Source organism: Eleutherodactylus coqui, chromosome 2, assembly GCF_035609145.1.
Source record: "Eleutherodactylus coqui strain aEleCoq1 chromosome 2, aEleCoq1.hap1, whole genome shotgun sequence".
Taxonomy (NCBI): domain Eukaryota; kingdom Metazoa; phylum Chordata; class Amphibia; order Anura; family Eleutherodactylidae; genus Eleutherodactylus; species Eleutherodactylus coqui.
In genome coordinates this window covers 126119151-126191239 of record NC_089838.1, presented here as the reverse complement: position 1 = coordinate 126191239, position 72089 = coordinate 126119151, and positions in this window count along the sequence as shown.

Below are 72089 nucleotides of genomic sequence, written 5' to 3'. Positions count from 1 at the left end.
CTTCCTCTCCAGAAAGACATCAAGTCCCCTTTTAAACTCCTCTATGGATTTTGCCATCACCACCTCCTCCGGCAGAGAGTTCCACAATCTAACTGCTCTTACAGTAAAGAACCCCTTTCTTTGTTGGTGATGAAACCTGCTTTCCTCTAAACGTAACGGATGCCCTCTTGTTACCGTCGTAGTCCTGGGTGTAAATAGATCATGGGAGAGATCCTTGTATTGTCCCCTCATGTATTTATACATAGTTATTTGATTATTCCATGTATTAATTTGGTTGCTCTTCTTTGAACGCCCTCCAGTACTGTAACATCTTTCCTGAGCACCGGTGACCAGAACCGTGCGCAGTATTCCATGTGGGGCCTGACTAGTGCCTTATATAATGGAAGGATAATGTTCTCGTCCTTCGCCCCTATACCTCTTTTAATACACCCCAAGACTTTATTTGCCTTTGCAGCAGCTGACTGGCATTGATTACTCCAGTTTAGTCTACTATCCACTAGTACCCCGAGGTCCTTTTCCATGTCACTTTTCCCTAGCGGTACCCCATTAAGTGAATATTGGTGACATCCGTTTTTGCTGCCCATGTGTATAATCTTACATTTATCAATATTGAACTTCATTTGCCATTTTTCTGCCCAAGCCCCCAGCTTATCTAGGTCCGTTTGTAGCCTTACATTGTCCTCCGTTGCATTAATTATATTGTATAATTTTGTGTCATCTGCAAATATTGAAATTTTGCTGTGCAGCCCCTCTATCAGGTCGTTGATAAATATATTGAACAGAATGGGGCCTAATACTGAACCCTGTGGCACCCCACTAGTGACTGTGGTCCAATCAGAGTATAAACCATTTATTACCACCCTCTGCTTTCTGTCATTGAGCCAATTTTTTACCCAATTACACACGTTTTCACCCAATCCGAGCTGCCTCATTTTGTATATTAGCCTATTATGTGGCACGGTGTCAAAGGCTTTAGAGAAGTCCAGATATACAAGATCAGTAGATTCTCCCAGGTCCAGCCTAGAGCTTACTTTGTCGTAGAAACTGATCAGATATGTCTGACATGAGCGTCCCTTCATGAATCCATGCTGGTGAGGAGTTATTCCCTTGTTCTCCTTGAGGTACTCATCGATGGCGTCTCTCAGAATCCCCAGGAAAAGTTTTCTCGTTATTGAAGTGAGACTTACTGGCCTGTAGTTACCAGGCTCACTTTTGCTCCCATTTTTGTAAATTGGAACCACATTGGCAATGCACCAATCCAATGGCACAACATCGGTCTTGATAGTGTCTAGAAATATTAGATATAGCGGCCTAGCTATCTCGTCACTTAGTTCCCTTAGTATCCTAGGGTGTATTCCATCTGGGCCTGGTGATTTATTAATTTTAGTCTTTTTTAACCTGTTCCGCACTTCCTCTTGTGTTAGGTATGACATATTTTGTGAGGGGTTCCTTTTATTCCCCTGCATCTCGTGTGGCATTTCCTTTTCATTTGTAAATACACTTGAAAGAAACTGTTTAATAGATTTGCCTTCCCTCCATCATCTTGAATGATTTCTCCTGCATTATTTGTTAAAGGGCCAGTGCTCTCCCTGCAAATCTTTTTGCTGTTAATATAGTTGAAAAAAAATTTCGGGTTGTTTTTGCTCTCTTTGGCGATCAGTCTTTCTGCCTCCTCCTTGGCAATTTTGATCCTATCTTTGCATATTTTGTTTTTTTTCCCTGTACGATTTTAGCGCTTCTTCACTGTCTTCTTGCTTCAGTAGTTTGAACGCTTTCTTTTCATCATTTATTGCCTCTCTTACCGTCTTGTCAAGCCACATTGGTTTCCTTTTAGTTGAAATTCTTTTATTTTTAAAGGGAATGAACTGCTCACATGAGGTGATTAGGATCCTTTTAAACTTTTCCCATTTGTCCTCTGTACTGTTATTTTGAGGATGTTGTCCCATTTAATGTTACCGATAGTAGTTCTAAGCTGATCAAATTTTGCTTTACTAAAGTTTAGTTTTTTTGTCGCTCCCTGATAAGGCTGCCTAGTGAATGACAGCTGGAAGTTGATTGTATTGTGGTCACTGTTCCCCAAATTCCCCAAGTTAAATTATGATATGTCACGAGAAAAAAAACAGTATAATATAATTATTTGGATATGCAAAACCTTGTTGGAGTTATATTGTGTTAAAGTGACACAGGCCAGATTTCTAAAATTGGTCATTCAGGCATAAAGAGACTTGGTCTTGAGGGGATTAAACACAGAGGGAATGGTTGTTACCACTATACACTTATTTAAGTTGATCATAGTTTGGTACACTTATTTAAATTCGAAATATTGACCTGAAATGTTCAAATGTACAGATGAAAATGGTTAGATTCATATATGAGATCAAGTACTACTTATTGTACCCTATAACAATATGAGGCCTTAGTCAGACGGGCGTCTTTTTTTTTGCGCGATTTGCGCATGCGCATGCGTCCAGCGATTTTTTAAAACCATTGCTTTGCAATGGTATCGGACACATGAGTGCTTTTTATGTGCTCGTCCGATAAATTATAGAACAGGAATTGCAGATCGCACCTATCTGTGATCTGCGATTCCTGTTCTCTTCTCTATATGCGCTCAATGGGGCCGGCGGCAGCAGCGCCGACCTCATTGAGAACATGTAGAAGACAAATCATTCTTCTCTGCCACAGCTGTAACAGCTGTGGCAGAGAAGAACGATGTTTGCCCATTGAATTCAATGGAGCCGGCAATACAGCCGGCTCCATTGAAAGCAATGGGCTGACGGCGAGCGCAGGATGAATTGTCGGGAAGGGCTTAAATATATAAGCCCTTCCCTGCAATTCATCCAGAAATGTGTAAAAATAAAAAAATGTATACTCACTAGAGATGAGCGAACGTACTCGTCCGAGCTTGATACTCGTTTGAGTATTAGCGTGTTCGAGATGCTCGTTACTCGTAACGAGTACCACGCGATGTTCGGGTTACTTTCACTTTCATCTCTGAGACGTTAGCGCGCTTTTCTGGCCAATTGAAAGACAGGGAAGGCATTACAACTTCCCCCTGCGACGTTCAAGCCCTATACCACCCCCCTGCAGTGAGTGGCTGGCGAGATCAGGTGTCACCCGAGTATAAAAATCGGCCCCTCCCGCGGCTCGCCACAGATGCGTTCTGACATAGAGGAGGGAAAGTGGTATCTTGGTGGAGCTGCTATAGGGAGAGTGTTAGGAGTATTTTAGGCTTCAAGAACCCCAACGGTCCTTCTTAGGGCCACATCTAACGGTGTGCAGTACTGTGGAGGCTGCTTTTTGCAGTGTTGCACTTTTTTTTTTTTTGGTATATCGGCCGTGCAGAGCATTGCGCCCTGCAGTAATACTCCAGGGCCAGAAGCGTTTAGGCAGGGACAGAAGACATATTGATTGAATATAGGCAGTGGGCCTTTGCAAATAAATTTGGGGAAAAAAATCTATTTGGGCTGCCTGTGACTGTCCTCAGTGTTCTGGGTCTGTGCTGGGTGTAGTAGTTCTCCAAATTCATACGCAGCCAGCTAAGTGTTACAGCAGGCTTGCGCAAAATTATTTCCTGGCTCTGTCTGGGCTGTGAAATCACCGCTGTATTGCAGTTCACAATGCAACACTCTGCAGTTCTTTGACATACTCCAGGGCCAGAAGCGCTTAGGCAGGGACAGAAGACATATTGATTGAATATAGGCAGTGGGCCTTTGCAAAAAAATTTGGGGAAGAAAATCTATTTGGGCTGCCTGTCACTGTCCTCAGTGTTCTGGGTCTGTGCTGGGTGTAGTAGTTCTCCAAATTCATACGCAGCCAGCTAAGTGTTACAGCAGGCTTGCGCAAAATTATTTCCTGGCGTTCCGTAAGTGAAGTCAGCCTCCAACCACAGGCCAATAAGCCGCACATTTAATTACAGCGTTCTGTTTCTGCATTACTGGTAATACAGCATGCTGAGGGGTTGGGGTAGGCCTAGAGGACGTGGACGCAGCCGAGGACGCGGAGGCCCAAGTCAGGGTGTGGGCACAGGCCGAGCTCCTGATCCAGGTGTATCGCAGCCGACTGCTGCGGGATTAGGAGAGAGGCACGTTTCTGGCGTCCCCACATTCATCTCACAATTAATGGGTCCACGCGGTAGACCTTTATTAGAAAATGAGCAGTGTGAGCAGGTCCTGTCGTGGATGGCAGAAAGTGCTTCCAGCAATCTATCGTCCACCCACAGTTCTGCGCCGTCCACTGCTGCAACTCAGAATCCTCTGGCTGCTGCTCCTCCTTCCTCCCAGCCTCCTCACTCCATTACAATGAGACATTCTGAGGAGCGGGCAGACTCCCAGGAACTGTTCTCGGGCCCCTGCTCAGATTGGGCAGCAGTGGTTCCTCTCCCACCAGAGGAGTTTATCGTGACTGATGCCCAACCATTGGAAAGTTCCCGGGGTCCGGGGGATGAGGCTGGGGACTTCCGGCAACTGTCTCAAGACCTTTTAGTGGGTGAGGAGGACGATGACGTTGAGACACAGTTGTCTATCAGTGAGGTAGTAGTAAGGGCAGTAAGTCCGAGGGAGGAGCGCACAGAGGATTCGGAGGAAGAGCAGCAAGACAATGAGGTGACTGACCCCGCCTGGTTTGCTACGCCTACTGAGGACAGGTCTTCAGAGGGGGAGGCAAGGGCAGCAGCAGGGCAGCTTGCAAGAGGCAGTGCGGTGTCCAGGGGTAGAGGCAGGACCAGACCGAATAATCCACCAACTGTTTCCCAAAGCGCCCCCTCGCGCCATGCCACCCTGCAGAGGCCGAGGTGCTCAAAGGTCTGGCAGTTTTTCACTGAGAGTGCAGACGACCAACGAACAGTGGTGTGCAACCTTTGTCGCGCCAAGATCAGCCGGGGAGCCACCACCACCAGCCTCACCACCACCAGCATGCGCAGACATATGATGGCCAAGCACCCCACAAGGTGGGAGAAAGGCCGTTCACCGCCTCCGGTTTGCACCGCTGCCTCTCCCCCTGTGCCCCAACCTGCCACTGAGATCCAACCCCGCTCTGAGGACACAGGCACTACCGTCTCCTGGCCTGCACCCACACCCTCACCTCCGCTGTCCTCGGCCCCATCCAGCAATGTCTGTCAATGCACCGTCCAGCCGTCGCTAGCGCAAGTGTTTGAGCGCAAGCGCAAGTACGCCGCCACGCACCCGCACGCTCAAGCGTTAAACGTGCACATAGCCAAATTTATCAGCCTGGAGATGCTGCCGTATAGGGTTGTGGAAACAGAGTCCCTCAAAAGTATGATGGCGGCGGCGGCCCCGCGCTACTCAGTTCCCAGTCGCCACTACTTTTCCCGATGTGCCGTCCCAGCCCTGCACGACCACGTCTCCCGCAACATTGTACGTGCCCTAACCAACGCGGTTACTGCCAAGGTCCACTTAACAACGGACACGTGGACAAGCACAGGCGGGCAGGGCCACTATATCTCCCTGACGGCACATTGGGTGAATTTAGTGTAGGCTGGGACCGAGTCAGAGCCTGGGACCACTCACGTCCTACCCACCCCCAGAATTGCGGGCCCCAGCTCGGTGCTGGTATCTGCAGCGGTGTATGCTTCCTCCACTAAAGCACCCTCCTCCTCCTCCTCCAACGCAACCTCTGTCTCGCAATCAAGATGTGTCAGCAGCAGCAGCAGCACGTCGCCAGCAGTCGGTGTCGCGCGGCGTGGCAGCACAGCGGTGGGCAAGCGTCAGCAGGCCGTGCTGAAACTACTCAACTTAGGAGATAAGAGGCCCACGGCCCACGAACTGCTGCAGGGTCTGACAGAGCAGACCGACCGCTGGCTTGCGCCGCTGAGCCTCCAACCGGGCATGGTCGTGTGTGACAACGGCCGTAACCTGGTGGCGGCTCTGCAGCTCGGCAGCCTCACGCACGTGCCATGCCTGGCCCACGTCTTTAATTTGGTGGTTCAGCGCTTTCTGAAAAGCTACCCACGCTTGTCAGACCTGCTCGGAAAGGTGCGCCGGCTCTGCGCACATTTCCGCAAGTCCCACACATAGTATGCAAGGCCGAATGAAGACAATGTCCATCTAGTCCAGCCTGTCTATCCTACTGTGTTGATCCAGAGGTGCCACCCTGCGCACCCTGCAACATCGGTTTAATCTGCCAGTGCACCGACTGCTGTGTGACGTGCCCACACGGTGGAACTCTACGCTCCACATGTTGGCCAGGCTCTATGAGCAGCGTAGAGCTATAGTGGAATACCAACTCCAACATGGGTGGCGCAGTGGGAGTCAGCCTCCTCAATTCTTTTCAGAAGAGTGGGCCTGGTTGGCAGACATCTGCCAGGTCCTTGGAAAGTTTGAGGAGTCTACCCAGGTGGTGAGCGGCGATTCTGCAATCATTAGCGTCAGCATTCCTCTGCTATGCCTCTTGAGAAGTTCCCTACAAAGCATAAAGGCAGACGCTTTGCGCTCGGAAACAGAGCCGGGGGAAGACAGTATGTCGCTGGATAGTCAGAGCACCCTCCTGTCTATATCTCAGAGCGGTGAGGAGGAGGAGGAAGATGAGGAGGAGGGGGAAGAGACAGCTTGGCCCACTGCTGAGGGTACCCATGCTGCTTTCCTGTCATCCTTTCAGCGTGTATGGCCTGAGGAGGAGGAGGAGGAGGAGGAGGATCCTGAAAGTGATCTTCCTAGTGAGGACAGCCATGTGTTGCGTACAGGTACCCTGGCACACATGGCTGACTTCATGTTAGGATGCCTTTCTCGTGACCCTCGCGTTACACGCATTCTGGCCACTACGGATTACTGGGTGTACACACTGCTTGACCCACGGTATAAGGAGAACCTTTCCACTCTCATACCCGAAGAGGAAAAGGGTTCGAGAGTGATGCTATACCACAGGACCCTGGCGAACAAACTGATGGTAAAATTCCCATCCGACAGCGCTAGTGGCCGAAGGCGTAGTTCCAAGGGCCAGGTACCAGGGGAGGCGCGGAGATCAGGCAGCATGTACAGCACAGGCAGGGGAACACTCTCTAAGGCCCTTGACAGCTTTATGGCTCCCCAGCAAGACTGTGTCACCGCTCCCCAGTCAAGGCTGAGTCGGCGGGAGCACTGTAAAAGGATGGTGAGGGAGTACGTAGCCGATCGCACGACCGTCCTCCGTGACGCCTCTGCCCCCTACTACTACTGGGTGTCGAAGCTGGACACATGGCCTGAACTCGTATGCCCTGGAGGTGCTTGCTTGTCCTGCGGCTAGTGTCTTGTCAGAGAGGGTGTTTAGTGCGGCTGGGGGAATCATCACAGATAAGCGTACCCGCCTGTCAACCGACAGTGCCGACAGGCTTACACTCATCAAGATGAACAAAGCCTGGATTTCCCCAGACTTCTCTTCTCCACCAGCGGACAGCAGCGATACCTAAGCAATACGTAGGCTGCACCCGCGGATGGAAGCATCGTTCTCTATCCCCATCAAAAACGGGGACCTTTTTGCTTCATCAATCTGTGTATAATATTCCTCCTTCTCCTCCTGCTCCTCCTCCTGAAACCTCACATAATCACGCCGAACGGGCAATTTTTCTTAGGCCCACAAGGCTCAGTCATATAATTTTTGTAAACAATTTTTATACGTTTCAATGCTCATTAAAGCGTTGAAACTTTCACCTCAACCAATTTTTATTTTAACTGGGCTGCCTCCAGGCCTAGTTACCAATTAAGCCACATTAACCAAAGCGATTAATTTTTCTCAGGTACATTAGTACTGTTGGTGCACCAATTTTTGGGGGCCCTCGCCTACAGTGTAATCAAATTAATTTTTAGCCCACCTGCATTACAGCTGACGTTACATCAGCTGTGTTGGGCACTGCAATGGGATATATTTATGTACCACCGGTGGGTTCCAGGGAGCCACCCATGCTGTGGGTCCACAGGGAGTTGTAACTGCATGTGTCCACTTCTAAAGAACCCCAGTCTGACTGGGGCATGCAGTGTGGGACGAAGCCCACCTGCATTAAACATGACATTACCTCAGCTGTGATGGGCAATGCAATGGGATGTATTTATGTATGGGTGAGTGACTGCTGCCTCTCATCTGATTTGTCCCGCTGAGCCAATCAGAGGCAGCAGTCACACACCCATTCATAAATTCATGAATGGGTGTGTGAGTGAAATCTGCCTCTGATTGGTCAGGCTGTGACCAATTAGAGGCAGCTCATTCAGCAGGTGGGGATTTTAAATCCCCGGCTGCTGAATACTACTCACAGCTGTTCAGAGCAGTTCAGGAGGACTGACGCTGGCCGCGCTGAACTCCGTCTGCCGGGACCAGGTGAGTATATATATATATATTTTTTTTACACATTTCTGGATGAATTGCAGGGAAGGGCTTATATATTTAACCCCTTCCCGACAATTCATCCCGCGATCGCCTGCAGCCCATTGCTTTTAATGGAGCCGGCTGTATTGCCGGCTCCATTGAATTCAGTGGGCTAACATCGTTCTGCCGGGACAAGGTGAGTATATATATATATTTTTTTTTTACACATTTCTGAATAAATTGCAGGGAAGGACTTATATATTTAAGCCCTTCCCGACAATTCATCCCACGTTCGCCGGCAGGCCATTGCTTTCAATGGAGCCGGCTGTATTGCCGGCTCCATTGAATTCAATGGTCAGTGCTCGTTTAATCGAGACGAGTACCGCGTGGTGCTCGTCTCGAGTAACGAGCATCTCGAGCACCCTAATATGCTCGCTCATCTCTAGTCTCTGAGGGTCGTGAATGACTAAAAAGCTAACAACAACAACAGTGGTATTTTGTTTTACTTCCACTCGAACACAAAACTATATGATATCCTTCAGCTGCTGAAGAACCTATTTTTTAAAAGGCAGTAAGAACTACTTACTGGTCATTCTGCGGTTGGCGCAGTAGTAATAGTATAAAGATATCATTTATGGGAACGTTGATGGAAACTGTCCATTAATGTGTATTGCAATAAGCTTCTTGTTGCACAAACTTTTTCTTCTTCTTACTGTTTCTGTTATTATTAATGTTCTAGAAGTTTCAAAAAATAATTCTCAGTTCAACAATAAAAAGAAACTCACAATCCTATAAACAAGAATGAAATCATGAATATTTATTGGAATCCAATGTGATCGGTGTTCAGGTCCATCAGTAATTCTCTTGAATGCTATTGTTAACGTGACAAATGGAAAGAGGGGTCTCAACCGGCAATCTCTTGCCATTAAAATCACAGCGAAGTTATCTCTTTTGCTTATAAAGAATAAGAGCTCCCTGTTAATTATAGACATGAGTGAATATAAGTAACCTTATTATATTAATACATTTCACTTTCACATTTACTTGTTAACTATCTATTAAGGTTTTCATTTACAGGAAATATTCCCACAGTTTTATATTAGATGAATCCATTTTGCTTTTATTCCCCTCAGTTAATTTCATCTTTGATCATTGGTCTGAAATCAGCAATTTTTAAAAATTTCAGTCCAGTGAAAGCTGCCTGTAAAATATTAATGTTATTAACATCTCCATCATGTTTCCCTGCTTACTAGAGCATCAACAATCACATACCATTAGCTGTTTGACTATACTCCTCATTCCATTTAATTTCTCCCATAACATATATCTGAAACATCATTCGAGCGACTTAATACTTTTAAGCATTTTAGAAAGATTTATTATATAATGTCATGTATCTCCGCTAGCTGTGTTCTAGTAAAGTCATTATTTTTTTCCCTTTTCATAACAAATTGCTAATGCACATATAAAAATAAGTTTAAAACCGAATGAAATCAATACATTTGCCATATACTAAAAGCAATTTACAAGTCTAGTCATGCAGTTAATATGCAGGCCTATGCCGAGGGTCAGAGAAGCATGAGCTCACCGTGCTGCGCCCCAAGTATATGTTTAGGGCCGGCTGGCCACTGCTCCTAAAACTTTGGCCACTGGTTGAATGTACAAGACACACACACTCACAGGACCTGTTCTAGCACAGCAGAAGCTCACTCCTCTCCTGGCTTCCTAACTCAGAATACAATGGGTATTGGACCTGGGAAGAAGAACGAGCTTATGCTTTATCATAGGAAAGACCAGAGCTGTGGCGCTGGATATGCGGAAACCTGGGAGAAATGATTATAGGGTCATTTATAACAGAAATAATCATACCCACAGACTCCCACTCCCCATAGGTACAATAACATACACAGGCTTGCCTTTCCCTGTAGGTTCAATTACATCTTCAGGCATCCCATCTCACCCAGGTACAATCACACTACTCTGGAGGTTCCCTTCCCTCTTGTTCACTGGAGCATCAGGTGCCCAGAATCATCAGATAGAGGCAGCAGGTGCATCTGGGGTGGGGAAATAAGTGTGGCTACTAGTGAATTTTTCCTGTATGGTACTCTGATGGAGCAACATTGCAGCAGGGCTGATCGCAAGTGACGATAGGATTGAAAAATTCTGGCACCATCTGCAAATTCTTGATGGCATTGATAACCATTTTGGAGCCCTGAATTTACTGCCATTATATTACTTTATTACCTTATTTACTTACTGTACTTTTTATTTCACTTCTCTATCCTTTACCAAGAACTTATTTATTTCCATTATTGCTGTAATTCCCTATACCTACTTATTGGTCTTTAATTAGGAACCATTTCTGCGTATACTTTTTATATTTTGCACATTGAATGTTGACAGCCTGAGCACTTATTCAGACAACCGTATATTGGCCGAGTATTCACGCCGGCCGATATACGGCGTCCCTCTCTGCAGGAGGAGGAAGAGCCAGGAGCTGTTCACTGACCTCCCGCCCCCTCTCTGCCTCCTCTCCACCTCCTCTCCACCCCTCGGCACTATTTGCAATGGGAGGAGGCTGGATGGGGGGCGGAGCTAAGTCTCAGAACTTAGCCCCAGCCCTGTCCTGCCTTCTCTCATTGCAAATAATGCAGAGGGGCAGAGAGGAGGTGGAGAGGAGGCAGAGAGGGGGTGGGAGCTCAGTGAACAGCTCCTGGCTTTTCCAGCCTCCACCCCCTGCAGAGAGGGACGCTGTATATCGGCCGGCGTGAATACCCGGCCGATATACGGTCGTCTGAATAAGCCCTGCTAGTGTGCTATAACTGAGAACATTTACCAATTACTACTTAGTTTTGTATGGACTGTAGTTAGTTGCTGTACTTAATGATTTTTCGACATATGTCTGTCTTATATGAATTGTCAGCTTGTTGTCACCTTTAGCTCCAAAAAACTATAAAAAAATAAATAGCAAAAGACAGGAAACAAACATTTTACATTCTCCATTGGATTTGTGTTTATTATTGATGTTATTCCACTAACAATACTGCTCCAGTTTGAGTATGTTTTAATTTACAAAGAAATATTGAAATATTGACAGAACAAATACATCAGTGTGCAATTAACACAGAAATGATAAACATGGCACGTTAATTAAAATCAATGCAGCTTGCTTGGTAATAACATCAGCTGTCAATGATTCTGATGGAATTTTGTTTTAGTAGACTATCTACTATTCAAGCTGCAATAACAAACAAATAAAAATTAAATAAAAAGATTTTACTATGCTTTGAAATTGTTTTTTGGGAATTTTTACCCATATCAACAAGATAACTTCTTGAAGTTACTGCAAATTAGATGAAAGTACTGATATGCTCTGAATAACTGACAGGAAGGGTTTATCAGTTCATGCTGCTTGTGCCAATTTCTCACCCTTCCATCAGCATGGTGCAACAGAAATCTGGATTCATCTGATCAGACAATGTGTTTCCACTGCTTAGGCATTGAATTTTTGCTCTTTGGCCCACTGGAAACTTATCTTTCTGGTTCTCTGTAGATACATTGAATGGCTACATTGATGGAGATATCTGCATTTTCATGTTTGGAACTTCCCCATATGGAAATTAAGCAAAGACCCTTAAGTGCAGAATAAAACAAGGGAGAAATCTGTCTTTGGATCAGATTCTGTGTGAATCCACATAAGAATGTGAAAATTAAACAATCTGACTGACTTAAAAAAAGGTGGTCAAGTCAATAGCTGTGAATGTTTTCATCTAATTTGCAGAAGCTGCAGGAAGCTATCCTGTCCTCCTTGGAAAAATTCCTACATTAATTTGAAGGAATGCTGCCATCCAATAGATGGCGCTGCAGAGGTATTGTTTCATGTTCTTTATTTGCAGGTCTGAAGGAAAGACCTTCTAGCACCAATGTAGAGATCATAAAACTGTCACATTCCTTGCAAGTCCACTGATTAAGTATTTACTAGAGATGAGCGAGCGTACTCGTCCGAGCTTGATACTCGTTCGAGTATTAGGGTGTTCGAGATGCTCGTTACTCGAGACGAGCACCACGCGATGTTCGAGTTACTTTCACTTTCATCTCTGAGAAATTTGCGCGCTTTTCTGGCCAATAGAAAGACATGGAAGGCATTAAAACTTCCTCCTGTGATGTTCCAGCCCTATACCACCCCCCTGCAGTGAGTGGCTGGGGAGATCAGGTGACACCCAAGTATTAAATCTGCCCCGCCCGCGGCTCCCCACAGATGCATTCTGACAGAGATCAGGGAAAGTGCTGCTGATGCTGCTGCTGCTCTAGGGAGAATGTTAGGAGTTATATTAGGCTTCAAGAACCCCAACGGTCCTTCTTAGGGCCACATCTGACCGTGTGCAGTACTGTTGAGGCTGCTGTGAGCAGTGTTGCACATTTTTTTCTTTTTTGTATATCGGGCGTGCAGAGCATTGCGTCCGCAGTCTGCAGTCATTGTACAGAGTATAGGGCCAGTACTGGTGAGGCAGGGACAGTGGTACAGGGAAAGAGATATACAGGCTATATAGGCAGTGGGCTTTTTCAAAAAAATTGGGGAAAAATACTGTATTTGTGCTGCCTGTGACCGTCTTCAGTGTACTGCGTGTCTGCTGGGGGTAGTAGTCCTAATTAATACGCAGCTAAGCGTTACAGCAGGCTTGCGCAAAATTGTTTCCTGGCTCTGCTGTCTCCGTTACATCACCGCCGTCATCCCGCCAGAGGGAAACAGTATACATAATATACGCTGCCTACAGTATCTGTCTGCTGTATCAGCTCAGCATTTAAAAGAATTGAAGCAAAATACTTAAGGCCTACTAGTGGCCTTTGGCCACTTGACTGCTTCTGCGCTGTGAATTCCACTAGCTGAGTCATACGCACCTGCGTCACAGTGCAGGCGTGCGCAAAATTGTTTCCTGGCTCTGCTGTCTCCGTTACATCACCGCCGTCATCCCGCCAGAGGGAAACAGTATACATAATATACGCTGCCTATAGTATCTGTCTGCTGTATCAGCTCAGCATTTAAAAAAATTGAAGCAAAATACTTAAGGCCTACTAGTGGCCTTTGGCCACTTGACTGCTTCTGCGCTGTGAATTCCACTAGCTCAGTCATACGCACCTACGTCTCAGTGCAGGCGTGCGCAAAATTGTTTCCTGGCTCTGCTGTGCATTCCGTAAGTGAAGTCAGCCTCCAACCACAGGCCAATAAGCGGCACATTTAATTACAGCGTTCTGTTTCTGCTCTACTCGTAATACACCATGCTGAGGGGTAGGGTTAGGCCTAGAGGACGTGGACGCGGGCGAGGACGCGGAGGCCCAAGTCAGGGTGTGGGCACAGGCCAAGCTCCTGATCCAGGTGTATCGCAGCCGACTGCTGCGGGATGAGGAGAGAGGCAAATTTCAGGGGTACCCAGATTCATCTCACAATTAATGGGTCCACGCGGTAGACCTTTATTAGAAAATGAGCAGTGTGAGCAGGTCCTGTCGTGGATGGCAGAAAGTGCATCCAGCAATCTATCGAGCACACAGACTTCTACGCCGTCCACTGCTGCAACTCTGAATCCTCTGGCTGCTGCTCCGCCTTCCTCCCAGCCTCGTCACTCCATTACAATGACACATTCTGAGGAGCAGGCAGACTCCCAGGAACTGTTCTCGGGCCCCTGCCCAGAATGGGCAGCAATGGTTCCTCTCCCACCGGAGGAGTTTGTCGTGACCGATGCCCAACCTTTGGAAAGTTCCCGGGGTCCGGGGGATGAGGCTGGGGACTTCCGGCAACTGTTTCAAGAGCTTTCAGTGGGTGAGGAGGACGAAGACGATGAGACACAGTTGTCTATCAGTGAGGTAGTAGTAAGGGCAGTAAGTCCAAGGGAGGAGCGCACAGAGGATTCGGAGATAGAGCAGCAGGACGATGAGGGGACTGACCCCACCTGGTTTGCTAAGCCTACTGAGGACAGGTCTTCAGAGGGGGAGGCAAGTGCAGCAGCAGGGCAGGTTGGAAGAGGCCAGGGGTAGAGGCAGGGCCAGACCGAATAATCCACCAATTGTTTCCCAAAGCGCCCCCTTGCGCCATGCCACCCTGTAGAGGCCGAGGTGCTCAAAGGTCTGGCAGTTTTTCACTGAGAGTGCAGACGACTGACGAACTGTGGTGTGCAAGGTTTGTCGCGCCAAAATCAGCTGTGGAGCCACCACCACCAGCATGCGCAGACCACCTGCATTTAATCGGACGTTACCTAGGCTGTGATGGGCACTGCAATGGGATATATTTATGTACCGCCGGTGGCTTCCTGGGACCCACCCATGCTGTCAGTCCACACGGAGTTGTAACTCCATGTGTCCACTTCTAAAGAACCCCAGTGTGACTGGGGCATGCAGTGTGGGCCGAAGCCCACCTGCATTAAACCTGACGTTACCTCAGCTGTGGGTGCACACGGAATTCCCATTGCGGAGTTGTACCTGCCTGTGACTATTTATAAAAAACCCCGGTCTGACTGGGGCATGCAGACACCTTGACAGAATGAATAGTATGTGGCACATGGGTTCCCCATTGCTATGCCCACGTGTGCAGCTCCTGATGGAGGTGGCACAGCATTGGATTTCTCATTGCTTCTGTACAGCATTGTGGGCTATCGCCCCGCCCCTCTTAAAGAGGGTCGCTGCCTGACCGTGCCAACGCTCTGCAGTGTGTGCCTCCGGTTCCTCCTCATGGCAGACGCACTTATAAATAGACATGAGGGTGGTGTGGCTATGAGGCCAGCGTGTGGCATGAGTGCAGCTGAAGGCTGCGCAGGGACACTTTGGTGTGCGCTGTGGACACTGGGTCGTGTGGGGGGTTGGGCAGCATGTTACCCAGGAGAAGTGGCAGCGGAGTGTCATGCAGGCAGTGATTGTGCTTTGTTGGAGGTAGTGTGGTGCTTAGCTAAGGTATGCCTTGCTAATGAGGGTTTTTCAGAAGTAAAATTGTTGGGAGGGGGGGCACTCTTGCCGCTATTGTGGCTTAATAGTGGGACCTGGGAACTTGAGATGCAGCCCAACATGTAGCCCCTTGCCTGCTCTATCCGTTTCTGTGTCGTTCCCATCACTTTCTTGAATTTCCCAGATTTTTACAAATGAAAACCTTAGCGAGCATCGGCGATATACAAAAATGCTCGGGTCGCCCATTGACTTCAATGCGGTTCGTTACTCGAAACGAACCCTCGAGCATCTCGAAATGTTCGTCTCAAGTAACGAGCACCCCGAGCATTTTGGTGCTCTCTCATCTCTAGTATTTACCTCTCCGCTCATCTTGTCTGGTACAAATTAGTCTCTGATTTCTGTGCCTTTTCATGGATGTACATTTGTATTTATGTATGCCCCATCTAAATCAGTTTCATTATGCCTGAGGAAGGATCCTGAGAAGATCCAAAAGCTTACAATAAGATAATGTATTTTTGTTAGCCATTAACCCCTTAAGTGGCACGCCCAGAAAATCTCTGGGGCTTGCTGCACTGACCATGCAGTTAAACCCCGGAAGATTTCCGTAAACAGCTCTAGTTCTGATGTGCTGGCCAGGGCACACATTATAGAATTTATACTAATTAGGTCATAATATATATATATATATATATATATATATATATATATATATATATATATATTAATAAACACAATGGACAATACAATTAAAAAAATAATTTAATCTTGAGTTAAAAATGGCCTAGTCACGAAAGCCTAAAACACAGTATAAAGGGATTAAAACTTTCCTGGCATTTGTCATATTAGAGACAAGAAAGTTTTTTGCATTGTCTGTATAGGTACGGTAGTACAGTTGAATGTTTGTGCTTTTTGGTAGTGGCGATGAATCTAGCCTTTCAAAATTATATGCAAAACAGTCTACTACATATAAGCAAAAAACATAATAATGTCTTTTGCAGTGATAAGATGCCTAGGGATGCCACCCTGAAATCTGGTTATATGTTCACAACTCTTTTTACTTTCTTGACATTTTGTATTAGCATCACATGATTCCTCTTTCCATTCTGCTTTCTCCTATTATAAAATGTTCTAGAACATGCAATGAGTGCTCTCTGCATGCTACAGCCCCTAATCAAATCATTACAGATAATGTGATGCTATATCTTCATTTATCAACTCTCTAAGGGATCGTTCACACGAGCGCTGTGGGCGCGCAGTGTAGTCGCGCACAGAAAGCGCTTCTATAGGAATCAGTGGTTTCCTATAAAAGCGTTCACATGAAAGAATGTTAGACGCGCTAAATTCACGCACCTAATAAAGATAGGACATGCGACTGCAAGGTCACATCTTTAGCGGCACCACAAAATACAGTGAAACTGTGAAAAAGTGTCCACAAAGTAGAAAAAAGGAGACATGCATGAGCATGCTTACAGAACAATCTGTGCTTAATTTTCAGGAAGTCTGATAAGCATTTAATAGTCAGAAATATATCAAAAGGCTGTTACAGTCTTTAGGAGGTGATGAACTATGTTGCTTTTTTCAGAGACCAGAGGCAAGGGAGATACATTCAGAGCCTTATTTGTGTGTATGGTGTAGTGTTGCTTTCATTAACAACCCACCCTCTGCTAATTCTGTCCCAGTCGATGCAGCAAAGCTGACAAGTGAGAAACAGAAAATGTTATTATTTACATGGATAGTCACCCAAACAGTAAACACTACCAAGAAAATTTAAATGGAATAGTAAGATAACAACAACTTGACCTGTTGAGTTCACATTGTTACTATAGTTACTGTTGTTGAGAACTATTTGAAATCAGATCTTAGTACATATTTTATCAGAAAAAAATTGCAATGGATATAATAAAGCTAAATGTTTATACTGTACATTACGCAGTACCTTTAAACTACTTTTTTCAGAGTATAATTCAACTAATCTTGTCCATCTTTTCATCCGAGAAAATGTCTACATTTTAATCACATGTAGAAATCATGTGCATTTTACAATTAAATTGCTTAAATAACATTAAACAGCTACACTTCACATTTCTACAAGTCCAATCACTTGAACTCCCTCTGAGTGTTTTTCAGTATGAAAACTCACCAATCATTAAAAATTCATATTCACAGCTTTTAGAACTGTATTCTGATGTGTAATTTTCCATGTTCTATACTTAGATGCTATTGATTTACAGTTTTTACAAAATGTTAAATTGCTAACGAGCACTCACATTTAATAGTAATTCATGTGGTGCTGTATGATGTTCACTAGGTTTGCTGCAGGCATTTCTATTTTACATTTTCATCCCTAAAATAGCTTTTTAGAGCCAAGCTAGAAAGCAACAAAGTATTGACCCCCTTCTCAAATTTGTTTTTTCATATTTGCCTGAACTGTTTCCCATCTATAAACCCTTCCCTCCCCACTATGTACATTTACATCATGAACGGAGGGGCTTGATGTGAAATATCAAAAATTTATGACATAGCAATAGTACAGATTTAGGAGCTGAGCCCATGCTATTAACAGCAAGAATCAGCTGGAATATACAGCTGCTAATCTTCTGCAATGGCCAGGGTTGAAGCTATGTCAGATACCGTTCGTTTAACCCCTTAGATGCTGTGGTCATTAGTGACTGTGGCCCCTAAGGGGTTGACAGAAAGAGGGGACTCTGTGTTCTTCATTGCCCTCCCCTAAAACCAACATGTTTCCTTTTTTACAAGGGGTAATAGGAGAAAAAGTTTCATGAGATGATGCCTTGAAGTATGCAAAAACCTGAGATATCCAAAGTCCCTAATAAAGGAAACCAACAAACGATCAAGGAAGATCTAGATGATTCAGTTATGAAAAGTGTGAGCAAAGACTAAACCAATGGCAGAAATTACATACTTTGAGAAGGGGACCTTGTGTACATACCTCTCAAGCATGCCATGCAAAATATTCTTTATCACAAAACTGTAAATGAAATTGAGGCAGTGATTCCAAAGAGTAAACATACAAGCTAGGGAAAATCAAAGTCAGGAACAGATTTGGTCAAAATTCTAAGGTCAAAAATCAAGAGTACATTAAATTGCTATCCTACTGGTGCCAAAAAAAAAACAAAAAACGTATTAAGACATTACTAAAACCAGATTAGCAATTTAGCAAGCATATGAGCATAAAGCACAACATGGCAGCCAGGTCTATTTTTTTAATTAGCAGGAGATGTAGTAGAAGTATAAGAGATAGACTGCAATAAAATTCATTAGGGCAACAGTATATTATTTCAGCTTCATAGAAAAAAAATTCTATAAATAAAGCGATTCCAATTTCATTTTTTTATATTAAATTAGAATAACCTTTTACAGTTTCTTATTCCAATAATTTTTATTGAGAGAAAAAAGGGATTGACAGAATATGCACTACATACAACTGGAGTAACTTTCGCCTTATTTCTGCTTCTCTCCCTCCTTTTTTTTTTAACAGTTCAACATACAAAAAGAGGGTGGGAGAATGGATGGGTAGTGGAGTGGGGCATGGAAAGGGGGGATTAAACATAATTAAGAAGTTCCACTTTTCCCGACAGTTTATAGTTTTGAAATCTCATCTTTGCTTGAATTTTTCTAGGATTGATGCATTTTCTTTTATTTGTTGCAGCTTTTGAATGGTAGGCTGGTCGTCTCTCATCAAAGATTGATGGTAATTCATCCAAGGCTGGCACATTGCTGTAAATGCTGGAACTGAGTTATTTCTTAGTGCAAATAACTTCTCATAGGAACAATGGTCCAAAATCATATTAATTATTGACTGTAAGTATTGAGAATCTTTGCATTTCAACTTTCTTGCAATGGAAAGCTTCACCGAAAGGAGAATATGTGTCACTAGCTACCTTGACCCTAGTGGTATATTCTCTATGTCCATCAAAAGGATAGCTATATTTGGGTTGGGTTTTATATCTATTTTTGTAATCTTTCTATAAAATGGAACACTGAGTTCCACAAAATCTGTAGACATTCGCAGCTTCAAAACACATGTAGGAGCGTACTTCTCTGCACACAGGCTCTCCAGCACCTGCTGGCAGTACCCGTGAATAAGGTAGCCAACCTATCTGGGGGGTAATACCATCTTGTGATTACCTTATAATGGACTTCAAGTAAACTAGCACAAAGTGTAGATCTATTGGCCCACTTAAACACACTGAACCACTGTGTGTAAGTGTAGGAATGATTTAAAGGGGTTGTCCCGCGAAAGCAAGTGGGGTTAAGCACTTCTGTATGGCCATATTAATGCACTTTGTAATATACATCGTGCATTAAATATTGGCCATACAGAAGTTATACACTTACCCCCTCTGGTGTTGGCGTCCCCGTCTCCATGGCGCCGACCGAAGCCTTCTTCTGCCTGGATTAGACGCGCTTGCGCAGTCTGCCCTCTTCTGTCTCGCTCCGGCGCACTCGCACCGCACGAGTCTTCTGCGGTCTTCTTCCAAACCCCCACCTACAGCCCCTCCGTGAATAATTCAAACACCTCAATGGGATATTTTTTTCCTGGGTTGCTGCATGCTGGAGGCTTGGATCAGCCTTCTCTATGCATCCACAGAAGCCTCTAGGATCAGGCATCTTGAGGGGAGAGAGGAGAGATTGGCCACCACCGCTGTCAGTAGGATCCTCTATCTATCATGTTTTTCTCTATTGAGGGCCAACTAATACCCTACATCGGAAAGCACCAAAACCTCAGGTATTTAATCAGATTTGCCAGATGGTATGCTGTGATGTTTGGAACTCCCAATCCTCCTCTCTCCTTCGGGGAATATAGTATTGAGGCCACCACTCTTGGTCTTTTGTTGTTCCATATAAAGGATATCATTTGTTTTTGTAATGCTTGCAGGTTTCAAGCTGCATGTGGGATCGTAAGAGGGCGTAGGGTGTAGAGGATTTTTGGCAGGATCATCATTTTATAGAGAACTATTCTCCCCAACCATGAGGGCTCGGTTAAGGTGAAGATATCTAGTTCTCTCTAGATATCTTTGTGTAGCAAAAATAGGTTAACTTCTGACTCTTCTCCCGGTAGAAGCAGTTTAATGGCTAATAGAGATGAGCGAGCACCAAAATGCTCGAGTGCTCGTTACTCGAGTCGAACTTCCCGCAATGCTCGAGGGTTCCTTTCGAGTAACGAACCCCATTAAAGTCAATGGGCGACTCGAGCATTTTTGTATATCGCCGATGCTCGCTAAGGTTTTCATTTGTGAAAATCTGGGAAATTCACGAAAGTGATGGGAACGACACAGAAACGGATAGGGCAGGCGAGGGGCTACATGTTGGGCTGCATCTCAAGTTCCCAGGTCCCACTATTAAGCCACAATAGCGGCAAGAGTGGGCCCCCCCCCCCCCCCCCCCGCACTGTCAGCATAAAGATCGTTCTCCTCTGCCACAGCTGTAACAGCTGTGGCAGAGAACAACGATGTTAGCCCATTGAATTCAATGGAGCCGGCAATACAGCCGGCTCCATTGAAAGCAATGGGCTGCCAGCGTGCGCGGGATGAATTTTCGGGAAGGGCTTAAAAATATAAGCCCTTACCTGAAAATCATCCTAAAATGTGTAAAAATAAAAAAAAATGTATAATCACCTTTCCGCTGAAGCCAGAGTTCAGCCGCGTCTGGCCGGCAGTTCTCCTGAACTGCTCTCTGTAGTATTCAGCAGCCGGGGATTTAAAATCCCCGCCTGCTGAATGAGCTGCCTCTGATTGGTCACAGCCTCACCAATCAGAGGCAGCTCTCACTCACACCCATTCATGAATTCAAGCATCTCCTTTGGGTTTTTCCTTTTGTTCAAAATTCTGTCAGTTGGGAATCAAACAGCTGGTAATCTTCATTTGAGAACCCATCTGGCCCCAGGGCTTTATCTTTTTTGCCATTTTTAATAATTTTTGAAATTTCTTGGTTCATTATGGGAAGGTTTAGGAATTCTAGTTGTTCCTGTTTGAGGGAGGGTAGGTGGACTGAAGATAAAAATGAATCTATTTGTTTGTCTGTAGGAAGGGGGGTGGAAATATCATCCTGGGTGGGATCAATAAAGAAAGGGATTTTGGCCTTCACTCTTTTTTGCTTAACTTTATTTGCCATCAGTTTACTAAACTTGTTATTGGTCACATAGTACTTTGTTTTCATAGATTTTAGTTGTCTATAGTGGTCGGCTAGAAGGATTTCTCTTTATTTCTATTTTTCATTAGTTCTGTGTGTAGAGACTCAGATGGATCTGTCTGACGCTTCTGCCCTGTCTCTTTTATTCTTGACATGATAGCTTCTAAGGCTTTATTTTTTTATTTTCGATAAATAGAACGGATCATGGTGCCTCTCACTACCGACTTGTGGGCATTCCATAACATGAATGGGCAAATTTCTGGGGAGTCATTGTGGAAAAAGTATTCTTGTAAAGAGTCCTGAATTTTCTTTTGGTAATATGGGAGTTTCATCAAGAATGTGTTGTTATGCCAGATTTTTGTAGAGAAGGGTTGTGCGCTGCCAGGGTTATTGAGATAGGTGCATGGTATGACCAGGAGGCAGTCCCTATGGTTGCCCTCTGTGTCCTTGGCAGCAAGAAAAAATCCACTAGAGACATGTCTATTCTTGAAAAAGTCTTTTGATTTGCTGAATAAAAGGCCAATTCCTTGGAGACAGCGTTTAACGTCCTGTATGTGTCGTAGAGTTCCTCCTTTAGCATCCATGGGACTAGTGTCGGTTTTGTTAGGCGACGAAGACTGTTGGTATCCTTGTCGCTATCCAAGATCATGTTAAAATCTCCACATATCATTAGGTTACCCTTTTGTAGCTTCCTTATTTTTCTCATTCCCTTTAGAAACTGGATTTGTGCTTTGTTTGCGGCGTAAATGTTTACAATCATTAAGAGGAGACCATTGATCTTACATACTAAAATAATATATCTTTTCCCCTCATCCACTATGGACTCTAGCAGTTAGAAGTCAATTGTGTTTTTTATAGCTTTTATCTTGGATGCGTTGGCCATGACTATTTTAGGGAATCCTGGATGGGAAATTTTTGGGCAAGCATTCTTTGCATAGTGCGTCTCCTGCACACATAGTACACTTGCCTTCTGTAGCTGGGCTCCTTTCCAAAGAGATGTTCTTTTGTAGGGCGAATTTAAGTCTTTTGCGTTAATTGATGTGATTGATGTCTTCTGCAGCTGAGAGTCTCCCTTCTCTGCTGCCTCCGACACCTCCTCTGTCAGTTGATTTGCTGCCTGCTGTTCTTTCTCTCCCCCCTCCTCACCTGGGGGAAACAACTCTTAGACGTCTGGGACCGGGTCTCTCAGATTTCCTTTTTGTCATTGCTGCTGCAGGTGAGTCAGCTGTTGTGCCGCTTCCTGGCTTTTAACTGCTGGTAGTTGCTTTTAGAGGTCTATTGCGAGTGGATCTCCGTTACATGCGGCCACTCCTGCTGGTGTCCAGGCCACGCCACCAATAACTTTATGCAGTTTGTATACAGTCTCTAATAGTTTTATTTCTTTGGCTACTGAGTACATTTTCTAAATTTATTTTCCCATATATCCGAAACAAGCACTTTCAAGAATCCTTATGATCCTTAATAACAGCCCTATTAATTACTGTAATAATGTTAGCAACCAAAATAGTTTTTCACTTATATGGACTAGAGCAACAGTGAACGTAAACATGATTCACAACCATATATAAAACATGTTTAGATATAATTTTTGGAATCAGAAAGTGATGCATTAGAAATGACAATATAGAAGCATAAATCTAGATTAAACATCTGTAAATGTTAATGTTTTTCATGAGTAGTGATGAGCGAACTTTTGAAAAGTTTGGTTCAGTCTAACTATACTCGCCTACACCGCTCCTTCTGCTCCTAGCCTCTGCAGTCTGCACCAGTGGTCCCAAGCCTGTTTCTGGGTAGACCAATCATGTGACAAACACATGTGATTGTTATGGAGTATCCTCAGGATAGGTCATCAATAAAAACAAATCCAAGAAAGACCCTTTAAGGTAAAGGGCCCTAAAGAGGAGCACAGAGCCTGAAGTCCTACAGATTGTTAGATTACTTCTGTTTATAATGGAGCAGATGTAGCAAAGTTCAAATGGTCTCTAATAACTTTCTGTAGCAAGTTATCTGAAGCCATTAAAAACCTTTTTCTATCTTATCTTATCCTAAACACAACAAAAGCCTTTGCAAAGTAATAGAGAATAAAGACAACCCGTGGCACAGAAAGTTATTATAATACATAAAAAATTATATCAAACGTTGCTGCATCTTTAGCGGGCCCAATTATGGAATTCCCTAATATAATTTTTAAAGTGACTCACAAACAGAAAGTTGGATTGTGACTCATTATCTTAATTATCACATTAATTTCTTTTAATTAAGCAAAGACTTTGTAATTGGCAATAAATGTGCCTTAAGGTTTGCCTAAGTCATTATGAATCCTTTCCCAGCTCGTCAATGTGAAAATGAATCTACATATATACCACACAATTTGTGTAACACCTTTAAAAAATAATGAAAAATATAATACAGCGGAAAACCTTACTGTAATCACGAACAGCAGATATCTAAACTGGAAATGTAATTTCTATCACACTAACACAATAAATAGAAGTTACTGTACGCTTGCTCTTGTTATCTGAATCTGGCTGTAATTGGAATCCAGGTGTTTGACTACAGATCAAAGGAAAACAGCCATAATTTTTCAGTTTGATATTCTTTTTGCTATTCAAATTCAAGTATCACAGTCTCAGCTTGAACTGGCTAGTATGCGGAAAATAGGATAAATAAAGTAGTATGTGAGGTTCCTACAATGATTGGTACAGAATTGAAAGAACAGTTCAGTTTGAACCATGCACATTACTAATTAAATTGAAAAGTCTCTGTACTGTAAAATAATTATACTAATAGTTTATTCAGTTAAACGCCATAAATGTGAGCATGTTGTTCAATTATCCAGAACATTAATAACTGCTATAGTGGCTCACAGGTTGCTACTGTTGCCTTGCAGCACAAGTTAATATGTTAGCATTTTTGTGGATTTTGTATGTACCATTAGGTTTTGTGAAGATTTCCTCTCACAATCCTAAAGCACACCGCTCTCCCCCGCCACACCCTGACCTCCGCCGGCCCCTAAATCTTTTGGCACGAGCGGGTATCGCTTTTTTTGAGTAACTGCCTACTAGGGCGAAAAGATTCGGGGGGCCCCGGGGGTGAGCGGGGTGTTGCGGTAGGGAGTGGGGGGGAGAGAGAGGGCTCCCCCTGTTCCCCCCTGCTACCACCCACTCTACCCCGCCACCCCCCTCGGTCCCCCGAATCTTTTCGCCCGAGTAGGCAGTTACTCGAAAAAAGCGATGCTTGATCAAGTAATTGTCCCAAACGAGCACGTTCGCTTATCTCTACTTGTCATCCTACGATATGGCCCTATCATAAATATGTGGATGTCTAAGATAGCCCTTATATTTTCCCTTTCCTCAACGTCACCATAAACACAAAAGTATAAACTGCTGATCAGCCTTCTCCCACCTCCTGAAAATCAGCAATGTCACAGTAAACCTTGTGGCCAATGGTGGACTATAATGGGGGCATTAGGGATGACTGTTCTAGGGGGCCCACCACCGTCAAAACAGCCCCTATTAATAATCTACCCCTAGTGAAAGTATGGTGATATAAAAACAAAAAAACAGCTCTACTCACCTGCGTCGCTTCTTCCGCTCCCAACCTCTGCAGTCTGAACCAGTGGTCCCCAACAAGCTTCTAGGTAGACTGATCATGTGACAAACAAATGTGATTGCTATGTCCAGTGCCCAGCTTTACCAACTCTGAAGCCGGGGACTGACATGGCATTCACATTACCGGGATATCAGCTCCACCAGAGGCATGGTCTGCAGAGACTAGGAGCAGATGAGTATAGCTGTTTTTTTTTTATTTTAGTGCCTACAATGGGCATTACTGCTAAACAGGATCATCAGGGATAATGGGGCATTATTACTAAACAGAGCATTATTACTGAATGGGGCCACGAGGGGCAATGCGGCATTATTACTAAGTGGGGGCCATGAGGTGCATTATTACTAAACAGGGCCATTAGAGACATTATCACTTAATGAAGCCAATGAGGGGCATTATCATAAAGTGGGGCCATGAGGTGCATAACTACTTACTGAAGATAATGAGGGGCAATGTTATTGTGTAAGAAGAATAAAGAAAGCTGTAGGGTTTACAAGGAGCACAAAAAGGTGGATACTATAACTGTGTGAGGCACCATCATTGGCATTATTACTACCTGTGGCACTATGGATAGAGAGATTTTGCAGAAGTTTGAAAAATAAAGCCAGGTGTCTTGGAAATTGAGCAGTCAAAGATGACTGTATCAAATTCTGCAGAGAGATGTTGCAGCCAGGAGAAATTGTCATTGCGGGTTGGGCTGGTTGGAGAAAAATAAAGAAAGTGAATGATTTCAATCAGAGGGGACGTTACTTGTGATCACTAGATATAACAGTACCATTATTGCTTACATTGTATACAGAATGTCTGCATAGAGCTAGTATCTACTACTATATGGTAACTGTATAGGGGGTAATATTGATTCTTACATTGTGTTTTTTCAGATCAGATTTTGACGTGGATGCTCAGCAGATTTCACACCTTCAATTGAAAAGGAGAAGTCTGATGAAAATTTGCATCAAATGATATGGATTTCGATGCAGATTTTTCTGATGTGAAAAATCTGGAGCAACAGCTCATTTTGACACAGATATGTAGCAGACTGTGGATCTGCATCAAAATCTGCTACAGGGTGGGAAAATATTGAATTGTGTGTTTGGGGACCAATTCTGCAAATAGCTCAGGGACACTGGCGTACGGTGAGGGGAAGCAGGGGTCGCAACGGCGACCCGGCCCATGAGCTGAGGGGGCTCAGGGGACCGGCACTATCGGCCGCATGATGGCTGAGAGGGGAGGAGGGAGAGGAGAGAGATGGGAGGCAGCGCTGCAGGTTGGCAAGAGCAGAGGAGAGGGCTGTTACAAGTGGAGTCGGCAGCCAATTACAGGCTGCAGACTCCCATGGCGCGGCCCTCCCACTGATAGGCTGCAGCTGTGAATGGTCACAGCTGCAGTCTATCAGTCTCTGCCGACCAGGGATTACCAGGGGGAGGGGCTAGTGCGGCTCTACTCACCTCCAGAGCGCTGGATGCACAGGACCTGAGGTAGGACCTGTGGCTGCAGATCACATGACCAGGCTCTGGTCATGTGATCAGCCTGGTCATGTGATCAAAGGACAGGGGAATTTCCATTACAGGCTGCCCAGAGACTGCTGCAGAGGTGAGTAGAGAAGGAATTGTAATTATTTATGTATGGCTGGTATAAGTTATACCAGCTGTATATATATATAATTATATACAGGGAATACACAGGTTACACCATCATGGGACATACCACTACATACAGGGGGATATACATCCTGTATAGAGTGATATGTACCATGCTGGTATAACCTGTGTATCTCCTGTATATAATTATATATGTGCAGCTGGTATAAGTTATACCTCTCCTGTATATATATATATAATTATATACAGGCGATATACAGGTTACACCAGCATGGGACATACCACTATATACAGGGGGATATACATTCTGTATATAGTGATATGTACCATGCTGGTGTAACCTGTGTATCTCCTGTATATAATTATATATGTGCAGCTGGTATACAGTACATTTTTTTTTCTTTTAATCACTGACTTTCCAGCACCGTCGCTAGGAGATGATGCGGGTGCCTGTGACTTTTCCGCAATGTCAGGGCAGCGGGTCGCACGGTTTACATTGAGTTCAATGGAGGCCGTCTGTGCAGAATCTGCACTAAAATAGAGCATGCCGTGATTTTTCCTCCGCGAGCGGAAAACCACAATTGATTTCCACTCGTGTAGAGGAAAAAACGCTTTTCCATAGCATGCTATGGGCGGTACTTGCTGCAGAATCCGTAGGCGGATGCCTGCTCCATATTCTGCTATGCAAATCCAGCTGTGGGCAGCTGGCCTTAGGCTAATTTCACACGAGTGAGTCTGATATTGGGCCGTGAAACTATGCCCCATATCACACTCGCCAACGTGTGCTGTCCGCACGGATTTGAGGGGTTGTTGTGTTAAAACCACCTCCCATCACATCATCATATTCTCGTATGAGGCAAAGAAAAAGACCAAACATCGCTCCTGTGTATGATCGTATTTAAGAGAATGGGGTCATATTCATGTGCAATTTGTACGTCTTGCAACGCACAAATCTCGCGCAATTTTTGCGGACGTGTGAAAGCGGCCTAAGACATTACCAACAGGTTTTTACGTAGTCAAGGAAAGGAGTCCTGATGAGAAGGCTTACGCCAAGGGGCTGCATCGTGTTTGTAAATTAGCACGGTTTAGGTATAGGTACGGGTACAGATGGAGGGGGGGGGGGCAGCTGAACTTTTGCATCCGGGCCCCTTAGTCTTTAGGTATGCCCCTGCCCAAGGACTTTGGTCCCCTTAATCTGCCATTGCTAATGGCAGTTCTTCTGGGAGAAGATATAAGTGGCAGGTCTTCTCCAAATGCTAATTTCATAGGGCAGTCTGGTAAAACCTCATGGGCTGCAGAGCAGCTGATCAGCAGACTTCTAAGGATACCATAGCAATATATATAACAATTGTTCATAATCTGTGTATACATTGTAATCCACAGATTGATTGCTTTCTTAAATTAGTGCAGCTTTAGGGCGCCCACCCACTGGCGATTTTTTTTCCTTTGCGTTTTTTCTCAAGAGCAATTAGTTTTGAATGTGCTCCTGTCCACTGGCGTTTTTTTTTTCAGTCCGTTGCAATTTTTAACATAGGAACTGTCAGTTGCATATGTGTCCTTATTTTTCTCTTAATGCACCCATGAATGTCAATGGAAATTAACGGAAAAAGCCGCGAAAATGCCGCGAAAAACGCGCGGAAAACGCGCCGAAAACGCTGCGTTTTTCACGCACCAAAATCGCAAACGCCAGTGGGTGGGCGCCCTAAGAGTATAAAAGGTTACAATCAAGTTATGTAATTCATCTGCTTTCCTCAGTTGCAGCTCCCAAAATCCCCAGTAGTTGTTTTTGTCGGGGAAGCCATGGCAAGCCAGGCATTATACCTGCAGCAGCCACTCCAGGAAAAAAGTAGTATTACATGATGGTTATTCAGATGAATGCAAGGAAGGCATAAGTTCAAAAATGGGAGATACTCTTACAGGGCTGTTCCCATTCTGGGTCATAGATGGGGTTTTTGAGTAGGGGACCCTGCATAATTATGCTCTAATAGCGCAAAAGAATTATGGGACTTTGAATGCAGCAATTCAAAGAAAAAAAGTTTTCAGTGCAAAAGTGCAAAAAGTCTACAAAAAATAATTTTGCTATTGTCATAATTGTACTGACCAGCAGCAAAAAATTATCATGTAATTATTTTGCATGATTGACGCTGTGTAAAACAAAAATAATGGTAGAATTGATGTGTTTTTCCTCCCTGCCTTAAAAAAATTAACAGAAGTACCCAAAAATTAGTACTAATAAAAACTACAGCTCAGCACGCAAAAAACAAGCCCTCATATTGCCCTGTTGATGGAAAAATTGAAAAAGTTATGGCTTTTGAAAGATGAATATGAAAATTTCCCCAAAACGGTGCTGTCCTTAGGACCAAAACAGGCCATGTCAATAAGAGGTCAAAAAGTAACTGCACTTTTACACAACTTTTAACATATTATAGTGACATGGTGGCAGTCTAGGTACTGAGACCCCACTGAAATTAGGAAGCAGAAGTGCTCAGCCAAGCACTATGCTCCTTTGGCTGTGATTCACTCTGCTTGACAGCTAAAGGTGGATTCACAGAAGTCTATAGAATTCTATGAGTTTGTCTTCAGCTTTGAGGAGAGATAATCTCAGTCAAAGAGATACAGCACTCATCAGAACACTTCTTCCCATTCATTTCAGTGATCGGTTAGGGGTCTTAACACATTTGCCACCATTGACCAAAATTTATGTCATTGTGATGTCAGGAATTTGATGAAACTACAGTTACTCTTTAAGCTTGACTAAAATTGAACCAAGACATTGCAGTGTACCAGACATATACCTTAACAGTGTCTTTTTGGGAACCATTTAACATTTTTTTTGCAACCATATTGGAATATATGCTTCCAGTATGAGAGACTCCAACAAAAAAATTACATTTTATGGAATATATTAGTTTACAGTTGGAGTGAAAAGCAGATTTTCCTGGTGTAAATGCGAATTGTAGATGCCAAATGTGATGCAAATAGAGCCTTAGCTTTTAAATTGGGCGCATGCATTTCTGAACTTTGTTGCAGTCATAGTGTCACCAGCATGTACATGGTATTTGTACTTTTCATTCTAATTAAAAATACAGTAAACGCATGTCTAATGGTATGTTTTAATCTTTAACCATAATGAAATCCATTACTGTTATGCATTAAAATAGAATAAAATAAAATCTTGTTATTTGTAAAGTACCAAGCTATTCCACAGTGCTTTCAGGTAATTTTTATTTATTACCCCCACGGAGCTGAGTACTCATTTTACCGACCTCAGAAGCGTGGAAGGCTGAGTCAACCTTGAGCCGGCTACCTGAATCATGTAGGGATTGAACTCACAACCTTCAGGTCGTGAGCGAGAGCATAAAGCCTCGTGTGGTGCAGAGTGTTAGGGCAACAGAAATGCAGTCCTATGCTTTCCATGCAGAATTCAATCCCTGCATCCTTCCGAGGTCAGTAAAATGAGTACCCAGCTTGCTGGGGGGGGTAATAACTAAAAATGACCTGAAAGCGCTGCAGAATACGTTGGCGCTATAGAAATAACACGATTTTATTTTATTTTAATACATAACAGTAATGGATTTCATTATGGTTAAAAATGGAAGGCTCTGCGGTCATATGATGGTCACTTTTACTGATCGTTCATTCATTTTTTTTACAGTTTTGGTACTATATTTATGTCATTTAATGTTTTTCATATGCTATTAACATCTAACAAACATTAATTTGGGCATTGTCATGTAACTCGTGAATTTAGATCCTGTAATCCGATGTATATATTCAACCATTTAATAAAGGATTAAGTGGACGAAAACATATACATTTGGGTAAGTGTCTAAAAATGGTTGCCTGGCAACACCATTACTACCAGTTTCTCTTCACAGCCGTATGCATCCATTCCTGGAATGTTATTTATCTTCATTACAATCTAGTAATTTGTGTTGTCAACTCTCCCGTGACCACTGGGTGTCTCTTAGCTATACATTCTAAGTAGAGATTCCTCCTCAACATTAGTAAACCTCTATTTTGGAATTATGAGAAAAGAATAAAAATATTTTATATAGAATTTACTAGAAATAAATAGGAGATAACATCTTATACAGGTAAGTAACTTTTAACCCCTTAGTGACTGGTTCTTTTTTGTACCTTAATACCTAGGGGATTTTTTTGCTTTTTTTCATTGCCAAATTCCAAAAAGCACAATATTTTTTATTTTTCCAATGACATTGCTATGTGAGAATTTGCTTTTGCAAGACCAGTTGTATTTATTCTGCAGTCAATACAATTATGAATACGCCAAATTTACATATTTTTTAATGTGTTACTAGTTTACCACAATAAAAACACCTGAAAAAAATAGTTGCATTTGTATGACTGCATTCCGGGACCAATAACATCTTTATTTTTTCACCAATGGAGCTCTGTGTGGTTTTGTAATTAAGAGATGAGTTGTAGTTTCCATTGGTACCATTTTGGGGTACACTTTACTTTTCCCTTTGTGTTGAAGTTTTTGGGAGGCAGAAGAACAAAAAACAGCAATTCTAGCATCTTTTTTTATTACAGAGCTCACCATGCGGCATAAATAACGTGTGCTTTAATGCCTGAATGGGATTAGGTCAGGCATTGTGATTTAAAGAAGAGAATATATTAATCATAATAATTCTACAACATCTGAGAAATCCTTTTTTTATTTAATTGGCGCATTCTTGGACTTTATTTTCTCTATTGATGACAGACAGGTTATCAATTGATGATCATTGGGAACCCACCCTTCGGATCCCCACTGATCAACTGATTCCCATGGCTACTGTCACTTTGGCACTGTTGAATTCAATAGGAGCTGCATATTCAAGCTGGTTCACTGCACTATGGTCAGTGCTTTCTGCTACTTGTGCTGATCGCAGTGACAGCTCCCCCAGAATCAACTGATCCAAGCGGCAGGTCCCAGACAATCATCAATTGATAATTGTCTGTCATCAATAGAAAAAAATGACAAAAGTCCTGGGATACCCCTTCAACAATTGTCAGGAGCTTTAGCATTTACCTTTTAGCTGTCACAGTGACTCCTATTGCCAACTAGCATGCCCAAGTGCCAACCATAATGCTTCTCAAGTATCGTATTCCTATTGCCATTTTGAATGCCCCCAATGTCAGCCCAGTCCCTTCTACAGCTAGCCGAAAATGTCCCCTAGAATCAGCCAGAATGCACTCTATCTATGCCAGAAGTCTTCCCAAGTACTAACATCAAATATCCCAGTTAACTCAATGCTGCATCATTTCTTCTCCACTTGTTACATGTGAGTTCCCTGTTCCTACCTGGCCATGCAATAGAAGTTCAAACAGTAAAAAAATAGAAAGCACCTCAGAGTCCTGATCAAGTGGATACTCAACCGGTGCTTCCTCCTGTGGCCCAATGCGGGGGTTACAAATGGAAGACAGCAATTTCTTTAAGTGGTCATAAACCAGGCAAATTCCATCCTCTCACCCAAGGGGAGAGCTGCAAAGACACTAGGGGGTCTCTAAAAAGAACTCCCCCAGATGAAAAAGTAACAACAAAAGAAAACCATCAATAAAAAAGTCCTGTGCTCCTGGGATGCTTGTTGGTTATGTCAAGTACAATGTCAGCGAATAGGTACAGAATGCATTAGAAGTTGGCATGGGAGCAGCAGCTCCTAGCAGCAATATGTTTTGTACTTCTACAGAATGGAAGTAAGTGATATCTACAGGATGTAGCACTGCTCATCTCTGTATAATTGGCCCATTTTTTGCCAGAACAACTTGCTTATAGAGTTGCTATTTATATAGACATCAATTGAGACATTTTGATTGATGTGCATTGTATTGTACTGAAAATAAGAGGGCTTCCCTCCTAGAAGTCAGTAACTATGTTATCAAAGTGTTGGATCAAATGCTCAAAGAAACAAATTACATAAGGATAAACACAGACATGCACTTATGGTACAATTACATTAGCTGAATCATCAAAGTTGTTTTGAGAGAAAGTAAGAAATGAAACTGCTATTTCTCACCTGTTTCATGTTGGTGGTTATCACACTGCAGCAGCTGATTCGGTATAATAAAACACTTTATATTGCTAGTTTAATCTACGTATTTGTCACGGAATCCACACTAACAGCTGCCGTGGAAAATGAGTACTCCAACAAATGGTAGGTAAATGTCATATGACCATTTTGGCACCACACTGAGTTTAAGCTTCTGAATTAGTGAATGCAATTAATGGAAAGCTATAATCTAACTATGAGCTTGAATTTGATAGGATTAAACTACTTCAGTGTAATAATATCACAGGAGGATAGTTTTGATTGCGCTTTTTTTTACATTCTTATACATACAATACTATGAATTATACAGCAGCGGAAAAACCTGCTTACCTTATCCTCTCCTATTATATTCAGTTTTGCGCTATTGTTCCATATAGTTACATGGGCCATATATTTGCTTGCCTGAGACTTCAGTCCTTTTTGGCAATTGGATTTGGATTTTTGCAAAAAGTTCGCACATGTTTTCACTAATGTTTTTATGAAATATAGATGAATGTGCTTCCCTTCATAAGTAATTTGAATGTGCTTCCATAAGTAATTTGAGTTTAACCTTTTGAGATCTTTATTTAAGAGTACAGTGAATATGTTGACCCCACAGCTTTTTGAGGAATTGGAAACATACTTTAATATTTATTGGGTTAATTGACTCTTCTTATGGTGGCTTTACATGGGCCAACTGTTGGCTAAAAAAATGCTCAAACTATAGATTTTGAGACATAGTTGTCCTGTGTAAACACAGGACCTGATACCGTGCTTAGCAAGAAATCGCTTATCAGTTACTAGTCGTTTCTATTCAACTCACTGAAAATGAAGTGACTAGTGGGAGACTCTCTCAGTATAAACAGGTTATTGCTCCTCATTAGAGATGAGCGAGCATACTCGCTAAGGGCAATTGCTCGATCAAGCATTGCCCTTAGCGAGTACCCGCCCGCTCGGGAGCAAAGATTTGGCTGCCGGTGGCGGGCGGGGAGCAGCGGGGGAGGAGCGGAGATTTCTCTCTCCCCCCTGCTCACTGCCACAACTCACCTGTCACCCGCGCCGTTGCCCGAACCTTTGCTCCCAAGCGGGGAGATACTCGCTAAGAACAATGCTCGATCGAGTAATTGTCCTTAGCGAGTATGCTCGTCCAGCTCTACTCATCATCAAACGACTACCTGCTCATAGTGAATGGAAGTGGATGACCCAAAGAGATCTCTGGTGTGCTCCACCCACATTCACTGAATGACTATCACTCCTGTGTGAAAGCATAGGAACGACAGTCATTGGGACGACTGTTGGGCGCTTATGTGCCCATAGTTGTACTTTGTTAAGTCTCCCTTATTCCTCTTGAAAATATAGGAATAGATTGACAATTGAGCCTTACCTTTTCTTTTATCAATAGGGTGTTCCAACACTGATTGGACTGTTTATTTGTAGGAACACACCCCATTGACAAGGAAAATAGTAGCAACATGTTCACAATATATTATACATTTTCAGGAGAAATAACAGAGGGAACACATAATGCAGAGTCCTATAAAACAATTCAGAATTCTTCTTACCTGAGAAATACAAGCATTTACTGACATAGATATTTCAGGAGAGGTAGCAAATCCTCATAAAGGCGCGGTCAGATGATCTTTTTTGCGCACCTATGTGCGCAAAAAAATGCGCTGCAGGGATTTTTGGGGAAGCCTTGAAATATAAGCCCTTCTCTGAAAACAAGCCCTAGCTGAATGAAAAAAATACATCACCTAGCAGCGCTGTCAGGGCTTTGGAGCTTCTTCTGTCTGGCTCCCCAGCAGTGTTCTTCAGTATTTTCTTCTGGCCGGGGATTTAATGCCCGCCTCCAGAAAGCACTGCCTCTGATTGGTTGATTTGCAATTTTTTACCCCAAATTTCCTTTTAAAAAATCACTCTAAAATGTAGACCACTAGGGGTGTCCCTTACTCTAAACTTACTGTCTATTGCATGCTGTCAAGTGATGTAACCTCTAGTATCAAATATAACAGAAAAGAGAGGAGGGTGGCTCATGCTGCTCATAGAGGTAGAGAATCACTGATAATGGTAACAGACTAACTTATCACTGAGAAAGAATATAATTTTAAAAACTTTAATCTTTATTGATTATTATTAAAATTATGTAATCACACTCAGTCCTGAATATTTTCAATTGGATTAACAGACATACAGCCACATATTATATAAGCACCATATTTCCTCTTCTAACCCTTCAGTAAAAACTGTTATAGTCCAAAGACTGAAAAGAGAGAAGGCATTCTATTTTGAAAGTGGGTTAAGACCGTTCCTCTTCTGTCTCCTCAATGATTGCTTATTTACAGTTCATAGACTGAGGAGAAAAAAGGTACTATAACATGAAACATTTTTGAAAAATAATATGTCTGCCGGGCAAATTCTGCAGAGACAAATTGTAACTGGAAGAAGACATCATGGCATGTGGATTGGATGGAAAAAAAATGAAAGTGAATGACTCCAGTCAGAGAGGATGTCGCTTGTGATCACTGAATATAAAGGTACTGTAATCACTTATATGGTTTGCACAGTGCCTGTGTACAGCTGGTATCTACCACAATATGGTAATTATATGGGGTAATATTGTTCTTTGTATAGTGTTTTAGTAACACTATGGTGGAATATTATGGTCATCGTTGAGAGTATTATGTGGCTCTCATGTAGTGTTAATATTGGTAACAGATTTTGTAATGGTCTTCACTTAATGACAGTAGGTTGGTGTTAATTTCTATGTGATGGTAATATAGGATTATGGTGTGGTGGTATTATTTATATTGGGACTTCACCTGAACATCAAGAAGACAAAGATCATGACCAATGCCAACAAACTAGTATATCATGTGCATTTGTGTCATGGAGGCTTAAAAAGTTAAAAATAGATGTACCTTAATCTATATCTCTAATTCTAACATATTCTGTGCGGTGTAAAAAATTTGCTATATTGAACTATGCACACCACATAGGCTTCATGGGTTAGCCAGGAAGGAGTGTGCTACTCTCTCAAATGTTGACAAAAAGCTTCAGAGACCAGCATTATTAACCCAGTTCGTGTGGCCAAGACTAAACAATTCAACATAGTGACTGAATTAGACTACCTTCATTGCTTATTAAGAGCCTGCACCATCCATCATGCAAAACAAGCACTGGTGATCCTGACTTTCTACAACAAAAAAAATAGTCCAGTATGTACTTCACGCAGACTAAAAAGTTACCAATTTTAAGCAAATACAGTAGAACCTGAGCTAACGTCATTAATCTGTCCGAAAGCAATGGACTTTAGTAGAAATCAATGTTAGTTGAGGACATTATTTCCATAGGAATTAATGTAAATCCAATGAATTGGTTTTAGACGTTCCAAAAAACACACCAAACCCCATTTAATAGAGAATAGAGGACTGCAGGGACATCATTAGCAGTATGTATCACTGTGTTATCTGTGCTTTGACATAGGACTGCAGTATTTATTTGCACACGTTTCTTTACTGTACTGTACTCATCTGTACAGTACTTATATTTTGCAGTACAGTGGGGATTCAGGAGGCAGGCAGCGTTCAGCTGGCACTTTGGGGATTCAGCTGCTGTACTGTGTCAGGAGGCAGGCAGACACAACAACGTTCAGCCGGCACTGTGCACTGTGGAGAGGGGAAGTAGGAAGTGACCGGCATCAGCTGTGCAGCGGCTCACTGAGCGGCGCCTGGGGTCATGGAGAGGTTGGCGTCCTTATCTGAGGAATGCAACTTTATTTGAGGGACAGCTGCTGCCCTGACAGATCGACTTAAGTTGAAAACAGCTTTACTTAAGAGCAATGTTACTCAAGGGTTTACTGTATATGGTTTGTCTAAATAAGGTGCCAAATCGTTGCCGGCTCCTGGAATGGCCTGTGACCAAGCCATCACCCAGTATTTTCCCATATATGTGATGTGGAAAAAGGTGGTAATGTTGAGTTCCAGTGTTTGCCCCATGGTTAGTCTATACCTGATCCTGTATGAGGTATCCCATTCACTGAAAGGGCTATAAAACTTAACTTTTAATAATATGATTAAGATTCCCAAAAAGACAAATTATACAAACAAACACCTTACAGTGATACATGATCCACGTCATATAAAACATAGAACATCCCCCACTTTTAATGTGAGGAACAGTTTCAGGACTACTGTGGTGGACTATTTAATCCACTTTCCCATTTGTAGTAGGGTAGGTATGTCTATCAAAGCAACAAAAAAAGTTCTCATTGTGCCAGATACAGTTACCTACTGTCCACTAACAAATAGTGACATACAATAAATATATACACTTTTTTCATTTTATAGTCCACTCAGTTAATAAGATTAGTTTTTCTGGACTATTCTTGCCTCAATGAATCCTGTATAAGGGATCCCCAACTGGGGAGCAGCTTCATTATCTCAACTCAGTAATAGATAACTAAAATATCTATCTATCTCACATCTATCTATCTATCTATCTATCTATCTATCTATCTATCTATCTATCGCTAAGTACATTTGTGGCATATTTTTTAAACTAATCTTCAAAGTCTTTTGTATGCCTGATGCCAGCTGATGGTGCTTGTATTATTTGATTAAAGTAGGATGACATGGAATCATGAAGTGCTGCATAATGTTTGGTCGCCCTTCTTTACACGGGTGTCAACATTATACCAAGGTGTACTTGAGATACACAAGCAGTTGAGGCTGGACATATGACCAGGGGTGTAACTACAGGCTCAGGGGAACGGGTGTAAAAGTTTAGCTAGGGGCCTTTCCCCCGTACCCATACCTTAATCGTTCTGCATATAGCTCAAAAACGAATTTACATACATGATGTAGCCCCTTAGCGTAATCTTTCCAAACATAACTAATTTTTCTGGACTACATGAAAATTTGTTTGTAGCCCGTTAGGCCACTCTGACATACATACATCTTTTTACCGCTATTAGTGTGGCGTCCCGAGCGCCGTGTTAACCGCAGTACACCGCTCCCATTGATTTTAATGGGGTTTCTAACACCGCGATTTTTGAGAGCTGCCTGTTCTATTTTTGTGTTTTCATGTTTTTTAATGCACCTCCTCACCCATCACAATGATGGGGGGCATTAAAAAAGCGCTGTCAAACGCTGTACCATCAATTCAAAAACGTCTCTTGAAATTCCTGTAAAAATGCCACGATTTCAAGCTGCCTTTTCTGAATGCATGTGTGAGAGTGGCCTTAAGACCACATACGTTCTTAAGAAACTGCATACACTATTAAAAAACGCATTTGTTTTTGATGCATTTTTAAATTGTGGGTAAAGTGTGCAATTATATACAGTATATACAAGGAGATATATAACTTATACCAGCCGTACATAGATAGATGAGAGATAGATAGATAGATAGATAGATAGATAGATAGATAGATAGATAGATGAGAGATAGAGAGATAGATAGATAGATAGATAGATAGATAGATAGATAGATAGATAGATATGAGATAGATAGATATGAGATAGATAGATAGATATGAGATAGATTTGAGATAGATAGATACCCGGGGGCCCGTATCACTTCTCTTTGTGAGGAGAGCAGATGGGTAGGCAGACATGGTCACCGTACACTGTGTCAGCAGGATGATGATATCATCATCTTGCTCTGCTCCACTCTGAGCTGTGCTGAGCCTTCTGCCTCCCTCCTCTCTACTGCTCTTCTTCTCAGCTTCGGCTTCCTCTCCAGCTTGCACTGTCGGCAGCATCGCACCAATCACGTGGCCCATGGGGGGCTGACCATTGCGACCGCTGATGGTACACCAATGGGTATGATCTAGGCTGTTTTTGCCAACTTGTTGGATTCCATAGTATCCAGAAGGAGGCTTTATAAGTTGGTAGTGGCTTCAGCCTGGACTATGCTGTCAAACACTGGACTTTAATAGAAAATGTAATTACAGTGGCACCAATAATCTAAATAATATGTATGAAATATAAGCAGATGTCCATTAATACCCAGAACCAAAGCTGACACAAAAGAAGCATAGCACATCTATTTCTATTTCTGCTCACTCTACCTTGTGATCCTTTTCTGGGAGTCCATATTCAGCCTTGAATTCAGACTTTTGTTGTTTCTTCAATAGGACATCATCCTTCACACATGAGAATTTAGAAATGAGGCTTGATATAATATTGAGGAAGCGCTGAAGCTATATAAACATTATAATCTACTTATTATAGTTGAAATGAATGCTAAAATTAGATAAAAGGAGCTTAAGAATGAGATAAGTACATTTCCTGAAATGTAACTGCCACATCCTTCATCTAAACATTACTCCCATAATCTCATGCTTCTTTTTTCACTTTCCTCCTTTCAAATGTGCTTTCTGCTGTCACAATGGAACTCCCGCTGTTCCCAAATCCCTGCAGGAAAGTATTCATACTAAAAGGGTTGTTGTTTTTTTTTCAGTCTATGTGTTTTGTTCTTGTCAACAAAAAAATATATAGATTTTGTAGTGTTTTTATGCTGTCCTCCAACATAAGTAACCGATATAGCAATGAATAGCATTTGTAAACAGACCAATTCTTAAATGTTAAGAATACATTTATAATTTGTATGTACGGTGGTGAAAAAAATGTCAGTGTACGTTTCATTAGAATAATTTACCTCATTCACAATGGGTTACATTTCCCATAGTACCATGCTGCAGCTTAGCAACCAACTATACTTACAACCTCTGCAAGCATCTTGTCATAGTAATTCAAGTTAGCACTGCAAATGCACAACAATGATACACAAAGAAGCTCAGTTCAGTTGGCTGCTAATATATATGTAGCTTTTAGCAACTGCAGGAAAGGTAACTCATCATGAAGTCTAATTCTAAGGCAAAACCACATGTAGGAGACTCTACGGAGGGGCACTGAGCTGTTAGGACTCCACATGCCACTATGTGATGCTCTATTGGGTTATTTATGTGGTAGACAATTTTACCTAGAAGAATAGCTTCAAAATGCAGCTTCCAGTGGGCATTGTATGATATTTCCATATGAAACAGAAGGAATAAAGAGGTAAGTCCTCATGTACCTATCTATCTGAGTGCCTTTTTATGGCTCCATCAAACTACTAACGACGACCTGTCCAGTCGTGCGTGAGTTTGTCAGTGACTTACATGCTCCGCCCCTGGTTACATGACAGTGACGTCATCAAAGGTCCTTCATCCCCAGTGATGGAGTTACATTATCCGCCCTGGTCACATGATAGTGACATCATCACAGGTCCTGTACGCACACGACTGCTGTCTGGCTAGGTGTTCGTTAGTATTCCATAGCAACTGAAGCCACAGGGGGTTTGTAGTCTGCCCATAATCTGCATAAGAATGCAAGACTTTTGATGATGTCACCATCATGCGATCAGGGTGCAGAGCATGCAAGTCATTCACTCTGGATGAGCGTCACCCTCATGTGATCAGGGGCGGAGCATGATGGTGATGGCATCATAGGTCCTACATTTCCAGTGCTGTGCTGCTTCTGATCCATGTTGTATGAGATGAACAATGAATGTAATAGTGCTGTGTGTGATGTGCATTTAGCAGAGCCGTACCAAAATCACTGGTACTATAATTTCCTAATAATTACTAGTATAAGCAAAGTCTTAATACAGCCATGTGTATGAGACCTAGTAAAAACCTGAATAAGGTAAGAGATCGACATTAATCACTTGGGAACAAAGCTATAGTAATAACATTTGAATGATCCAAGTATTGAATAAAGTTAACTTTTAGAGTGGTCAACCCTTTACTAGTACTGTGACCTGAACCTTACATTGTTTTCCAATGTGCAACTCGCTTTACATGTAATGTTAAGGATGAATTTCTGTATTCAGCTCTCACATCCATCTGTCATAGCTGTTACTGCAATCTCTGTGATTTATGATAACGGGTGTTGAAGTGATTTCAGACTACCACTTCGGAGCATTGACACTATGGGGAAAGAATTAGTCAGAGATACTCCCTGCAGTGTGCTAACGCCTACTATCAGATGTAAGAACAAAACCAAGGGAATGGAACAGGTGGGCACAACAAGTAACATTACTTTCAAGCACTCCCTTCTTATTCTGGAAGTAGAAGAGCAGCAAGAGGAAAAAGGTGAGGGGGTTTTCATGCCTTGGGGGATGTAGAAAGTCTTGCCCTCAGACTGGATAGTCTCTTAATGTTCTGTTTCAATTAGTTTCAGTATTTCTTTTTATTTAAAGAAAAAAAGAATAAAAGGAAACAATAGAAGAAACTCAGTGAAGTTATTCAAATTGTTTTTGTTTCAGTGCAGAAAACTGCACACCTCCTTTTATCTCAATCCTCTTAGGTGTCTTTATTAATACTGGTAACTTTGTGTCTTCAGTTTTTTATATTTTGCTTTGAAGTTCAATACTCTTTTGAATCCAACTAGTAGATCTTAGATATAAATTATGTAAAAGGCATTGCATAATTTGGCTGATATTGTTCCTGTTTGTTGTAATGGCCATTGACATCCCTTTTTATGGTAGCTGTTAATGAGCTAAATTTTTAGGCAACACTTTTTATGGCACCTTATTGAATATGCAGGTTTGAGGTCTGGCTGTTCATGGCAGTCACAGGGCTCAGAGAGGAATCAACTTTATTTCTTTAACGCTTTAAATATTTTGCTCTAGTAATACTGTAGCAGCAGGGTGACAAGTTTGGGTCAATAAACCCTGTGGTTGGGCCAGGACTAAGGATGAACGAGTATACTCGCTAAGGCACTACTCGTCCGAGTAATGTGCCTTAGACGAGTATCTCCCTGCTCGTCCATAAAGATTCGTGGCTAGATGCAAGAGCAGACCGAAACAAGAGGTAGCAATTAGACCCGGCACTCTGAACCCCTCCGACAGACCCCACCTCGCAGTGCAGCACCCATCCTGAAAGGAACGACCCCACTACTTCCACAAGGACAGGTCCAAGGTCAGGGGGACCCAGAGTACAGTAAACCAAGGACAAATAGAAAGTGACAAAAATGAAAGACAAAAATACAGAATGCAAGACAAACAGAAACACAGCAGACAAACCTAAACACAGGAACACTGAGCAAGCTTACTTAATCAGGAACACTGAAAAATAATTGGCAACTCCTAGCCAGGAAACAGGAAGCAAGATGGCCCCACAATATTGACCATCTTGGTTAAGGGCAATTCTTAGGAAAAACAACAGAATCCTGACAGCTACTGTACATAGGTTTTCCCTGCTTTCCTTTACACAGTACATCATAAAACTGTGGCAGTTTGCAGCTACCATTAGGGTGAGCTCAGTGCTTATGAATTTTTACAGCTACCATTGAATGTAATGTAAATTGTACAAATCTATATGCACTGATCATTCCCTAATAGCATTTCCAGCAGAATACTTTGGTTCTATGTTGGGAAGAAGGAGGAATTCAGAGCTGGCCCCTTCTTACTATGGACACCATAGCAATGGTGTGATCTGACGTTATGACCTGACTTGTAATCCTTGTTCTGAAATCACCTTAAACTGCTAAAATAAACTATAATACCCTAAATTAATGAATAAAGACAAGTAAATCCAAAATGCTAGCTCACCGTATGGATACAACAACCGTTGGGTGCACGGACAGGTGCAGGCATATCCCATAGCAATAGGAAACAAAAATATCCAGCGCTTCCGTGGATACCAGGATAAAAGCAGTGTTTTATTTTGACATCATGGATAAAAACATATTCCAAAAAAGTTTTTTTTTTGCGCTTACATGTTTCAAACAGAGCTCTTATTCATAGCTATGAATCCTTTTAGAGTCAGAATGTGGTCATTTCAAAAAATAAATCTTTTTCAATGATTATTTAGCTGACTCACTTGTGTTCTTTGGGTTATAGTCTTGCTGCATCACACAACTACTGAGAGATGCTGGTCTTTATATGGTGCAGAGTAAAGGGGATTGGCTGGCGGAGATCACCACACCCAGCCAGCTCAATCATTCAACACCTGTGAGCTGTGCTGCTAGAAACTGTAGTATCACAGGGCCCAACAGCACAACGTAACAAGCAACTAAGGGTGGACTCAGACGACTGTATATCGGCTCGGTTTTCACGCCGAGCCGATATACGGTGTCCCTGTGTGCAGGGAGGGAGGATAGAAGAGCCAGCAGCAGGAACTGAGCTCCCGCCCCTTCCCCACCCCTTGCTACTATTTGCATATAGGAGGGGCGGGGGCGGAGCTAAGTCCTGATGCTTAGCTGCACCTAGTACTGCCCCTCACATTGCAAGTAGTGGCGAGGGGCGGGGAAGGGGTGGGAGCTCAGTTCCTGCTGCTGGCTCTTCCATCCCCCCCCTGCGCACAAGGACACCCTATATCGGCTCGGCGTGAAAACGCAACCGATATACGGTCATCTGAATCCACCCTTAGGCCTCCTTCCCACGAGCGTGACGGGCTCCGCAGCGTAATATTACGCTGTGAAGCCCGTCACGGCGCCCCCCCAGAGCCCCTATACTTACCTGCGGGAGATAGCGTGAAATCGCTTCCCCGCCCACCGCCGCGCGTCACCGCCCGTCACCGCCCACCGCCCTCGCGTCACCAGCCGTGTCACGTGCACGGCCGGCCGTGTCACGTGACGCGGCCGGACCGCGTCATTTGGCGTCATATGACGCTCGGCGGTGGGCGGGAAAGCGTTTTTTCACGCTATCTCCCGCTGGTTACAGCGGGAGATAGCATGAATGGACGGCTTCCATTGACTGCAATGGAAGCCGTCAGTGCGTACAGCCCGTCCTCACCCGCAGAAAATAGAGCATGCTGCGGGTGAGGACGGGAGAAATCGCGGTGCGTAATTCCGCGGTGGAATTACGCATCGTGAGCATTGTGCTATTAGGTTCAATAGAACCTAATAGCTGCGGGCAACGCAGCGGATTTTCGCCGCGAATTACGCGGCGGAAATCCGTTCGTGGGAAGGAGGCCTTAAGGTCATAGACTGTTGCCCTAATATTCTCTTGTAAAACTTTTGATACAACTTAAAATTCAGTGTTTCCTCAAAGATGGCAAACTGTCCACATTCTGGGAAAGAAAAACATCTGCATGACATGCTGTTCCCTACACCACACTTCACAGTTACGATGAGGTTTTGGTGTTGGTGTGAAGTGTTATTTTTCCTCCAAACATAGCATTGTACATTTGTGCTGTAAAGGTCTACTTTTGTCTCATTGTCTACATAATTTTTTTCCAGAAACATTTTGCAATATCTAGATGGTCTTGGGCAAACTTGAGATGGACCACAATGTTTTATTGGACAGCACTGGCTCCTTTCATGTTTTTTCTTTTAGTGTACCTTTGTACTGGATGGATACATGTACAGACATTTTTGCAGTTTGTAAAGTCTCCTGTAAGCCTTTTGATGGAAAAGTAAGTGGTACTAATTAAAAACAGTTGGAGGATAAATTTCTACTAAGTCATATGGCTATGTATAAAAGGAGCCTGTTAGAGAGGCTCCTATATCTCAGAAACAAAGATGGTCAGAGATTTACCAAGCTTGGAAAAGCTGAATATAAAAGTTGTGGAACAATTTAAGAAAAGTGTTCCTTAATGTAAAATTGTATCCCAGCATCTACAGTACATAATATGCTCAAAAGAGAGAAATTAATGGGCAACCTGACGGTCACTATTGGATGCTCAAGATCAATGGGCCCTTAGGTGTCACTGCATTAAAAACAGGCATGATTCTGGTCTGCAAATTACTGCATTGCCTCAGGAATACTTCCAGAAATCATTGTTTGTGAACACGGTTCACTGCGCTATTCACAAAAACAAGTAAAAGCTCTTTCATGTAAAAAAGAAGCCATATACCAACTGTTGCGTCCAAATGGGATATGCTGGATCCACAACCCTGAAATAATCACGCAACTGCACACACATTAAACACTAAAAGAAAGTGAACTAGTGAACTGCAAATGAGACACACAAGCAGACATGACACAAAACACCAAAAACACTCACCTAACATACCTGCATGCATAAACAGATGGAATTGCTACGTTATGAGGAATTGGTTTGTATTTTGGCCTATATACTTAAGCCCACAAACCCGCAACAAGGGTCCTCCTTGTCTTGTCGGTCCCTACTCTAACAAGACAACTACACCATAAGTCCTGCTTGCAAATGGGGCGATTGTCTCAATAGGGATCGCCCCATGCTGCAACCTAAGGCTGGCTCACCTGGCTCACCCTAGATGGAAAACAATCCAAGCAGAACAGGACATAGTTTACACCAACACACAAGGGAATGGATACCACACGGAACAGGAATGTTCACACTACATGTCCGCCACCTGCACAGACACACAGAGCACATCGCTGTTCACACCAATACACCCTGATGGTATAGAGCTGCATTAGTACTTATGACATGGGCAGCTTACACATCGTGAAAGGCACTATGAATGCTGAGCAGTATATAGAGGATTTAGAACAACATATGCTTCCATCCAGACAACGTCTCTTTCAGGAAAAAGCTTGCAGATAATTCTAAACCACATAATGCATTCACCACAACAGCATAGCTTTACAGAACAAGAGTCCGGGGGCTGAACTGGCTGCCTGCAGTCCAGACCTTTCACCAATAGAAATCATTTCTTTGACATTGCCCGGTCTCAACTTTTTTCAAATATGCTGCTGCCATCAATTGCTAAATGAGTTTAATTTTGTTTTTATAAAATGGTAAAATGTAAAGATTTCCAGATCATTGCATTTTTTTCCTTTACATTCTACACAGCGTCACAACTTTTTTGTAATTGGGGTTTTAATATGATGGGCAGTAATTTGACTAACCATGGGTTGACGTACAATACCCCCAAATCTTTAGCAATGTCTTTAGAGCCTTTCCTAGTTTCATGCATCAAGGCATATTTATTAGTAACCTATCTTTCTTGGGAAGAACAGATTTGTCAATAACCAGGCTTTCTGTACTTTTATTAATGGGCAAAGCATTTCTGAAACCCCCAATTCCAATCTCATGTGCTTAATTGAAACACCTTTTGTCAATCAGCTCTTGGAGAAGTCATTAACATAGAAGTTCACTTACTCTTTTGGCAGTTCAATGTGCTCAATAAAAAACTTGAACAGTACAACTGTTTGTGCGTTATTAGTTTAGTCAGATTGTGTTTGTCTATAATTGTGACTTAGATAACAGTCAGAGCACATTTTATTGGTAATCAAAGCAGAACTCCAGGTATTTCCAAAAGGTATGCCTACTTTCTCTTGGAACTGTATGAGAAATAGGAAATGAAATGCTATATGTCAAAGTCATGAATAGAAATGTCTTAACATGAAGGTTTAAAGCAAATATTAAAGTAGTGATCCTTTAATAAAATCTTGTTATATAGCTACTGTACATAACATAACATTGTGTGTAGTTGTGCACTGGAATGTAAAATCCTCTGAACAAGTGCAATTTTATACAGTGAGATAAAATGAGGCAGCATGGTGGAACATGGACAGCTATGAAAAAAGGATAAAGAATAACACTTTACAGTTCCTGCATGTGCTAGTAAGTGAAAATGTGGTTACAATATTCATCTGAGAATACGAAGCTCATAGTTCAGATGTTGAAATGCAAAACTGTACAAGCACTGTTCCAAACAAAAAAATAAGGACCAAGAACTCACATAAGGTTATGACTGGCATCCCTCTGGATTTTTCCTATGTTTTAATTGAATACTCCTCATCATCTCTATTTAGCCATTCAACTTAGGCTTCATGCACACAGCAGAGCCAAACGTACAGAGACTGAAGCTACTTATTCCATGCACCTCTATATAGTACTCTGTAATGCTGCAAGAGAAAAAAATATGAATAGTACGAAATCTGCTGTGGGATGCCATGACTTTTTTTGTCTTCCTCATATAGATAAAGCATCTGTATGTCTTTATACAAAACAGTAGTAAATTATTTGTAATATTTCACATCACATATCATATGTACCCAAGTTATATAGGTTAATAAAAGCAATGATAATAAAAATCTGTATTTATATAGCATCGACATATTCTACGATGCTTAGAAATCAGAAGGTACATATAGAGATGAAATCAGGCATTATATACACTATAAACCTAATAATCAAACAGAACTGTAGGGGTAAGGCCTTGCCTGCAAGAGTTTGCAATCTGTGAGGAAAGGGGTGACATATGAGGAACAGGTGACTGTTCAAAACAATGATCTGTCTACCTTATATAAATGCAGTACTATACATAATACTATGTGAAGCGGTTACCAGCCAATATCTACATATGTACAGAAGTACATTTATATGCATGTGGTAAGGGGGATCCTATGATTAAGTTGGAATGGAGAGCATTGAAATAGCATAGGTGGGAAAGAGATTAGGTATGTGATAGGACTACCTAAAGAGATATGTTTAAGGGCATGCTTAAAATTGTGGGCGTTGGGAACTTACCTGATTCTCTGAGGTAGCGCATTTCAGAGAACTCTAGAAAAGTCTTGGAGAAAGGAGTGTGTGATTTGGACTACAGCGGAGTTTAGTCTGAGGTCATTGGCTGAATCGAGAGCTCGGGTAGGGCAATAAAGAGATGAGGGAGGAGATATAGGGTGGTGCAGCACTGTGGAGAGCTTTATGGAAGAGTGTGAGAAGTTTGAATTAAATTCTATAGTGCACCCACCCAATGCAATTATTAGCACTGGGTGGAGGCATCAGTGAAGTGGTTAGATAAAAAAATGAGCCTGGCTGCCTGTTCAGGATAAATTGGAGAGGGGAAAGTTTGATGAATGGAAGACTGATTAGTAGAAAGTTGCAGTAATCAAGACAAGAATGGATCAGGCAACAAGTTTTAGCTATTTCTATCATGCGATAGGAATGGATTCTGGAGATGTTTTTGAGGTGCAGGTGATATCAGCGTGGAAATGATTGAATATAAGGGGTATATGAAAAGTCAGTGTCTAACAAGACAACAGACATGCAGCCGAGTAGCTATGGTGATGCCAGATTCAGGTAAGTATTATCAGGATTAAGTAAATTAGAAAGTGGAAGCATAAGAAGTTTGGTCTTAGGAAGGTTCAGTTTTAGAAAGAGCAAGGACATGGTGTTAAAAGACAGCACACAGATAAACACTAGTATTCTATAGTAGTGAAGGGGTGATATCTCAAGAAGAGGTGTATAATTGGGCTCCATCAGCGTAGAGATGGTACTGTAAGCTACATCTGCTGATAATTTGTCCAATAGGGGCTGTGTAAATTGTGAAAAGAAGGGGGCCGAGGACCGATCCCTGAAGAACTCCAACAGCAAGAGGAAGAGGAGAAGAGGTAGAGTGAGATGATACACTGAATGAGCACTCAGAAAGGTATAAGGTAAACCGGGAGAGAGCAGTATCTCAGGCCTATGGACAGGAGCATACTGAAGAGGAGTTGGTGATCTATAGTATCAGATACTGCAGAGAGATCCAGGAGGATCAATAGAGAGCAGCACCATTAGATTTAGTCAGGAGGTCATTTGAAACTTTTGTAAGGGCAGTTTGTGTAGAATGTAGGATATGAAAACCCTAGACCAAGCATTCCAAGACTTTGGAGATGAAGGGAAGATTGGAGATGGGTAGTTGACAGCAACGGAGAAGACATTGGCTTTTTTAGTAATGGGAAAATAAGTGCATGTTTGAAGGTGAAGGGAAAGATAACAGAGTAAAGAAACAGGTTAAATATTTTATGGAGATGACGAAGAAGACCAAGGAGAGAGACTGGATGAGGTGTGAGGGAATAGGTTCACTAATGCAGTTAGTAGGGCGAGAAAAAGAAAGGAACCTGGAGACGACTTCTTCTGTTATAGGGTCAAATCTTCACAGTAAACTGAGAGAGGTGCAGGAGGAAAGGAGATCAAAACTACCTGGGGTTTGTGATATTATTTCCTGCCAGATATTGTCAATTGTCCCTGAAATATATGGCCAGGTCTTCTGCACTGAGATCTGTCATAGTCAGCAGAACTATATTTCTAAGGAAGAGAGTGAAAGGTCTTAAAGAGTTTTTTTTAAGCATTGGATAGTGAGGAGATGAGTCTTGTGAAATAGGCTTGTTTGGCATGGTTGAAGAGCTGATTAATTAGTTCTGAGCATAACCTTGCAATGGTCAAAGTCTGCTGACATATGCAATTTCCTCCACAGATGCTCAGCACATCTACAGTAGAGCAGAAATGTGTTTCAGGAGTGTCTCAGGGTTGCGGTGGTCTGCATTGCAAGGGTTGAAGTGTAGTACAAGTACAAAACATAGTGTGTGTGTGTATATTTTTTTCACTTGTACTAATTTGATCATTTTCCCATCAAATCCCTCCTCAAGATCATTTATAAAAATGTTGAACACCACTGGGCCTAGGACAGAGCCTTGTGGTACCCCACTTGATACATTCTTCCACTTGGATATGCAGCCATTTATGACCACTCTTTGAGTACGATCATTCAGCCCGTTGTGAATCCACCTAACAGTTGTCCTGTCAATCCCATATTTGGTCATTTTGTCAATAAGTATAGTATGAGATACTTTGTCAAGTGCTTTACTAAAGGTCAAGATAAACTATATCCACCGCATTTCCCTGATCAACCCAGTCGATTATACTGTCATAGAAGGAAATTAGATTTCTTCTGGCATGACTTGTTTGTTACAAACCCATATTGGCTCTAGTTAATTACTCCCTTTTCATCCACGTACTTGCATACATGCTGTTTAATAATTTGTTCAAAGATCTTTCCCGGTATAAAAGTCAGGCTCACAGGCCTGTAGTTTCCTGGATCCACTTTTTTTCCCTTTTTTGAAGATATGGACAACATTTGCCTTTTTCCAATCTTCTGGGACTTCTCTTCTCCTGGAATTTTCAAAGATTATGGCGAGTGGTTCAGCAATTACCTCCGCTGCTTCCTTTAGTATCCTAGGATGTAATTCATCTAGATCTTGAGACTTGAATAAATTTAAGTTAGCTAAGTTTTCCCTCACCATCTCTCTACTTATAGATAGTGTGGGAGGACAGCTCGGTAGAGTGCGGGTTGGCGGCAGTCAAAGGCGGAAACCAGTGGATAAAGTCCAAGTGCAGGCGTGACCTGCGTTTATTTCAGTCCAGAATAATTACCACAAAATGCAGCCTTAGCTTCAGGCATGAAAATAACAGTCCAGCAATAACAATAGGCAGTCCCTGCCTGACCAGGTCACGCTCCGCAGGTGCATGCACAGCAGGGTTTGCAGCTCTAGCAAGTGTCACAGGCTGCCAGGGTCCAGCAGCCATCTTATTCCCCCCGTGTCCGTGCACACTGTTATTTATATCTACCTCGTCTGGCTCAGCCTCAGCACCTGTGCTGATTGACCTCGCCCATCTCCTGGAGTGGAGGAAGTGGAATGGATGGCCCCACTACCAACCTGACATCCATTCCCAAAAAAACGGCCCTGATACTTTTAAAGAAAAGACCTCCAGCAAGTACTTGCTGGAGATTACATTGCACTCCTGGCTTTTTCATGTCGCAAACAGTACAGTAGGACATGCACTTCCTCCAGCCCTACTAGGCATAATAGCGGAACCTAGGGGCAATGTAGCGATCATCCACTATCACGCCCCTCAATACTTCACAATAGACAGCATTCTTTTATTCCCCCAATAGCACAGGGAAGATCAGTTGATGTTCCAACTACTTTCTGAGAGAAAACAGATACAAAATAGGAATTTAAAAATGAGTGGGGGGAAAGGAGAAGGTATGTATGTCTTCTGTAATGTTTTTTTTTTTTAACTATTCAAACTCCATGCTAGTGCGTGTGATTTTAAAAAAAAGCAGGAAGATAGGTCTTGCCATATCTTTCTCGTATGTAGTATTAACACGAGGCAATCCCAATAGTGGAAATAAAACTCTTGAAATAAATGGTTTTGTTTTATCTCGTTATGTGGCTGTGATTTTCATCACAACGGGACTAAAACACGCCCATCTGTTTAAGTCATAATACTACAGACTGAACTAGTTTCTGAAACAATGTTTTGCCTCAGATAACCCCTTTAACTATCAGCTCCTGCTAAACCTAATGCGTTGTCATTTTCTGACTATTCAAACAATGGCACAGATATGGTAGTTTCTTTAATACTTTTGGTCAACCACATTACAAACACAACACTGCAGCACACACACAACTCTGCTACAAGTACACTATAGAAACACACAGGTCTGCAGAATGCACATTTTATATACCCACACAGCTCTGCAAAATACATACAGCTCTGCTGAATATACACTATACAGGGACAACACTGCAGCACACAGCATTGCTACATACTTACACACACAAACATGTTTTTATTTTAATAGTGATAACCTCCCTGCAGTATATGGAGGATTGACCACAAGATCATGAAAGGTACTTCAGCTTATACTACTGTAGGGCCTTTCATGTATTCTATTGCTAGGTCTGTGCTCCATGCCTGCTGAATATAGTGAAGATAGGAGTTGCACAATGGGGAGATCTGTGTGCTTTTTAGCACTGTTTGTTTCCTCCACTTTTCTTTATTGCTCAGATCAGTGTTGGGGAGAAAAGTGTGCAGCCACGATCTGTATGGCTGCATAGTTCGCTCAATGACCTGGCAGAGCCATATATCAGCGCTTTATTGGATTATTAAGAAGGCAGTCAGGGGGGTCTGGTAGTGGCTGACCCTCTGTCTTTGAAGTATAAGATGTGGAGGCTTTTTACAAGATTTTTCCTCTCTAAGGGTGTGTTCACACGAGCGTGTTTTTGTGTGTACTTAGGTGCGTACATACGTTCGCACCTAGGTACAAGCAAAAGAACGCGTGAACACAGCTGCGTGCTTGTTGTCAATGGCGCCGCCGGCCCTCTGCATTCTTTTTCAGGGAAGGGCTTTACATATAAGCCCTTCCCTGAAAAAGAAACATTATAGTACACAAAAAAAAAATTACCTCTCTGCCGCTGCCGTGACCCCTGCGGGCATGAAGAACACCCCAATAGTTAAAAGAATTCCCTGCTGCTACATCTGCCAAATCTGTGGCAGATGCAGCAAAGGGAATTCTTCAATTCTCAAGCGCAGCTGTCACACATGACAGCTGTGGTAGAGAATCCTGCTGCCGGCATCCCGTCAATGGCTTTTCAGGGAAGGGCTTCGTAAGCCCTTCCCTGAAAAGCCATTTTAAAAAGTGTATTAAAAAAAAAAAAAAAAAAATACTCACCTTCCTTCAGTTGCAGGGGCTCAGACGCAACTTCTGGCGCTGTCCCTGGCTCTGTAGTTATGAGCTATCAGCAGCTGGGGATTTAAAATCCTCGCCTACTGGTAGCTCTAGTTGTGATTGGCTGAAGCACTTCAGCCAATCACAATCAGAGCTACTAGCAGGTGGGGATTTTAAATCCCCGGCTGCTGATAGCTCAAAACAGCAGTGCAGAGGCGGGGACAGCGGCAGAAGTCGCCGCTGAGCCCCAGCAGCCGTCAATGGCTTTTCAGGGAAAGGCTTAATAAGCTCTTCCCTGAAAAGCCTGTTAAATAGTGTCCAAAAAAAAAAAGAAATAATCACCTGCTGGGGCTCTGTAATTCTGAACTATCAGCAGCCGGGGATTTAAAATCCCCACCTGCTGGTAGCTCTAATTGTGATTGGCTGAGCGCTTCAGCCAATCACAATCAGAGGTACCAGCAGGCAGGGATAGCTTAGCAGCGTTACCGAGTCGGGGAGAGCGGCAGAAGTCACCGCTGAGCCCTGGCAGCTGTCAATGGCTTTTCAGGGAAGGGCTTCAAATCCCCGCCTGCTGACAGAGCTGAATGTGATTGGCTGAGGTGCTCAGCCAATCTCAGGCAGCTCTCGCCCGTCATTCATTTTGGGAGAGCTGCCTCTGATTGGCTGAGCACCTCAGCCAATCACACTCAGCTCTTCCTGGGAGGTGAGTATCTATTTTTTTTGTTTTTTAAACCACTTTTACATGATTATATTCAAAGCCCTTATATTCAAAGCCCTTCCTTGAAATGAATTGCCGGCAGCAGAATCCTCTACTGCAGCTGACATGTGTGACAGCTGCGGTAAAGAATTAAAGAATTCCTCTGCTGCATCTGCCACAGATGTAGCAGCAGGTAATTCTTTTAACTAGCGGGGATGAAGGAAACATCTGCCGCATGCAAATGTGTTCTTCATTCCCCCGAGGGACACAGCAGCGGCCGACAGATAAGTAATTTATTTTTTTTTTTTTTCACTATTTTAAAAGGCTTTTCAGGGAAGGGCTTATGAAGCCCTTCCCTGAAAAGCCATTGGCGGCTGCCGGGGCTCAGCGGCGACTTCTGCCGCTGTCCCCGACTCTGCACTGCTGTTTTGAGCTATCAGCAGCCGGGGATTTAAAATCCCCGGCTGCTGAAAGCTCATAACTACAGAGCCGGGGAAAGCGCTAGAAGTTGCGGCTGAGCCCCGTCAGCTGAAGGGAGGTGAGTATTTTTTTTTAAATACACTTTTTAAAATGGCTTTTCAGGGAAGGGCTTACGAAGGCCTTCCCTGAAAAGCCATTGACTGGATGCCGGCAGCAGGATTCTCTACCGCAGCTGTCGTGTGTGACAGCTGCGGTTGAGAATTGAAGAACTCCCTTTGCTGCATCTGCCACAGATGTGGCAGATGTAACAGCAGGGAATTCTTTTAACTAGCGGGGGTGAAGGAAACAGTTTTTTAATATTTTTATTTTTTTTCCACTAAAATGTTTCTTTTTCAGGGAAGGGCTTATATGTAAAGCTCTTCCCTGAAAAACAATTCAGGTGTGCCAGCAGACCGTTGACTTCAATGGAGCTGCCGGCAGCAGCAGCGGCTCCATTGAAGAGAATGCCTGCATTTTTTTTACACCAAAATGTATCTTTTTCGGGGAAGGGCTTATATGTAAATGCAGGGGTGCCAGCAGACCATTGTTTTCAATGGAGCCACTGGCAGCAGCCGCAGCTCCATTGAAAACAATGCGTACATTCCCTATGGTGCACGCATGTACTATCTTTGTACAGACATGTGAACACACCATAGGAAATGCAATGTTGCAAATTCAAGCATGTTTTTGTACATGCACGCACAAAAACACGCTCGTGTGAACCCACCCTAAAAATTGTGTCTTGTAGTCCAAACATACTATATATATATATATATATTTTTTTTTTTTATGGAAGCCTCAAGGGTACAGACAAAACGTGCAGGAACAGACTCACTGACTTCTATATAAGAAAGTGGACTGTTGATCATGACGTATTGTGAATGATGGAACCTGTTATCTATATAGAGGTGTCAGCAGAACAGGAAGTAACAGATTATTAAGTTTAGTGGTCAGTGTGAAAACTGCAGGACTTAAAGATTTTTTAAATATATACACTGTGATCTTGAAAATGTAAAAAAATCTTTAAAAATATGCTTAACATAAAAACTTGATTTATACAGAAGGTCATTTCCTGATGACGCATTCCCTTTAAACATAAGAAATAGGTGAACTGAGGCTGAATAGTTGATAAGGAATGTACAGCTTCACAACCACAAAGGCTGTGGTTGTAATTAATTGCATCCCTACAATCAGTCTATCTTTTATGACTCAACTGGATTAGCACTGTACTTTACAGCAGTAAGTCCATTGAAATCTCTATCTCTGGTTGAGAAAAAGAAGTTTTGTTCTTTTTTTATTATTCATTTATAAAGATGGCAAAAGTACATTAATAATCTTTATTTATATAGTGCCAAATTATTCTGCAGCAGTTTCAATGCACGGGGAGCTCAATCGGGACAGGGTGGCGTGGTACAGGAAGTATGGGGGCAAGAACTGTACATGATGAGAATAATTTGAGGGTGGGGGACTAAATCAAGGGAGTTGGTATGCTTCTTTGAAGAGGTGAGTCTTCAGGGCACATCTGAAATTCCATGCATCAGGGACTGTCTAGATGTCTTGGGGTAGAGCATTCCAGAGGGTTGGTGCTGCTCTGGTGAAGTCCTGTAGGTAAGCATGTAAGGTTCATATTAAATATCTCCTCAGGGGTATAGGTAGAAAGGTTTTGACAGAGCATGTGCCCTGGTCCTGTGTAATGGGGGTACACCCAAAAGCTACTCTGTCTTGACCAAGGTATTTACAGCACATACATGGAGAAGGCAGCGCACTGAATCTATGCTGCAGGTAAAGATGTGTGGAAAAAATAAAAAATAGTGTAGTACCATATTAGCTAGAAAAATATATGTGACATTAAATATTCTTGTACAAAAAACCTATTATATAGGTGATACCTTTATTGGCTAACCAAAATAATTATATTTGTGTGCTCTGAAAGCATGCAAAAATGATGTTTCTGGTTAGCCAATAAAGGTATCACTTCTATAAAACTTTCGTCTTTTTTATGCAAGAATATTTAACATTCCCATGTAAAAGTCAAGTGGCCTCAGCTCTTGTGTGATGTAGAGCAACCACAGTTGAAGCTTAGAACTACATAGCGGAGAAAGTCCTGGGACAGCCGTTGTTGAAGTGGAAGGCTTGCAAAGCTCCCTTTGTCCTAGTAGAGGGAGCAGGTGGAGAAGAGGTCTGCAGCACAGTAAGACTAATGCTTTATAACAGGGCTGCTCTTGCTGATAGTAGTCAGGAGTTAGCAGTTACACACCATGATTTACTCTTCTCTGATCATATATGATAACTTCTCAGTGCAGGGTCAGATCTCATATAAAGAGTTCTTATCCGAAATCTGACCCTGCTCTTAAAGGGCATCATTGACATCCTTGCTTAGGGAAGATAAATTAGGATGTGTTACTGCAAACTTCTGACTGCTATCTGCAGTGCTGCACTGCTATGTATAATAAAGCATAAATTGAAGCTTATTCAGACAAGCCAGTAACATTTCTTGAAGAAGTCTCTTCCATAAAAGTCACATACTTTATTAGCAATGTTTACTCTGCTAATCCATAGGAAGATATATATGAATGCATCTAATTCCTTGTCCAACTTCGAATACTTGAAATTGGATGTATACATATGTTCTACCTTAACCCAGCCCTTAACATGATATAGCCTGATTTGCGGCAAGAGGTGACAAAAAAAGTTCACGTCTGATGGATGCCACCCATTGGCCATCTGTCGACATAGGTTCCAATGTTATGAAAAGTATGCTTACATATACAGTACTTTTTTGCTAGATGGTACAATAATGTATTATTTTGTATCATAAGAAAGTTTAGTCCTTAAAGGGGTTCTGTCACGAAAAAAACCCAAAAAATCATACTCACCTGTGCCGTATGGGGCTGGTCACCGGAGGGCTGCTACTCTTTTCCTCTCCCTCTGGCAGCCATCCGATCGCAGGGCAGAAGCTGGCAAAGTGCCAGCTTCCGCCACTGCTCCGACCACTGCCAGACAGCAAGTACTGCCGCCCCCGAGTCAATAGTCAACGAGTCACAAGTTATGCATCGCCCACTGATTGGCCTAGCCACGTCTAACCTCTTCCATCCTCAGAGAGTCGGCAGCGAGTGTGCATGCGTCCCCCCTCTCGACACGCAAGCAAACTTGCCGTCAACTCTCCATGGACGGCGGAGGTTAGACGCAGCCGGGACGGCTGGAGCGCGCTGAAGATGACCCCTCATGCGGCACCTGAACAACGGAAGGACCAAGTACAACGGGATTAGGTGAGTATGCTTTGTTTTCTTAACTTTTCTGTTTCCACGGGTTAGACTATAAAGTGATGCAAAAATCCAACAACTCACTTAAGGCCTCATGTACAGTAAATGACCTATGATTTGATTAACCAAATAGGGATTGCTTTCATTGAGGGTGCGGATATCATTCCATCTTTTGCCTAAGGCAGCAGAAAAGGTAGAAGTGGCACTAAACTCACACACAAACATATACTGTATTTTTTGCTCTATAAGAGGCACTTTCCTTCCTCCAAAGTGGGAGAAAAAGTCAGTGCATCTTATGAAGCGAACGTATCGAAATTCAAGGTTTCCAGCATGATTGCTAGTTTAAAGTGCTATCGTGCGAACTAAGTCACGGTCGCAGAAACAAACTCACGATTGTGTGAACAAACGCGCAATCATTTACTAGTTCTCTCATATCTGCATTGCCGCCATTTACATACTGCTGATTGGTGGTGAACTGCTGCTGCTTTCCCGCTTCCACCAATCGGACTCTTCCCTTCCTCGGCCCATACACAAGTGTCGCTGTCACGGAGCTCCGGTGTTTCAGAGCTCTGACACTCCTCCCCATCCGTTGCCCGGCACTATCACCTGCTTCTAAAACATTGGTGCGTCTTATCGTCCAGTGCATGTTATAGAGCAAAAAATAGACTATATATATATATATATATATATATATATACACTTTACACATAATAGGATCAAAGTCATAGGTAGTACATTTAAAGTCAGCTAATAAATGCATGCAAATGCTCTCAAGTGCTCCTGGAACATATGTGTGCAATAATGTGTCCTTCTCCCCAAACTTCAGATAAATTGCTAATTTTTCCAAAATCTCATTTAGGCTGCATTTAAACTACATTATATTATAAATTGGAATTACTATTATTCTTTTTTTATTGTCAAAGTTCTCTTTATCTTAGTTAATTGTGAGGAACCTGGAACATAGACACCAATTATGCAAATGTTGCAATTTTCTTTGTATCACTAACAAATGTGCAGAAATGTATAGGAATATTTTCTAAGTGCATGTAGAGCTCTTATAGTATTGTATACTGAATAAGGGACCAGATCCTCTTATGGAGAAATATGCAGGAAAGATTCTGCTATTTACAAGTGGTAGCTTCAGTGATCTGTATCTTCACATTTCTCTCAGGGCTGTTCTTCTCCTCATTCCAGATACTGTATGCAAGCAATGTAGCAGTGATCCGCCTTTCAAATGGTGCTGCAAGCTTAGGGTTAAGATATTATTCCAGGTAACAAAAGCCAATGAGAGTACACCAAGATGATGTTTGTGACATCATCTCACAGAGTAGCTAGAACAGCTGAGGTAGCTTTCAGCTTCAGCACCATTGCTATTATGATGGATGTTTACATCTCTTCATTGAGAGCCAATTATCTTGCTTTTGTGTGAGGCCCAAGGATCACTCATGCTGCCCGTCTGGATACAGCAGTCTTGGATCTAGCTGAACGAATAGCTTTTCTCTGTGCGTGGTAAGAGAGGCTTTTCTTTTTGTCTTCTCTTAGATATTCTAGCTGATGTGTGTGCATCGTGCAGGAAAAAATGCTGGCACAACCCTGTGCTTTAGTATTGGAAGACTTAGCTAAAGCATTTTCAAGCTTTCGGCTGTTGATTCCAACAGGCTTAATATGCATGAAACTAGGATCATTTATATGTTAGCAATTTCTTAATTCAGCTATGTTTCTGATTAGGGAGAATTTTGTCTATTTTGGTATGTTATTCAATGACCAGTGATGAAGGAAAACATTACATTATGTGTGGAGTGATATAGTGTATTACATGAGCCTTGGTGGAGATAAGCTCTCTGCAGTGGTGATAATTTGACATTTACAGGGTAATAAGTTATTCAAGTTCTCCGACAAGTTGAGGTAGCCTTGTTCATCTTTCGAGGAATTTTAAGTAGATGACTATAAGCAACAATGCACATTGAAATAAGAGGGTAACAGCTGCATTTTTAAGGCTTGTCATCACATGCTCTTGTATTATATATATGGATGTTATTTAATAATGCAGAATGTATATTGTTCCACCAGTGCTTGGATCAGCTGCAGGTGTGTTATAATATGCTTCTAGGGGCATTTCCAGCCAGTGCTTCTTGCAGGAAGAAAAAAAAAAGCTATTTTAAAAGGCTTCTGAGTTGATGTGGATTTAGGAGATTAACAGTGACATTGACACTGACAAATCAGATACAATAAGAGATTTAATTGACTGACTGAGTACACTCGATGCTGGATGAAGAATTCAATAATCACTGGAACTGGAACAGAACCTGAGTATAATGAATGAAACATTTCTTATGCCCTAGAAAGATGACTATATCATTAACAACACAGTGGAAACATAATTATTCTGTACTTTCTGTGATTTGGGTGTTTAGAAAACAATGATAATGATGAGAATGGCATGGCTTTGTAAACTAACTATTCACCTGTTAGCTGTACGTGGCACAATGCAACAATTACATTGATGATGTATACAAAAGGCCAGTTCTGCTGACATCCAATCTTTGTAAATATTTGATTTTTCTTATTTTATGCAGCTGTTCAGTATCCCGGAATAATAACTCTTATTTATATGGATGCCAATTGTAACTTGACAGTCTTATTATGTGTCAGGTGTACTGATGGCATTTTAACAATGCTTATTCTAGGAAGTGCTTTGCAGAATTGAGACTTGCTTTAACTACCCCGTGTGAACTGATTGCTTTATTTCTAAGGCAATTCAATTATATTTTCTCCATAAATGGAAACAAGGCAGATGGTATACTTTATGCAGTATATTAAAACTTTGCCATTTGTTTTCCTTTACTGGGACCTTTAGAATACATATTTCAGAATGAATTGCTGTGATAAATAAAATTAAAAGCTGTACACTACAATACTTTGTTTCTGTTTGGTAGCAGTTTGCAAAAAAGATTAATTGGTCTTAGGTTTAGGCTTGTTCCCAAAATTTGCTATAGTGCAACTTGCATGAGAAACAAAACCTGGCATGTATCTTACTCAAGAAGATAAAGTACATTGAAATTCCCCAAATTATAGTTAAAACTTAATTACATGGACCAAAACTAATCTAGTATTGAGTAATATTATGCATTAGCCTTTTCTATGGCAGTTACTATTTACCCTCATGGCATGCTTCCTTTGGCAAGTCTACACACTATATGATATCTTGTTACCTATATGTTTCCTAGTAGAACATGATAGAAAAGGTCATGCCATAACGCTAATGTATGTTTTCAAAATGTAACTATTGACCGACTTTATTACTGATATCTCTAACCTTCAAAATGGCAGAGCTCATGGAAATTTTCTAACATTTTTGCTTGAGTTGAAAATAAGAGTGATTCAGCTAAAACATCAGAATAACTTAAAAAACTAATAACTGGCATGGGGTAATTGTCTGCCACTACTGTTCTGAAAATTAACAACTTTGCTGAGTGTATTAAAGGCGAATTCTTGGCACTTACCCTTCATTCACTGCAACAGGATCGGATGTCCACATTAGGGTCAAAGCCAGAAGTGCAATAGAGGGTACAGCTCCCATTGAAATCACACCTTCTATTGCACTTCCGGCTCTTGCACTTCCAAATGCCTTCATGAGTATACTTCAGTTAGTACAAATTGTGAATTACATAAAAGCCTCATGTAAGTGCCTTGTTTGTGGACTTCCTATTTTGTGTGTGTGTCTATATATGTATAGGGTTATTCAAAAAGAGGGAGCAGATTTGGGGATTTAATTACAAACAAACTACAAAAGACTAGTACACAATCCTCACAACACTGAAAAGGGGAAGGTTCAATGTTTGTCAAGATCTACCAGTGATTTCCATTGCCTGCCACATCTCAGCACTGGGTGCCTCTAACATGCTCCGCATTTTTATGAGATGTGCATGGGTGACTAGTTCTTTTCTGTTTGCATATGCAATCAAGTTCAACAAATCTTTTATGCCACTTGTAAATTTGCTTGTGATGAAGCGACTGTTTTTGGAATCAACGCCGGAATTCACCTTGCACTTGAACAATGAATTCCCACCTAGCAAACTCAAATACACGGAATGATTTCTCCTGTAGTGTCATCATTTGCCTATAAACTGTAAACAACAAGAACTGCACTGCGGTGTGGCAGAAAGTGGAACTTACTGGTATGTCACAAAAAACTTTGAACCTTCCTCTTTTCAGCGGATTGTGCACCTGTCTTTTGTAGTTTGTAATTATATTGCAAAATCGGCTGCTTCTTTTTGAATAACCATATTTGCTGGTTTAATTATAGCCCTCAATTTCAATAGCTATTACACAAGCATTTAGCCCCTTTTTTAAATGCTGCTATGCAGTAGCTTCTACCATTGCTATTGTATTTCTTGGGATAGAGCATTTCATTTTTTGACTATTCCCAGGGTGGCTTTACAAGCGACAACTATCATCCCATAAACATGGGTCCCAACAGGATACTGAGTGAGAAATTGCTCAGTTATTTGCTAGTTGCTCTGTTTCAGCTCACTGAAAATGAAGCGACTAGTGACCAAGTTCCTGCTCAGTGCAAACAGGCAGTCGTTCATCTTTGAACAACTGCCTGTTCACAGTGAATGGAAGTGGGTGGCCAAAAGAGATCTCTGGTGTGCTTCTGCACTATTTAATGAATGACTATCAGTAAAGGACAGAACAAGAGACAGACTTGGGTATTCTGGTTACAAGTATGCTAAGCAAAAGTACTGAAATAAGATTTCAGAGTATCAGTCCTGTGTGAAAGCATAGGAGCAATAAGTCTTGGAATGACTGTCAGGAGTTTATGTGCTCTGCAGTCATCTTGTGTAAAGCCGCCCTTACTGTAAAGAGTCCTTTCCTATATAGATGATAAACCACTTTTACTCCATATATAAAGAATGTCCCATGGTCCTTTGTGCACTCATTGCAAAGAATTAAATATATGTCAGCTCTCTGTATTGACCACACATATATGGCATTTATACATGTAAATAAGATTACCTTTAAGGCATCTTTTTCCCAAGCTGAACAAACCATATATTTCTAGCTTCATAGTATAAGAAAAAACACCCATTTCATCTACTAGTAAAGCTCCTGCTTTTGAATCTTCTCCAGCTCTACTACATTTTATTAGAATTTGGAGCCCAAAACTGAATTCCAAACTCGAGATGTGGTTTTACAAAGATTTATAGAGAGATAATATAACAGTGGGATCACAATTTTTTATCTCTCCTTTTATATACCCCGAAATCATGCTTTTTTCACTGCCTGCTTGACATTGAGTACTTTTGCTTAGCTTACTTGTTACCAGAATATCCAAGTCTTTCTCTTGTTCTGTTATCTCCAATTCTGTTCCATTTAATGTATATGCAGTAATACGATTACAGTAGCCTCAGTGCATTATTTTAAGTCAAGCTAAGTTCTAAGCATCCTGCAAAGATTTGTATCATTAGCAGAAAATGAAACTTTACTTTTGATCCCATCTACAAGGTCATTAATAAAGAGTTTTTAGCCTAAATTTAGCCTAACACAGATCCTTGTGATACCCTACTGCTACCTTTAGCCCATTTAGAGTATGTGCCATTTGTAACTCTCTGTTTCTGTTCCTTAACCAATTCTTTACCCATGTGCATCGCCTCCTAATCCCTGCATCTGCAGCTTCTGTGCAAAGCTATCATAATAAATACTTTGCTAAATCTAGATATATTACATCAGCCATATAACTAACATCCCAATGTGCACTTATCTCATGTAGACCCTGAAAGAATGTGTACAGAGCCAACTACTGTGCCCACATAACAGTGAAAGACAAAGTCTACCTATTAAGTGCCTCCATAAGTTTCAACATCCAGCCAACACTTTACTCTCTACATACTCTCACCATTCCTGCTCTAGCTGTCACTGGCTAGTCAGCAGCTGTCCTTAGTAAACCCTTCATATGTGACAGAGGAAGCAGCTTGAAGTGTCACTTCTCAACTCTAGTGCTGAAGAGAGAAAACAAAGACACAATTAAGGGTTGCCAACCAGCTTTTATTCTTTATGCTGGGCAATTTATCTAGAAATCAAGGACAGCCAACATTTTTCACAGACAAATTGCAATAACAAAATGAAAGACAATAATAGTAAAATATGTCTACAGTTCAGAAACTGATCTGCACACATTAGTAGCATTGACTGTGAAGTGATGAGAATTACACGCAATAACCTATATAAGCTCCATCAGCTTCATAGAAATCACGAACACATCAAATATCTTTGTACGGTCACTGAAAAAATGCATTATTCTTACAGTCTGTCAAGAAATATACGAACAGTTGGAAACTGTGGCCATGCACTCCGTGAATAAGAATGCTCCTAACTGATTGATAACCTGGGGAAGTCACTGCATCCTGTCTACTTGCCTTCTAGGGGCCAAAGTGCATGACACACCTATACTGGCTACAAGCAGTTAGCTGAACTTCACTAAGTATTATATAGATATCATGGTAAATTAATTTGTTGGATTTTGCAAAGATATACACTGATAAATGAATAATATCCCAATCTATTGTAAGCATATTTAACCCTTTCCAATCCACTGTCTGACCTCTGAAGACATTATGATTTAAGGCTGTACAGCTCCAATGTTGAAGGACATCCATCGGGGTTCTCTTACTGTATATTGCCAGCCTCTCTGCTGTCGGAGCCTATCCAACGTGTCACCTCATGCAGTACTGGCTTTAGCCAGCATATAGCGCCGTTCTATAACGGCAGAAAAAGAGTAAGCCCCCTAGGAAAACCAGGATACAAATTGGATTGGAAAGGGTTAAAGAGTCAGTAGAGATGTGATACAAGCCCTTTGCATATCTAGCTATGGAAAATGAATTAAATAGTTTTGATCCTACCAATCCTTTTTTCCCAATCACTTTTTCGTATGTCTGAAAGATACACCAGGGTGAATTTCTTGGAAACTTTGAACTGTAGGAAGATCCTGGAAATGGCAAGAAAATATGAGCGTCATGCAAACATTTTTGGCAACACACACTAGATTTGCAATATAAAAAATATAGAGGTCATGAGTGTTATCTCTTGTATCGTTCATACTCATCAAACAACACCATTTCACCAAATGCCATCCTATAAGAATGTTCTCTTAATGTGAACTGGTTTCAGGCTCATAGCTCCGTGCCCATGTCTTATCAATTGTGATAATGCATCTCAGAAAAGATTCTCCTTCTCTTTCATATTGGGCCAGATGGGATACAGACACTTCCATTCAGTGCCAAGCTTGAACCTCCAAAAGGTTGTGCGGAACCCATCTACGCACGGCTTTTGCATTTACAAGTGTATTGTCAAAATTGTATGCACAGATTTGAACGAAATGTTTATTTCCATGGCCAAACCATTGTCACATATCCATTGTCAGTTTTCTTACAGCATCAGGTGGACTTGAGCAATGTGAGATTCATCTGTGGCCATTACAGGCCTGCCTGTTTTTGCCTCATGTTCAACACTTTTACGTCCTTTCTTAAATGCTGCTACCCACCTCAACATGCCACGTATGGCAGTGTCTGTTTGCCACATACTTCTCAAAGGCCTTTGTGACTCTTTCTGTCCATTTCTAAAATGAGGAACCTGAATTTTCATGAAAGGAATCTGCTCATATCGACAAAACAGAATTATTGGTGTTGCCAATAATTTTTACATGACCCTCGTACATACTCCATAAATATTTTACAGTTGTTGGAATCAAGGCCATGAACTCATTAATATGAGGCTTGCAAGTCAACAATACTATTATATCTTTGTACTTCATACATCTATGATCAACAAGCTAGTAAAATGATCTTCCTTTATACTAATTTTCAGTTACCTGTCACACAGAAAGAATTATTTGCAATTTATTAACATGGAAACAGAATGCAGCAGCCCTAGGGACATGCTCAAGAATGGATTAAAGTCTTGTAATACTTACAATACTATGTCTCTCTTTAATCCCTTGCATTAGAACATGGTTTTGTTAGTTGGTATATATTGGGACATATCTGCACTACATTTTATGTATCTCATTTAGATAATCATTTGAAAGCAAGTTTTATTAGGTTGGATACCATACACATTTTCATAAGTTGCCTACATATGAACCCTAACCATGGAGAATTAGGATATGACATGGGGGTGCATAACAGGGATTGACTACAAGTTACATAATAGTAGGTCATAATGAAACAAATCATAAGAACAAGCTTTATAGAAAAGGCATGTATCAGATAGACATTACAGTAGCAAGGAACAATAAAGAGGAAAGAAAGTGAGACAGTCATTGTGGTAGTAGAAAGAGAGGGGCAGGGTTGTCACATTTTGAGGAAGATTTATATATTGTCGTCTCTCATAGCACAAGTTTCTGATTTAACATTATTCTGGAAACGGTGGCAACAATAGTTGGATCAAAAGGTTAATTGAGAGCCACTGAGAGGCCACATGTATTTAGTGTTTAGCATATGAACCACGCTAACTTGGTTGTTCATTGTTAAACCCAGAGGGTTTATCCGCCAATTAAAGAATAGAAGGTTTTATCCAGTACTCTTGAAATGAACTTTGCTACCTATCTTCAGAATGACTTAACTTTAGGGTATAACCATTTAAGGAAAAAAATAAATTATGTAAATAGTAAATTAAAGCAGCAAAGGTGGAGACAGATAGACTCATTGCAAAAAACAAATAACTCTAAACTGTTCTTCAACTATATATACAGTAAAAATATTAAATCTGAAAGTGTTGGTTCTTTAAAAAGTAATGAGGGAATAATTCAATAGGATGATGAGGAGAAAGCAAATTTTTAAATAGATTTTTTTTCTTTTTATGGTGTATTCACAGAGGAAAATGAAATGCCGGGTGAAATTCAGAATGATAAAGTAAACTCTCCATTAAATGTCACCAGTGTAACCCAGGAAAAAGTGCAATTTAACACATTACATGCTACAGCAAATGTCAAGTTTTATATGTAGGGTGTTAAGTTCTGTATATAGGGTTTTCACTGAGGCTTCTGTCAAAGTTACTTGATGACCTCCTTAACAGATAAGTGCAACTAAGATGCCATATAGATACATATAAGTTAATGTTTCGATCTTGTTCCCATTGTTCCATGAGCAGTATAGTAGCTTTATATTAAGTAGGAGGTGGTTCCTAGCAGCATATACAGCAGAAATACGATATCTCCTGCTTGCAGACAGATTTTACTATAAAATGTTCAAAGGTGGTATTTTATTGGTAAGGTGGTGGACTTAGATAAAGATTGTATAAAGCTAAGTATTTATGTGAGCTCAAGTTTGGAATATAGCAGGTAAGTTGTATTTCTCAATGAATTGCTGAGAGTTCAGTATACCGGAAAGAGATGTGAAGTGTTATAAAATGATTAATTTTTAACTTGCCACTAATTGGGGCATTGGCGTAACTTGAAGCTTCCGGGCCCCAAGGCAAAACCTGTAACATGGCCCCCAACTATAATGCTTTATTCATAGTACTGGGGTCCCGATATGGAGAAGAGAGGCCTTATGGGCCACCTAAGGCTCCTGGGCCCGGGTGCAACTGGATCCTCTGCATCCCCTATAGTTACGCCCCTGCTTTGGGGAAATGCTTGGTTAAGAACTATAGGAAGCAATAGGGAAAAACTGACATCAGTGTAGATATGAATCTGCATCTTCTCAATTAAGAAAAGATGATAAATCAGGGGAAAATTTAGATATTCCAAGAAACAGCAGGTGTTTTTATCCCAGAACAGCATAACTAGACTTGGTGGTATGAGGAGGGTGGACTAATCATGTTAGCATTAGCATTGTATTTGTGAAAACAAGGATACAAAATACAGTATTATTTAGAAGAATTAGAGACTGACATTCCTTCTAGCCTATTATGGAAAAACATTATTTTTTGCTTACTGTGGGGATTTTTCTTACCGTAAATAAAGCTGAAAATAGTTTGTTGTAGATTTTTTAAACCACAGACTGGAGTGATAGGAACTCATCTCAACAGATACAGAATTTGTAGGAGTATCGTATTTTAATTGAATTTATGTTGCTCACCCAGATTAGCATACATTGGCTGCAGTTTTCAATTACAATTTAACCTTACTTAATAGTGACAGTATGGGGGTGGTTCCCATTTGAATAAACTATCTAGAAAGTTAGTAAGCTCAAACCCAGGTATGAAATATAGTAGGGATGATGACAGAAGTTAATTTGACTTCATTTGTGGTTAGGGGGAGGGAATTTCAGAAAAAAGCTACTATTTTGTCCTTACTAACTACCAGTCTGAAGACTTTTGGAAATTATTCTAGCATTGCAACAAGATCAGGAAGGAAAGTAAGGTTAATAAAAGAAGCAATCTGCAACCTATCTACTTTTTCTATGTAACCAGTTTGAATAAATCTTCCCCATTGATTTATACAGCTTTTGTATTTGTCATGGGGCTGCTGGTGGGCAATGGGGATCAGGCGCAGGGGTGGATATGGTGTAACATCATGGTGTCAGCGTCAGATCATCTGATGCTCTTGCTGGACACCAAGGAAGAAACATCTCTGTTTTGTTGTTGGGCTGCTAGGTTGGTGGAGTTGCCCATCATCTCAATCAGCTTATCAATGGTTTGCTAAGAGTATTTATTCTGACTCCTCTTTACAGAGGATACCAGTAATGCATTTGTATACTGGTCCTGTGTGTTTTGTCTTTGTACTTCTGAATGTTTCTTTTAGTGCCTTCCTTTTTTTGAACCTTGGACTACGACTATTCGCTTCTATGTCTGGTACTGACTTTTGTCATTCTCAGACTTTGACCTCGATTTTTTTATTTATCTATCCTGTCCCACCCTTTCCTCATATATTCCCTGTCCTCCATATTACACCTAGGGGCATAAAGGGTATTAATTTAGACTTCCCACGTGGGGCCTTCCTTTTCAGGGTGGGTGCTCTACTTTATTGGTGGGTCTATTCACGGTAGATTAGGGAAAGAATCATAGAATGGTAGAGTTGGCGATCCATTGGATTCCATGAGATCTGCTTTATTGAACCACAGTTACAGGTATATAAATAAGAAGGGCTGATAGGGTTTTGCGTCCCTTGCACACACTCAGCCTTCATGGTCACACTCCATGTAAACAAATGCTGATCTGTCCTGAATCTTGCTCTAAAAGAAAAATTGCTAATATAGTTGTTCGTCTCAGAAAAACTCGTATCAGCAGCAGGGAACTTAATAATATGAAAAATACAATTCACCTTTTGCCATATTTGTTTTATAATCAGGCTGTGTAATAACCCGTGAATTTGCTTACAGGATTTAAAACAGCTTGCATTAACCATATCTCATTCTACATTGTGCCCATACTGTATGCAGGAAAAAATGCATAGCCAGCAGTAACTTAGTGCACTAAAAGCTTTTACAGCAGCCTTTTGATTTACAGTGTAAAGTGATGCCAACTATATTGTAATGGGATATAGAGCACTAGGTGTAGTGTTCCCAAGAGCTGGAGCAAGAAGTGTTGAACAACCAATTATGCATTAAATATATGTGAAACATGTAACCTTTAATAACTGCTTTTAAATGCTGTGGTTAATTCGGCTTCCTTTTTATCCTCCTATATATCTTAGACAATATCTATCATACTCTTGACTCTTTATAAATGTTTAATATGTAAAATAAAAAAGTCCAATTTCTTTACCTTGTTCTCCAAATAATGGTCATGCTTCCTGCCACTGACCTAAACTATCTACAACCAGTGAACCTAAAGCTAACAGATCAATGGACAAACCTCCAGCAAGATCATTTTAAAAATAAATTTCTTTAAATACAAGTATAGGTTGAGAAGAATTTAAACCTACAGTTTAAGGAGATTCCTCACCAACATTTATATTGTGGGGTCAATCAATACCTTAAGGCTGAGATAAAGATGTGCCATTGTAACACACTTGTGCAGCAGCTAAGGCCGGTTTCACATCTGCGTCGGAACCTCCAACCGGAGGTTGGCTTAAAATACCAGAAGAACAAGCACTGCATGCATCACACTTGAACAGTTACTCCTCGTGATGGCTGTAATAGTCTCCCTAGCGTTCAGTCAATTTTAATGGACCTTGGTGACTTGTGGTTACAGCTGTGGCTACCACACCACACCAGATCCTCTGCATAGCCAGAGATCCTTGGTCCCTGTTGGCTCTGTGCACTTTACTAAAAGTACTCCACTTGACCTTCTTGTTACATCAGTCCTAATATGTACAATTAGGTTGAGCACCCATAGTGCTGGTTTCATGCAGCTAGCCTCACTGGGAAGACCAGCTGCAGACCACCATTTCCCCAAGTTGTTTACAGGCCAGAAAGAAGACAGCCATGACCCTGTACATTCTAAATGGACATAACTGAGCAATAAAACAGTGACACAACATTACACTTCATCAACCCCTTACACCATGTACCAATTCCCTACAGCTTGATCAATGCCAACTGCTTTTTATCTTCTCTGGACGTGCATTCTATTCTTGCAATGAACTGAGCAGTCAGACTAGTTGTTAGACATACAATGCCTAACAACCATGTTTTTTTTACAGGTATATTAGACGCTATAGAGGAAAGTTATGAAGCGAAAAATGGCGTAAGAAAGTTGCAACCTTTGGCATTAGTTATGCTTGTGCAAAAAACTATGGCTTTTTGAATTTATGCCAGCTCACAAAACTTTTTTAAAAAGTGGTGGTGATTTGTTAGAAGGGAAATGGCATCCTGGCCTGACAAGATTTGAGTATAATATATGCCAAGAAATGGCGTAGATTATGCAGAAATCTATTCCAGTTCATGGCTGACAGATTTCTGTTTAGCAGTACAGATGACTCGAGTTGTGCCTTATGTATGAAGGGGCTTGTGCCCCTTGTGGAGATTATGTTGCCAGTCTTATAAAATGCCAGTCTTAATGACTTTGCTCCTATGTCTCTAGCAGGCAGTCTGTCTCACATTTCCCAGTCTTTAGGTCTTCCGCATCTGCAAAGTTTTGACACTGATCTAAGAAAAAAAAAAGACTTGGCAGCACTATCTCTAAGTGCATGTCTACACTGCGCCTTTTTAAAGTATGTCCTTAGGAAAATAACTGGACCAGTTCATGAAGTCTATTCCTTTTAAAGGACATATTGCGGCCAAAGTATTTCACTTAACACTAATCAAAAGATGTTCTTCATAAAACCATGCCCTTACTGCCACTGTGACCATGTTTTTGTAAATATTGTTACAATGTATTTTTATACACACATTTGGATTGTTAAAAAAATGTATAAACATAAAAACTAATGTTGATTGGTAAACGTTAAGGCTCCTTCACAAGAGGGTGCGGAGACAGCGTATTATGCGAGCAGCCTTTGCGTGTGTAATACACTGTATAAATCTGCCATAGGCTACCATGTTGGCGCTCACGCATATTGCGCAAAAGAAAGATCACATCATGTTCTATCTTGGTGCATATTACACGCCAATATCATTGCGTACTTGCTGCATGCTGCGTACGTGTCAATGTGGACAGCAAGCAGCAAATTACGCGCTTTTGAAGCTGCCCTTATACTGCAATGCAACTTATAAGCAGTCCAACATACAGCATGTGACACAGCTAAAATTATTAAAGGCTTTATTATGAGGTCAGCATACAAATAAGTCATCCTCTGTACAAATGTAAGCATTCCGAATATGTTATTTTCGAGCTACAGAAGACATTATCTATAGACATCCATGTCACAACACTGCCACCTGCCAGCTTCTTGGGATAAAAATGTTTGAAAACAGATCAGACTTCTGTCGCAGAAGTTCTGTTTTTTTATTTCAATCGTACAATGATAAACTATTTTTCTTTTCAACAGCTAAAGCTAATAAGACTGAAATATAAAAATCTGCTGTTAATAATAATAATAATAGCAGCAGCAATATATTAATAATTATCCCTGGGCTTATTAAGCCATTTTCGTTTACCTTGCAGATGGGTAAAACACACTTTCTTTAAATCAATCTGTGCCCTGCTGAATTCATAATAAAATATTTAGTGCTTGAGGCACTAGGAGATAATGTGAGTTGCTCAAGGTTACAAGGAGAAGACCTAGCAATAAATCTATGCTCCTCAGTTTGAGACTTCCTTTCTTAGTGTTTCAATGGAACAAATCAAATTACACTCTGCATTAAATAGCAAACACAGCATTTTGAAGATGCTCATAAAACCATTTAACTGTGTCTTTTTCTTTCTTGTAAATGTTGCTTACTTTAAACTATTTTAAAGTCTTCATAAATTGTTATTTGGTAAAACAGATTCATTCTATGTCTATGCATTCTCAAAGTAGTATGCTTGGGTGATATCAGCTCTGTGAATCTAATATAAATAAGCCTACATGCTTTTTCTTGCACTACACTTTGACCCCTTTGTCTGACCTTTGGTGGATGATTTTGGTGTCATTAGTTTAGTGACATCCTCACAGGCACCGTAAAATCCTAAAATTGGAGATTGGTACAGCGAGTGACCTGTGAGGGCAGCCCAAACTTCCTATGTTAAGTCTATGGGCACAGCAGGACGGCGCAGAAGGGACAGTGGGCGGTGCAGAATGGACAGGGGGCAGCGCGGAAGGGACAAAGGGTCAGCGCAGAAGGGACAAAGGGTCAGTGCAGAAGGGACAGCGGGTCGGCGCAGAAGTAACAGCAGGCGGCGCAGAAGGGACAGCAGGTCAGCACAGAAGGGACAGCGGGTCACCACAGAACGGACAGCAGGCGGCACAGAAGGGACAGCGGGCGGCGCAGAAGGGAGACTGGGCGGGGAAGAAGTAGAGTGGGCAGTGCAGCAGGGACAGCGGGCGGTGCAGAAGGGACAGCAAGCGGCACAGAAGGGACAGCGAGCAGCACAGAAGGGACATCGAGCAGCACAGAAAGAGAGCAGGAAGAGCAAAAGGGACCGTGGGTGGTGCTGAAGGAGGGTGGGCAGTGCAGAAGGGACAGCAGGCGGTGCTGGAGGAGAGTGGGCAGTGCAGAAGGGATAGCAGGCAGCGCTGAAGGAGAGCAGGCGGTGCAGAAGGGTGAGCGCGTGGCGCTGAAGGAGAGCTATCGGCACTGAAGGGACAGTAGGCGGTGCTACATTGGAGTGAGCGGTGCTGAAGGGACAGCGGGCGGCACTGAAGGGACAGCTGGCGGTGCTGAAGGAGAGCAGGTGGTGCTGAATGGACAGCAGGGCAATGCTGAAGGAGAGCAGGTGGTGCTGAAGGGACAGCGGGCAGTGCTGAAGGGACAATTTATTTGAAAAATCTAACATCTGAAACCGAGTTACCTTTTGTATTTTCAAGGAGATAGTTTGCACTGGCCTTTGTGATTACTATCAACAAAGCTCAGGGACAGACTTTTAACAATGTTGGAATTTACCTTCAGCGCTCTGCATTCCTTCATGGAATGTTGTATGTAGCATTTGTGAGAGTCACCAAGAAACAGAACTTAAAAGTCAAAATATACCCAGGTTCAATTCAAGCAGTATGCTTAGATGGAAGTTGGTACACCGACAATGTAGTTTATCCTGAACTCCTTGCCAATTAAATAAACAGTTCTTAAAACATTTGCAAGTATTTTTCCTATCATCTCCCTTCTGTTGTGGCACTGGTAGGCTACCTGAGTCTATCATCTCAACCAGCCTGTCTGTTGCATGCTTTAGGTATTTATTCTGGCTCCTCTTTGCAAAGGATGTTGGTAGTATAGTTATATACTGGTCATACTTAGTAGCTTGGTGTATTTGCCTTGGAGCTTTCAGGTGTTACTTTGTGTGTGTTCACCCTTTTGAACTTTAGTCTTTGGACAACTTTCTGCTTCTGC